The 72,089-nt window shown below is 44.5% G+C and overlaps 1 protein-coding gene and 1 long non-coding RNA gene across 6 annotated transcripts; one reads left to right on the top strand and one right to left on the bottom strand.

Moving 5' to 3' along the window:
- Positions 1–20,563: 20,563 nt before the first annotated feature.
- Positions 20,564–62,918, bottom strand: RHOBTB2 (Rho related BTB domain containing 2). 5 transcript variants are annotated; one of them, XR_013215549.1, is made up of 11 exons: positions 40,090–40,422; positions 35,825–36,026; positions 34,706–34,809; positions 33,547–33,732; positions 31,106–32,007; positions 29,929–30,047; positions 27,266–27,416; positions 26,417–26,505; positions 26,056–26,161; positions 23,115–25,516; positions 20,564–23,050 (listed from the first exon to the last, which is right to left on the bottom strand). XR_013215549.1 is itself a non-coding variant. In XM_077262178.1 (11 exons), the coding sequence occupies exons 2-11, from the start codon at positions 62,586–62,588 to the stop codon at positions 25,311–25,313; spliced, it is 2,118 nt and encodes a 705-aa protein (XP_077118293.1). In that variant the 5' UTR covers positions 62,589–62,600; positions 62,694–62,918; the 3' UTR covers positions 20,564–25,310. The 5 variants fall into 5 exon arrangements, 4 of the variants coding, with proteins under 4 accessions (XP_077118293.1, XP_077118294.1, XP_077118296.1 ...); XM_077262178.1 differs by lacking the exon at positions 40,090–40,422 and adding exons at positions 62,536–62,600; positions 62,694–62,918 and having other exon boundaries at positions 20,564–25,516; XM_077262179.1 differs by having other exon boundaries at positions 20,564–25,516; positions 40,057–40,396.
- Positions 43,518–52,358, top strand: LOC143773307 (uncharacterized). Its single transcript, XR_013215135.1, has 4 exons — positions 43,518–43,595; positions 48,900–49,070; positions 51,061–51,288; positions 51,899–52,358. It is a non-coding gene; the product is annotated as an uncharacterized LOC143773307 (long non-coding RNA).
- Positions 62,919–72,089: the final 9,171 nt, after the last annotated feature.

Below are 72,089 nucleotides of genomic sequence, written 5' to 3'. Positions count from 1 at the left end.
CCTGAACCTTGACTGGGTCCATCTCAATAGCAGAAGGAGAAAAATTAAACCCAAAAAAGAGACCTTCTGGACTCCAAAAAGACATTTTGAGCCCTTCACAAATAAAGCATTGGCACGCAGGACCTGAAACACCATCCTGACCTGCTTAACATGGGACTCCCAATCATCCGAAAAAACCAGAATATCATCCAGACACACAATCATAAATTTATCCAGATATTCGCGGAAGATGTCGTGCATAAAGGACTGAAAGACAGAAGGAGCGTTAGAAAGTCCAAAAGGCATCACCAAGTACTCAAAATGGCCTTCGGGCGTATTAAATGCAGTTTTCCATTCATCACCCTGCTTAATACGCACAAGGTTATACGCACCACGAAGATCTATCTTGGTGAACCAACTAGACCCCCTAATGCGAGCAAACAGATCAGATAACAATGGCAAAGGATACTGAAATTTGACCGTGATTTTGTTTAGAAGGCGATAATCAATACAAGGTCTCAAGGAACCATCCTTCTTAGCCACAAAAGAGAACCCCACACCAAGAGGGGAGGAGGAGGGGCGAATAAGTCCTCTCTCCAAAGACTCCTTTATATAACTCCGCATAGCAGCATGCTCCGGCACTGACAAATTGAAAAGTCGTCCCTTAGGAAACTTACTACCAGGAATCAAATTTATAGCACAATCACAATCCCTATGAGGAGGTAGAGAACTGAGTTTGGGCTCATCAAATACATCCTGGTAATCTGACAAAAACGCAGGGACCTCAGAAGGAGTGGATGAAGCAATTGACACCACAGGAGCGTCGCCATGAATTCCCTGACAACCCCAACTTGACGCAGACATTGCTTTCCAATCCAGGACTGGATTATGAGTCTGCAACCATGGCAGGCCCAACACGACAACATCATGCAAATTATGCAATACAAGAAAGCGAATCACCTCCTGATGAACAGGAGTCATGCACATGGTCACTTGTGTCCAGTACTGAGGTTTATTCGTAGCCAATGGTGTAGCATCAATTCCCCTTAGTGGAATAGGGAATTTTAAAGGCTCCAAAACAAAACCACAGCGCCTGGCAAATGACAAATCCATCAGACTCAGGGCAGCACCTGAATCCACAAAAGCCATAACCGGGTAAGATGACAGGGAACAAATCAGGGTAACAGACAAAATAAACTTAGACTGTAAAGTACCGATGGTGACAGATTTATCAATCTTTTTTGTGCGCTTAGAGCATGCTGAGATAACATGAGCTGAGTCACCACAGTAAAAGCACAACCCATTTTGCCGTCTATAATTTTGCCGTTCACTTCTGGTCAGAATTCTATTACATTGCATAGACTCAGGTGTCCGTTCAGAAGACACCGCCAAATGGTGCGCAGGTTTGCGCTCCCGCAAACGCCGATCAATCTGAATGGCCAGAGTCATTGACTCATTCAGACCTGCAGGCGTAGGGAACCCCACCATGACATTCTTAATGGCTTCAGAAAGACCTTTTCTGAAATTTGCAGCCAGGGCACACTCATTCCATTGAGTAAGCACCGACCATTTCCGAAATTTCTGGCAGTACACCTCTGCTTCATCTTGCCCCTGAGAGAGGGCCAACAACGCTTTTTCAGCCTGGTTCTCAAGATTAGGTTCCTCATAGAGCAATCCAAGGGCCAGAAAAAACGCATCCACACTGAGCAATGCAGGATCCCCTGGAGCCAATGCGAAAGCCCAATCTTGAGGATCGCCACGCAAGAAAGAAATAATAATCTTAACTTGCTGAACAGAATCCCCAGAGGAACGAGGTTTCAAAAAAAGAAACAACTTGCAATTGTTCTTAAAGTTCAGGAACCTAGATCTATCTCCAGAAAACAACTCTGGAATAGGTATTCTAGGCTCTGACATAGGACTGTGCACAACAAAATCCTGAATACTTTGTACCCTTGCAGCAAGATGATCTACACTGGAGGCTAAACTCTGGATATCCATATCAGCAGCTGAACTCAGAGCCACACCAAGATTAAGAGGAGGAGAGAAGCCAGACACACAGCAGCTAGACACACGGCAGCAAAAAAAAAAAAATCTCCAAGCTTCTTTTCTCCTGCTTCTGCCGTGCAATTAACACTTTACCGGGCCGGCTGTACTGTTATGATTCTAGTGGCAAGGATCGCAGGTCGGACTAGCTAAGTAACTGAACAGACTACTAGATCTGGGGAAGTGGTAACTAGATTGACCGCAACCTGATCCTATCCGCAAACAACTATAGGCAGCCGTGGAACGTTACCTAAAAATCCTAGATGTCTCTTCACGGCCTGAGAAACTGACTATTCCTGGAGGGAAAGAAAGTCCTCTCTTGCCTCAGTGGAATGACCCCAAAGATATAGAATAGCCCCCCACAAATATTAACGGTGAGTTAAGGGGAAAGCACAAACGCAGAGATGAAATCAGATTTAGCAAATGAGGCCCGCTAATACTAGATAGCAGAAAATAGGAAGGGAACTGTGCGGTCAATAAAAAAAACCCTAATCAAAATATCCACGCAGAGTTTGCTCGAGCCCCCGCACCAACTAACGGTGCGGGGGAAGCAACTCCGTACCCCAGAGCTTACCAGCAAAAAGAAATCACATATTAGCAAGCTGGACTAGGCTCATCATACACAGAAATCATATTGCAGGCAGATGAGCAAAAAATATTCAAACAGAACTTAGCTTATCCTGAAGAGGCAGAAAACGAGATAATCAGGAGTAATCAGAATAGCACTGAATACATTGACAGCCGGCAACAAGTGGAAGTGAAGCAGAGCTAAATAGGAGCCTCCCTGGTGAATAACGAGGCAGCTGATCCAGCCAGACCCACAGGATAATAAACCAAACCACCAGGGGGAGCCAAAAAACCAAAGTCACACAATACCATCTGTGACCACAAGAGGGAGCCTGAAAACGGAGTTCACAACATATGTGCCTCTGAGCAGCCAGCACGCATCTCCCTGTGTGCCTGCTGGTCCTTGTGAGTCTTTACTGCGCCTGTCCTGGATCTGTGCTCTGTGGCCGGGAGCCTTTACCAATAACCTCCTACTCGGCGTGCTCTGACCTGCACGCTCCCTCCCCGGGTCCTTTCTGCACCCGACAATTATTACTGCCGCGTGGCCTATCGCTGCTCGTGGCACAGGTCCTCTCTCACTAAGCCCTCCAGCAGGAAACCCCTCTCTTTTCCTGCGCAATCCTCTTTATACTTTTCTGACTCACCACGCCCCCTCTCTGCAGGTAATGGGTCTCTTCCATCCTCAGTCTCCTTCCCCCCAGCAACAGGAGGCGCAGCCTCAGCAGTTCCGGACCCGGAGCATCAGCAGCACTTGCAGCCTGGTTCTCACTTCTACACCATGCCGGTCAAGGCCCGAATCCCAGACCTGCACTAGCCAAGACCCAGATCCCAGACTTCGCCAGTCAAGAGTCCAAGCCAGTACTCATTTCCCTAGAACCGGGAGACACCCGCCATCAGTCAAGCACTGAAGAGCCGTACATATGTACAGTACAGGGGTTGGCCTGGGCTAGGACACCAGACAGAGTGAGGGTCGATTGAACTAAAGGAGGCCCGATATGCATATGCTTTGGTAGGCTTTGTCAGGAGTACTTGTTGCCAATCGGGAAGAACTGGCGACCCCGGCTAGTGCCATAACCAGAGGAGGAGCCAGCATGTTAGCTCTGGCATGAACGGGTCTACAACCCCTGTTAGGGAGCTATGAACATAATCCCTAAGGGTATGTTTCCACGTTCAGGATTACATCCGGATTAGCTGCGGATTGAACGCTGCGTACAGCTGCAGCGTTCAACCCGCAGCGCCCAGATGTTACAGCATAGTGGAGGGGATTTTATGAAATCCCGTCTCCACTATGCGCGCGAACACGCATCCGGCAGCCCTGCGTTTACGGACATGTGGCACATCTTTTTAGAATGCATGTCTGTTTATCTTGCGGCGATGCTCCGTCACCACAAGGTAAATAACAGGGTCCTATGTATGGGGTGTGGAGATTCCGGATGTGTTCACTGAACACATCCGGAATCACCGCGCGTGTAGAAGGGGGCGGCGCTTTGGGCGGAGCAGGGTTTCCACTCCGTCCAAAGCGCCGACAATACGGCCTGTGGACACGGGGTCTTAGAGACTACCATAACAATCATAGTGAATTTTAGGACTCATTATACATTCTGTATCGTATGATCCAATTTTGATTATTCTGTTTTACATTGTTTAACTGTTGCCATAACTACTACGGTTTCCCACCATATCAGTGGAATTAAAGAGTTCATTAACTGTTCCTGCCTCTTGTCTATCTGCGTGTTACATGTAATCACCTGCTTTACATGATCTCTCAGGGGGAGAGAGACCTGATTAACTGCATGGGAGCTAGGATATAACAGAACACACAGGCAAGTAGGATGCCTGTCTGGGAGCCACTGTGGCTGATCTATGGGGGACATCATACTGTGTGGGGGGACTTTTGTGGGACTCATGGAATGTGGTGAAGGTTCATTGTTATGTGTAAGGGTACTGTGAGGACATCATACTGTGTGGGGGGACTGTAGAGGGTATCATACTGTGTGATGGGATTGTGGGGCATCATACAGTGTGGGGGAGTGTGGAGGACATCATACTATGTGAGGGGACAGTGGGGGCATCATATTGTGTGGCGGGGAAGCATCATTATGTGTGAGGGAAGTGGAAGGACATCATACTGTGTTGGGTGCACTGGGGAGAAATTATATTGTATTGGAGAAATGTGGGGAGAGTCATACTGGGGACTTTATACTATAAAACCTATAAACAAGGCCTACACCCACAAACCAATGTGTACAATAAAGTCAACCAGATTCAGTGCTGAATACACAAGACACTCATATATAAGAAAAGCACCAACAAGAATCACATCATATAAAAATATCAAAGCTTTATTATAAACTTGTTGGTTGTGAGCCCTCGCGGGCAGGGTCCTCTCTCCTACTGTACCAGTCGTGACTTGTATTGTTTAAGATGATTGTACTTGTTTTTATTATGTATACCCCATCGAATAAATGGCGCTATAATAATAAATAATAATAATAATAAACAGTACATAAGACATAAAATCAGAAATATATAGGGATGTGAGAGGGGTGAGCCAAACTGAGTGGAACCACAGTTATAACCAGATACCACAGGTATATAGAAAAAATCGTTATATAGCTCTAAGAATTGCACGTGCAAAACATGCAGTGAAACATGTTAGAAGTGTAAAATCTGGGATAAAGTTAACCAGATCAGAAAGTCTCCAAAAGGGCTTTGTGCCACATCCAGAAAAACGGGCAAAAGAAACATCTGAATTGAGTTATAGCGATTACCTGGAGGGTACCTGGAGCTCTGTGGTGCCACCGTCCCCAACGCGCGTTTCGATGCTCTGCCTTCTTCCGGGGGACTTTATACTATGTAGGAGGCACTGTGAGGATCTGTTACTGTGGTGGCATCATACTCTGGGTAACGTCCTGTACTGTAAGGCATCATTCAGTGTTTGGGGGTCTCTGTGGGTATCATACTGTGTGTGTGGGAGCCACGAAAGAAGTATCATACTGTGTAGGAACATCAATGGTCTTTACGACGAGCAATATTTCTTCGTGGGCAAATATAGACTGGGTGAGGTTAGGCAAGTGGCTTAGCATAGATTAAAAATTGTTGCTATGCATGTCGCAGTATATGACCCTCTTTCCTATGTTTATAAGATGGGAGGTACACGTGGTACTCTATGTATCACCATAGCCTTCAGCACATAATATCTCTACTCTAGTCACTATGTGGACACTTTACAAATTATGGTCACATTTTTCTATTTCTTGTTTCCCTCATGAGCAATGTTGTAATTCAATCTTAAATGATGCAATACTTTACCACATATTCTATTTATCTGCCAACACCCACGTCTATTACTCAAGGGACAGCTCTGCGTCTTGCACAATGAGACACATTCTTATGGATGTATACTGGTGAGCACTTATGAGAATGGTGATTTGAAGGCACATGATAAGATTATGACAGCACTGAACTCACCTTCAGCAAAAATAATTGCCATAGGAAACTGGAGGTTCATGTTTGCTTGATTTTTCATTTAAACTCTTTGATTTTTTTTTTCCTCCGCTTCTTTCAAGAGCTATAAATTGTACATTTTTTTGCAGACATGGCCATAGAAGGGCTTGATTTTTATGCCTGATAAGGCCTAGTTTTGAATGACACTAATCATTTTACCATATAATGTACTGGTAAATATGGAAAAAATTCCAAACAGTGTGAAATGGTGGGAAAAAAAGATTAGCAAAATTGTTTTTGGGGTTTTGTTTTTGCAGCGTTCATCATGCGCTAAAACTGACCTGGCAAAGTGATTCATCAGATCAGTACAATTACGTCAGTATCAAACTTTTAGGGCTTAATTGATCAAGTAGTTTATCAAAGTTTTCTGGTTTAAGACCACTTGAAATTTTGCAAGTTTTTTGTGCAACTTAACCTATCTCGGCGAGATGACTTTTTCTACGTACTATTTAGGGTGCATACACTGTTTTCATAGCTTTTTATTACATTTTTTGGTGTAAGTGCAAAGATCGAAAAAACCGCAGTTCTGAAGTTTTGATTTTTTTTTTTATTTATGAAGTTTGCCGTATGGATTAATAAATTATATACTGTATTTTGATAGATCAACATTTATAGATACAACAATATCAAATAGCAAAAAAAAGTTTAGTTTTTAAATTTCCTTATTTTTGAATTGGGAAAAGTGGAGGTAATTTAACATTTTATCATTTTTAATTTTATTTATAAATATTTTTAATTTTTTTTCAGCTCCCGCTTGCGATCAGTGGATCGCATGTAATATATATTGCAATGATACTGTAAAATTACGAATTTCTTATGAAACCAAGCCACCGGCCTGCAGTGGGCCCCCTACTGCCAATGTAATCCATTGATGGGTGCAGCTATGCTACTGTGAGAGATTGACAGCAACATTTATCTGGTTAAACAGCAGCAAACATAGATATAGCTCTGATTGCTGCTGTTAATGGAAGGTGCAGGCTGTATGATACAGGCTGTATAATCTTTAGATTTTCATATTGATTTGCATAGTGTGATCGACTACAGGATGCTAAAGCTGGATGGTCACTTATTTGATGGCAAAAACATAAGTGAATACATGAATGGAGCTGAAGGTTCAGTATCGGACACAGAATCATATATCATAATCACAGAAGGAGCTACAACAAATTTCATCCTTCTGCTGCATCCTGACATGAGACTGTCACTGATGAAATATTGGAGTCCTCCTATACTAAGGATAAGGAATCGAGATTGCAATCCTGAAGGACACCTTTATTTTCTGTCCATGATTATGTGGTGGTCACCTTGGCTGTGCTGTTGTTGACAAAATGTAGAGAAACACCGTACTTTACTACTTTACTATACAGCCATATGGGAATGTAATCTGGAGGTAGCTCATTTACTTCCAGGGGAGAGTGCTGTGGGCATGCTCAGTGGCTTGTGCAGAGGTCATTGTGCAGGGAGGGTGGAAGGGGAGTTGTGATATCTATTGTGAATGGTCGATCTTATGCTATCTATTGCTAAATGTTTGTAATCCTGCTTCTGATGATAATGTGATGACTGCTGATAAGTGTCAGTCTATGATGAAGCTCAGCGGTCAGATTGAAATCTCTAAGATGTCAGGATTTCTTTAATATAATAATTGAAATAGAAAATAATGTAAATCAAAATAAAACTTAAAAAATGTTTGCCTTACAAAACAGTAGAACTGATTACATATTATTAGAATGCATTATTCCCCATAAAGAAGCACTCACACTAACTTTCTTATTCATTAAATGTGTGCATATGCATGTAGCGTTGTGTAAGTATATTGATATATGCACATACCGCTGCTCTTTCTAGGCATCCAGCGCCATTCTTGTCTGCTTCTCATTGATGTCATCGCAATTGCAACTAGTCGGCTCTATGTGCTGTGCATGAGACGGAAGTCTGTGTTACAATGAAAGCCTATACAGCTGGAGATCGGACTCTCCATAGACTCACATTGTAAAAGTCACTTCCGGGCTTCGCAGAGCTCAGCGTGACCTGGACAGTCTGCAGAGCGGTGACATCACTGAGAAACAGAGAAGAACGGAGAGAAAAGTGGTAGGTGAGCATATTAAAGAAGCACTCCTCCTCCCATTAAAGTTTTTATCCTCTTAATATATTGCAATCGTCATATCATATAGCATTGTTTGCTTACAATTACTCATTTTTACTTTCGACCCAGCTAAGTCTTCTTTTTTCTCTGCTCTATGGAGAAACAGGGAGTCTCTTGTCCCTGCATTTATCATTCCCCTCTTAAACTCCTGGCCCAGCTGTTCCCTCCTCCCTCCTGACACAGACATTTGCAGTGACTCATGAACTATGCAAAGAAAATGTACCTACTGTTTCTACATAAAGCTTAGAAAGATTCGGCTAGTGTGTGTTTAATCACATGGAAAAGAAAAGAATTATCTGTGTAGAAAGGCAAAAGTAGCAATTGTAAGTGCACAGTGCCATATAATATGATTATTGCAATATATTAAGCTATATTTAGAGGACTAACACTTTGATGGGAGGAGTTCTTCTATAATACACTCACACTACATTACATGCACATATACACAAATTTAATGAATACAAATCTTAGTGGGAGTGCTTCTTTAAGGGGGGTTCTCAGTCTTTGAATTGCTTTAATTAGATAGACAGTACGAAAATAAGGACGTTTGCAATTGACTTGTGTTTTTTCTATGTACCATGATTCTCCTGCAATAAGATATTTTATCTTTAATGGTACCTGGACCAGGGTGTGCAGTAGTAACTTTCCAGTAGAGGGGTTAACTCTTAACATACCAGTCACCTCTCTCAATCAATTGATTTATATACAGCAGTTAGCTGCACACCTCCCTCCCATCTTCTGAAGAGAAGCTGTGTGCTTGTTCAAATGTCTTGCCTATGATTTATTTTTCCATTAAGAATAAAGAGCTTCATTTATAAACTGTATTTCTTATTTACTTGTGTTATCTTTGTCTAATATGCAAATTTGTTTGGTGATCTGAAACATTTAAGTGTGACAAACATGCAAAAGAATAAGAATAGGAAGGGAGCAAACACTTTTTCACACAACTGTTTAGTAACTACAGTATGTAGTTATATTTAACTGTGATAACACCAAGAAATGACATGGGAATGAATATCAATTAAGACATGGAAAACAGGGAGGCATGGCAAGAACTGGCCTACAGAGTAGCCAAAAGTTGGACACGAGTGAATGGGTTGAATCAGAAACAAAAATCATACAGAAAAAAACATTTTGTGCAAGACCAGATCCAGTGTGGACAAACTGACTATGAAGAAATAATGATCTACACTCACTGGCCACTTTATTAGGTACACCTGTCCAACTTCTTGTTAACACTTAATTTCTAATCAGCCAATCACATGGCGGCAACTCAGTGCATTTAGGCATGTAGACATGGTCAAGACAATCTCCTGCAGTTCAAACCGAGCATCAGTATGGGGAAGAAAGGTGATTTGAGTGCCTTTGAACGTGGCATGGTTGTTGGTGCCAGAATGGCTGGTCTGAGTATTTCAGAAACTGCTGATCTACTGGGATTTTCACGCACAACCATCTCTAGGGTTTACAGAGAATGGTCCGAAAAAGAAAAAAAATCCAGTGAGCGGCAGTTCTGTGGGCGGAAATGCCTTGTTGATGCCAGAGGTCAGAGGAGAATGGGCAGACTGGTTCGAGCTGATAGAAAGGCAACAGTGACTCAAATCGCCACCCGTTACAACCAAGGTAGGCCTAAGAGCATCTCTGAACGCACAGTGCGTCGAACTTTGAGGCAGATGGGCTACAGCAGCAGAAGACCACACCGGGTACCACTCCTTTCAGCTAAGAACAGGAAACTGAGGCTACAATTTGTACAAGCTCATCGAAATTAGACAGTAGAAGATTGGAAAAACGTTGCTTGGTCTGATGAGTCTCGATTTCTGCTGCGACATTCGGATGGTAGGGTCAGAATTTGGCGTAAACAACATGAAAGCATGGATCCATCCTGCCTTGTATGGAGCATCTTTGGGATGTGCAGCCGACAAATCTGCGGCAACTGTGTGATGCCATCATGTCAATATGGACCAAAATCTCTGAGGAATGCTTCCAGCACCTTGTTGAATCTATGCCACGAAGAATTGAGGCAGTTCTGAAGGCAAAAGGGGTCCAACCCGTTACTAGCATGGTGTACCTAATAAAGTGGCCGGTGAGTGTAGATCACAATAACAAAATATGTTCTTGCATAAATTCTTCATAACTTGGGTGTGTAGACATCAGACTTTCCACTGCTGATCTCCTTGTTTCCTGTGTTCTTCTGTTTCCTTCCTTTTCTAACCTCATCTTTGTCAACCGTTATTCCCGTTGTCATGCAATTCTTGCTTTTTGTCTGCCGTTGGGTGCAACGAGTCAAGTACAGCTTGTTTATGTAGAGGAAATTAGAAATGCAACATGCCAAGGAGTGCTGACTGAGATATGTAGGTCCATGGTAATGTTATTGAGGAGGACAGTCTTGGTATGACAGTGCCTAGATATTTCACAATCTCTGCATTAGTCAGAAAAGCTCTAAACCTGATATATCACTTAAGGGGCTTGTTCAGGTTTGGGGATAAAGTCTGCAGTTACTTTATTACAATAGCCTATCTTCACGCCAACACTCAAATAATCTAAATCCTTGTCTTGTGCCCTTTTTGATCTTGAACTATTCTGTATCTCTATATGCAGCGCCCCAGAGTCCTGGTCGTTGCAGTACTGTGGCTCCGCCACTATGGGGAGCTATGGTGCGTCCGATGGCACTGAAGGAGTTCATCTGACCAGGTATCACAGACACCAATACATTTCACAGCCGGGCCTCCGGGGGGAGCTAAGGGTGCTATTCATTAGGCCACTCCCCACCATAGTGGGTAAACTGGGGGTCAGGCAGGAAGTTAGATGAGAAAGCTGACTGGATTGGACGAAGCAACACCTAGTGGCAGAGGGTGTTGTGGAGGAAGAGACAGTAGGGTTTCTGTCAGGGGTGGGATCCTGACAGAGGCTTGGCATTGAAAAGAACGTAACGGGTCCGCGCCTGCTCCGGGAAGCGGCGGTGCCCAAGAAAGGACTAGAAGCGAGATAGATTGTGCTGAGTGAGAAACGGGATCACGCAAAAAGGAGAAATACCAGTAGGAGTCGTGCTGTAAGATCGAAGCAACATCCTACTGAGGCGCACTACCGGTGGCCGGAACGCCGAGGGAGTAGAATAACATTCAGCTTCAAGCAATACTCCAAACAGCGGCAGGGCAGTCAGTCTCAGGCGGGCTGTCTAACTCAAATCACCTATGAAGTCTTGGGAGGCAATTGCGGGAGAGGGGCGTCTCTAGGGTCCCGGAAGAACTCCAGGCCTATCCGACAAACGGGTGCCGTTCCAACTGTAACATCAGGAAGGGACGGAAGATTAGCAGAACATCATCTAATCGAGTTGTGAGGGAACATCAGAAACAGACACAACAGTTGTGGGGTACTTTCCGTAAGCACAGCAGGGAAGGACTACAACACATAGCGCTAGGGGGAAGGCACAGATTTCCTCCTGTGAAGAGAACTCTGGAAGTGCCATTGGACCGGCCGGACTTGCGCAGCCTGGTGAACCGTATTCTGGACTGAGGACTCAGAGATCTTCAGTAAATAGGTAAAGGGACTGCAACCTGGTGTCCTCGTTATTCACCGCGACCTGCACCCCACAACTGCACCGCACCACCACCACCATTCACATCTATTACTGTACGCCCCTCAGCAGGGTCACGGACCGGGTCTAGCCACCGTGACAACCCCAGAGCAGAGACTCAGAGGCCCGGTACCGGGTACCCCTCGGCCCTGCGGCAGTGGGGGCGCTACAGAAACTTGGCGTCACGAACAGGATTTACTTAAGCCTGAAGAATCAGGTCATGTGTGCCTTGGAACTGTGATTTGTTGTGCTTGGACTGTAACTTTATTGAGAGACTGTGTGCTGCCATTACTACAAGGATTGCCGCCAAAACCGCCGCCATCGCAGCGCTGAGGAGAAGCGCGGGAGAAGAAGAGGGGCGTGGAGTAGGCGTAGACAGACTGGAGAGCGCGAACAACAATGACCGCCCAGTCTAAATACTTCTGTGTCCTGAGGACGTGTCCGTCAGCGGCTGAAGTCCGCCTCCTGATCCTGTTTGGAGGGTGGAGACCATGGAGACGGAGCCGCCCAAGAAAGAGACCACGGGAAGAGGACACTGGAGAAGAGGCCAAGATGGCGACACCAGGAGCACCGCGTGGGGCTGACCCGATCCGGCTTGAGGCTGCGCAACCCGACACAGCCCCAGAAACGCCAGCGCTGCGGGGTCTGACCCTTGCGGAGCCACCGATGGGCCGACCCCCCTTGCCGTTGTCTGAGGAGTGTGCGGCTGCAGCCGAGGCCCGACAGCTAGCATGCCGACTGGAGGATGATGCCCGCGTGCTTACTCGGCTGGGCCAACCAACGGAGATCCGCTTGTCCCCAGTTTCCCCTGCTCCTTCCCACCTGGCCGCGGCTGAAGGTACGCTACAGACGCCGGGCCTGAAGATCATGCCGGACGCCGAACATCTACGGTGTCTGATGGCAACGTGGCGGAGCCGGCCCCAGCCTGCAGAGCAGATCGATTTAATTAGTGCTCCAGAGGTCCCGCCGTCACATTGGGGTGTAGTGGTGGCCTTTAACCCCCAGTATGGGAGAGGAGTAATCCAGGAGATCGGGGAGCCACTACAAGTCCGCGTGGACCGGGAGGAGGTGGAGCCCTGCAGCGGGAGGTTCGCTCGTGATCTGGAGCCAGGCGATGCCGTGACCTACACGAGGTGGAGGAGGGACGCTGGCGAGACGGGCTGGGTCGCCCGAGGCATCCAGCGGTGCATCGCCCTCCAGGCTGCTGCCGGAACACCGGAAGATGATGCTCCTGTGGACAAAGCTGCAGAGCCCGGCCCCGCGGAACCTCGAGAGGCCCGACCTCGCCGTGCCCCAGAGGGACGTGTGCGCCTACCCGTGAGAAGGGCCTCCCGGCGAGGGATCTTATCGTTGCTGGGATCGGAACCGCTTCCTGGCCCACCGGTGCGATCTGTCGGCCTGGTGAGGCCAGAGATGAGACCATCTTCTGATTCACCACAGTAAGATTTGACTGTTTTCTTATATGTACATAGTTTAACTGTTTGTTTTTCTGCTTTTACTGCTGCTAAACCCGTCCTGGGTTAATTCTTATGGATCCCTTTGTTGACCCGGGATCCCAATTGTTGGTTTGTTTTTCCACTTTTGTTTCCTGTTATCAAGAACTGCCGCAATCATGGACCGTGCATGATACAAACTTTTTGTATATAGTTAGCACCTTATTAAAGGCGCTTCCTACTGGTTTTACTTAAAGACTCTTTGTGAAGATACCTTTCCTACTGGTTTCACTTAAAGACTCTTTGTGAACATACCATACCGGAGCTTTTGCTGAGAAAGGACTGGTAGCTAGAGAACAAATGCTACCTCATAAAGACTTGGTCCCCTCTTAAAGGGGATGTTCGTGTGTTGCACTTAAAGAAATGGTATTGCTTTAAGACTGATAGATAGCAATGATGTTTGATAAGAGAAAATGATGATACTTACATGTAGAAGTTATATGTATCTAATTGGTTAACTGTAAAGAAATGCTGATAATGTTCCTTAGAAGAAAGATTGAGAGACAGAAGGAAGGTGCAGTAGGCCCCTAGGGGTAGACAGAGTGTCCTGCATAGTCGGAAGTAAGAAAGTATTAATGAAGGTTGATGATATAAGGAAATAGTTAATAATGTTGATAAGAAATGGGGATAGAAGGTAAACCCTGAGTCCTCCATAGAAAGTTAAGAAAGAGTTAGTAATGTGTTACTAAGGACAGAAAGTGAACCCGTAAGGGTTAGTGGGTGAGTCCTTATAGGAGCCAAGTAGAGCCGGCTCAGTGTTCTCAAACTGAAAGAAAAGTTATGTTCTATACTGTGTATAGTAGTTGAAAAGGCAGTAGGCCCTGGCTGAACGGGGCGGTCCTGTAACAGAAAGGAGAGGCAGTAGGTCTGGTGCCGATAGGACAGGCGGTCCTGCAGACTCAAAGAAGGAGGATGAAAAAGTTGATATGCCTTATAATGTGATTATAGAAAGGTCTTTAGTGGATACAGAGTGTATGTCCTTAAAGGCAATGTTAAATTATTGTTCAATAATGTTTGCACTTAGTAGAATACCCGGTTGGGTAAGAAAAGTTATTTATAGCATGTTGCTATGTTATTTAACCATGTTTTGTAACGTTCAAGTGTCCTAACCTCCCATAAAGGGAAGCCTGCTCAAGTATACATATTGTTATTTGCACTCAACAAAAATTGTATGTCTTTTTGCTAAACTTGTATTGTTGTTTTCTTCCCAGTCCCGGAGTACTGTGTTTAACCAGGGGGGAGTGCAGCGCCCCAGAGTCCTGGTCGTTGCAGCACTGTGGCTCCGCCACTATGGGGAGCTATGGTGCGTCCGATGGCACTGAAGGAGTTCATCTGACCAGGTATCACAGACACCAATACATTTCACAGCCGGGCCTCCGGGGGGAGCTAAGGGTGCTATTCATTAGGCCACTCCCCACCATAGTGGGTAAACTGGGGGTCAGGCAGGAAGTTAGATGAGAAAGCTGACTGGATTGGACGAAGCAACACCTAGTGGCAGAGGGTGTTGTGGAGGAAGAGACAGTAGGGTCTCTGTCAGGGGTGGGATCCTGACAGAGGCTTGGCATTGAAAAGAACGTAACGGGTCCGCGCCTGCTCCGGGAAGCGGCGGGACCCAAGAAAGGACTAGAAGCGAGATAGATTGTGCTGAGTGAGAAACGGGATCACGCAAAAAGGAGAAATACCAGTAGGAGTCGTGCTGTAAGATCGAAGCAACATCCTACTGAGGCGCACTACCGGTGGCCGGAACGCCGAGGGAGTAGAATAACATTCAGCTTCAAGCAATACTCCAAACAGTGGCAGGGCAGTCAGTCTCAGGCGGGCTGTCTAACTCAAATCACCTATGAAGTCTTGGGAGGCAATTGCGGGAGAGGGGCGTCTCTAGGGTCCCGGAAGAACTCCAGGCCTATCCGACAAACGGGTGCCGTTCCAACTGTAACATCAGGAAGGGACGGAAGATTAGCAGAACATCATCTAATCGAGTTGTGAGGGAACATCAGAAACAGACACAACGGTTGTGGGGTACTTTCCGTAAGCACAGCAGGGAAGGACTACAACACATAGCGCTAGGGGGAAGGCACAGATTTCCTCCTGTGAAGAGAACTCTGGAAGTGCCATTGGACCGGCCGGACTTGCGCAGCCTGGTGAACCGTATTCTGGACTGAGGACTCAGAGATCTTCAGTAAAGAGGTAAAGGGACTGCAACCTGGTGTCCTCGTTATTCACCGCGACCTGCACCCCACAACTGCACCGCACCACCACCACCATTCACATCTATTACTGTACGCCCCTCAGCAGGGTCACGGACCGGGTCTAGCCACCGTGACAACCCCAGAGCAGAGACTCAGAGGCCCGGTACCGGGTACCCCTCGGCCCTGCGGCAGTGGGGGCGCTACATATACCTGTCACAGAGTGACCTGATGAACCTATTCAGGTGTGTCAGGACTCCTACCTTAGTGCTTTCTGATGGTTTTTATGCCCAGCACAATCAAAAGCCTTGGAATAATCAATGAAGCACAGGTAGAGCTTCTTCTTACTCCATTGTCTTTTCTATAATCCACCCCAGGTTTGCGATGTGATCACGGGTCCTTCTGCCCTCACGGAATCCAGCTTGGACATTAGATAATTCTCTATCGAGCATGCTGTCCAAGTGCTTCTAAATGATCTTCAGAAGCACTTTGCTAGCATGGAGGATCAAACAATTGCTTTATAGTTGGCACAGTCTGATCTTCTCCAGTAGTTTGGCCATGTGCAGGTCCTTCAGAAATTCTGGTATTGTGCTGTCAGTTCAGTTCTTGGGACTGGTTTGAGCAGCTCTGCAGGGATACCATCATTGCCAGGTGCTTTGTTGTTTGGAAACTGCCTCAGTGCCCAATCCATTTCACTTTCCAATAGGTCTGGTTTTGCTTTCTCTTGTCCTCTGTGCTCCTCATGATAGTCAATTCTGGTGCTAGCATATAGTTCCTCTGTGTATTCCTTCAATCTCTGGTTGATGGCCTACTGATTGCTAATTTAATTTAGTCATGTCCTTTGGTGTGTTAAGTAAAGCTTCTATGCTTATTTCACTACAGCAAATAATTCCCTGGTTCAGCCCATTTTGTAGACTTTTTTGAGGGTCATGCACCGGACATACAGGAAGTTGTTCTTATCTTTCCTAGCTTCTCTTTGGAAGTTGAGATTGAGTCACCTCACCTCATTCAACCTGCCCAGAGCCATAGCTCCTCTCCTGTTACTAGTGACCAGGGAGGATGGTCGTAGATAATCAATTTCCACCATACATTGGCTTTTAGTATGGCACATGCTCATGAACATTTAACAGTGACGGTTCCTTTGATCTTGTTAAGTGCTGCAGAGCGGTAGTCATGACTGAGTTGCTGTTCGGTTTCACTCTGGCACTTTATAGACAGACAGTGTCCAGTCCCAGTGAGCTGTAGGGTGTGGGGTGCATCACACTCACTTGTAGGCCGCAGGCCTCCACTGCCTCCAGGCTTCTGTCCTTAGGAGCCGCCAGTAACAATTTAGGGGACACCAAGTTCTTTACAACAGGCAAACGTTTACTATCAGTCCAAGTTCATCAGGTGGTTACATGTGGGATAGGGCACAGCAATTCACTTTCATTTTCTTACCACTTAGTATAACTCCTCTTCTCCCTTGCCACCTGTTCATCCTGGACTACCCCCAAGCCCGCTGACTCCATCAGCCTCAGAAACGTGTTATACACTCCGGCAGTGCACTCGAGACTGGCCACCTGCCAACCATGTAATTCTACATCCACCAACCTCGAGATGTCAGAAGACCATGCCACTTCTTGTTACCTGGTAAGGGTTCTAGGCTCCAGACATTGCAGGAATATGCATCAGGGGACTCTATTCGGCCTCCCACTGCCTCAAACGATTGGCTCATGCTGCAGCTTGCAACTCACCGCACCTGAACTTGAACTTCACTTTTCACTTCTCTAACTCCTCCTAACTCCTGCACTACCAGGAAGTGCCCCTTTTTTTTTGTCTATCTAAACCAACATCTCAAGTCTACTGCCAGCTACACCTACAGGAGCTTTAAGGACATCCCATACATCCAGAGACATAAATATAGAGTTGCCTCCTCTTTGGCAGAGCTTCCACTTTTCTGGGAAGACTATCTACAAAATTTTGGAGGTGTCTATGGGAATGTTAGCTCATTTATCCAGGAAGGCATTTGTACGGTTAGACACTAATTTTGGACAAGATGATCTCACTCGCAATCTCCATTCTAGTTCATGCCAAACATGGGGTACAGGAAAGGTCCCTCTCCAAACTGTTCCCACAAAATTTAAAGCAATCAATTTCTAAAAATGTCTTCTATGCTGAAGCATTAAGATTTCCCTTCACTGGAACAAAGGGGCTTAGGCTGACTCTGAAAAAACCCTCATAGCATTAGTCTCCATTTTTCTAGCATTTGCCAAACTCAGATTAATCCTTCAGACAGCCAGAGAAGTGTGATTAAACACTCCACAAAACATGTTTCCACTCCATCTGATACTTGGCATTTTGCTTGGTGATGCAAGGCTCATATGCAGCTGGTTGGAGATGGAAACCCATGCCATGAACCTCGCGATGCACAGATTTTGTGCTGATGTTAACACCAGACGAGATGTGGACTCAGCAGTTATGGAGTCAATAGAGTGATGGTGACCTTTCTGCCCTCTGCTCCTCAGCACTTGGGCCTCTGCTCTGTAACATTATGTGGTCTCCACTTAAGGGCTGAGTTGCTGCAGTTCCTTCCCAATAATATCACTTACAGGTGATGAGGGAATATTTAGGAGGGAAGAAATGTCTTGAACTGACTTGTTACTGTAGCATCAGCATCCCTGCATGCTGCCCCCTATTCCCTAGTAGGGACACCGACTCACTGCTGCTGCCCCCATCCTGCACTTCCTCCTCCTTCTTTGTTGGTGGCTGCATGGGGTACGCAGATCCCCAGGCACTGTGCTTATGGCGCGCTCCCTCCCTCTTGAAGTGAGTGCCGTCCTAAAGTGTCCACAGCCAATGGCTGGGAGACATTTACTAATTAAGGCACCTGTGCAATGTCGCTAGTCTTTTCCTAAACACTCAGGTCAGAGTCCGTTAGTTCCCGTTAGTTTCTGTCCGTCCCTAACCTAGTACTTGTCTTGTCAGTCTAAACATCAGCCGGCTCCGCCAGCACTTTCCATGCCAATCTGTATATCAGCCAGACCCGCTGGCACCTGCCATGCCAATCTGTACATCAGCCAGACCTGCCTGCACCGGCCGTGCCAAACTTTATGAAAGCCAAATTCAATCAATGAACGGAAGATCTTTGTCTTGTAGACTGTGGGACCATGCAATGGTAACTGGGGACTGAACATAAATGGGGCATGTTTAAAGATATTTTACTAGAATCCATCCAGTAGAAAACTTATACCCTCTGGTAATAAAGTGTCCAGAAATAAAAAGTAACCATTATAGATAAATAGGGCAGTACAAAGTGTAATACAACCAAGGGCACTTAAAACCTTGAAGAACGAGAAATCAGAAATAGCATCCTGGAGTCTAAAGATCTCAATGCGAAATGTACAAAGGAATTCAACTACAAAGTTATCTACGGAGACACAAATCGCCAACGACATTAAAATAAAGTACGTACGTTCTCTAAATGGGATAAAGTCAGCAGCAGGGACCGCAGGGATCTGTACTGGGAGCAAAGGAGGAAACCTTATGCACCCTTCACATAATAATGGTGCTGTTTTCAGTGCTTGCTAGTGCTGCATGTAGTTGTATATAGTATTTATGCCGGAAGTACAAACAACGCAGAGCACAAGTTTAAGGTGCATAGTGCTATTCAATCATAAATCGTGACAAAGTGGAGAGAAAAAGTACTAGATGATATATAACCTGGCTGCAGTGTTCCTTTTAGTTCTTTGGCTCTCTTATTACTATGTGATTCATCTTGCTCTGTTGGAAATTATTTGATGAATAGACTAGCACTAATGGCTTACTGACCCCCTTTTAATATCATTGAATCACTTGAATTTATTTCTTTAAGAAGTCTAATGATGTAGGGAGTTATTATTTATTTGAAAATCCTGTATTTACGTACTTACGTCGAACTTTACAAGCACTAACCGCATGAACATTTTTTTCAAAAACTGGATTTTATTAATGCCGATTCCTCCTTTGTCATAACTTGGCAACAAGGGACCAATTAATTTAAAAGAAAATAATAGTGTACACATATATTTTGGTTATAATATTCCTGTGTTTGCAGATCCATTTGGTGTATACCCAATGAAAAATATACTGTATATATTTTTTTTTAAGTGTTTGTTCTACAGTTTTCAATAAAGATTCTTGTAATTTTTAACTTACTTGGCATCTACTTCCTATGTATTTATAGGTATGGTATTGAATGTGGAAGTGCCATTATTGGCTAGGCCAACTTTTGCTTATAGATTATTACATAGGATGAATGAGGAGGAGATCTCATTCATATGTGTAAAAACATGTGTGGTCAACACAAAGGACTGGCAAATGATTTATTCCTTCCAAAGACCATACTAAGGACCAGGGAGCACCCTTCTCCCTGGCAGCTGGATATCAGCTTCTGAGCCAAAACCTGACTGATGACCGCCCATTTTTACCTAATCAGTGCTTGGAGTTTACCACGATTTTTGTCTTTTTGTTTGTCCACCCGTTTGTTTTAGGATTGACCACAGGTTCTAAATGTGTTTGAGATCTGGAATTTCCTTGACCATGAACCCAAAATGTAAATGATTTGTTCACCAAACCTCTTAGTTACCACTTTTGCCTTCTAACATTGTCTTCATCATGCTGCAAAAAGCATCATCATTAAATTGCTGCTGGACTGTTGGGAGAAGTTGCTCTTGGAGGATGGTTAGATCCCATTCTTCATTCATAGCAGTGTTCTTAGGTAAAATTGTAAGTAAGCCCCCTCCATGGAAGAAAAGCCCTCCACGCATGGTCTCAGGAGGCTTCACTGTTGGCATCACACAGGACTCATGGTAGTCCTCACCTTTTCTTCTCCAGACAATCATTCTTCCAGATGTCCTAAAGAGTGTGAAGGGGGCTTCTTCAGAGAAAATAACTTTTCAGGAAGTAGAGATGGGACTACAAGGCCTGGGGTAAAGTTGCCCTTTATATATTCTTTTTTCTTTATGTACGCAATGAGGTCATTTACCAGTGTATTAGATGACCTTGCTCAGCTGATATATAGAAGACTGTAGGTGACACACTGATACATACAAACCCAAATATTTTGATAATTTTATTAAAAAACAAGAAACATGAATTGTCCGTAAACAGAATGATCGGTCCACTTAGCCCAAAATATACATAGAGCATTTATATGGAAGCCTCCCCTCCATGAGAACAGCAGCCATAGATCCAAGGGGAGGCATATAGACTGTAGTACCTACACTATCGCCGGCACACATACCCCGCTGTGCCCTGATCGATATATACACATTCCGCAAATTATCCACACACAATGAGTTTAATATGTAGACTGCTACATACCGATAGGACTTTAAAGAAAAATGTATTTAAAATTATTACACGTTGATAATAAGTTATTAAAGTTGCAGGCTGGATGTCTGCAGCTTGTCCCCTCATGTGAACATATGACAACACTTATTGTTGTCCTCACCGGCAGGTCAACCCTGGATTCAACTTCACTCCAACAAATTGAAACTCCAGAATTTACATTTTTCAGCCTCTCTACCTTATCCAAAGAAATGCAATAAAAAGTAATCAAAATCTTGTATGAAGTCCTTGATGGAATCAATTAAAACTACAGCATGTGATACAAAAAAGAAGCCCTCACACAGCTCCAAAGATGGAAAGATAAAAAAAACTTATGCATGTCAGAAGATGGTTACACAAACCAAAAATTTTTTTTTAAAGAAACTTCTAAACTTAAAGGGGTATTCTCAAATTTGAAAGTTATCCCCTATCCATGGGTTAGTAGATAACCGCCAGATCATTAGGGGCCATCATCGATCCCAAGAATCTGTAATCTGAAGAGTTGAATGGTCGATCATGCGCACTGTCGCTCCATCTGTACTCAATGACACTGGTGGAGATAGCCGAACGCTCCAGGACTCCTGTCATGATCCGTTCCAAGGTTTAATCCTTTCTGCCCTTTTTCCGGGTGGATCATGTCAAGGGTTAACTTTGCTCTGCCTCATTCTGGGTTCAGGTTTGCTATTTAGCTCCAATGCATCCTGCTGGCGGTGTCAGCTATAGTTCTGCCTTCGGCGTGTGAACCTGACTCTTGATTTGTCCTGCTGTGATCCCTGACTTGCCCCTTGTCTGTTGACTCCCTCTGTCTGCACTTTTCCCAGCATTTCCCTGTTTGTCTGTTTGATTCTCTGGTTCCTGACTTGGCTCGTATTCGGACTCGCTTCTGCCTTCTGACTGTGTCTTATCTGTTTCTGACCACAGCTGAACCTCCTGGCTTGTTCCTGACCACGTTTACTGCTTATCCCTTTGGTACTTCTGTCTCTGTCGGCTTGTCTGACCACTCTCTCGCCACTTGGTGGCACCTGTGCTGCTGCTCTGTGGTGCTTCTCTGTGTGCGCAGTCTCACTTCCCTCTCAAGCTCCCCCTGATGGAGGTTGCATTATATTGCACTGCAGCAGCATGACAACTTCCATTAGCATGAATGGAGCGGCAGTGCATATGATGGACCTCCGCTCCATTTACTCTAGGCTCTTCAGAGCCCCAATTCTTGGGATCAGAGGGGACCTTAGCGGTGCAGACCTTATAGATCCCTGCGGTCAACATAAGCCTATAAACTGATCCATAAGTCATCTAGGCGATAAATATTTCATGATCTATTATGAGAGGACGATACTGGACAGCCTGAGGGTCAATTATTGGTTCCTACTCATAGACCAATGTGGTCTGAGCCCTATCAGAATGCAGCAGTCACATACCCACATACCCGCTTCTCCGATTCACACACATATCCATATATACACTGATGTGCCCCTATAATTGGAGCGCACAACACCCTGTAGTTCTCAGAGTTTAGGTACTCAAGAAATATATGAACTAACTATGCCCACAATAATGATGAGGAGCATGCTGGTAAACCCCATTCTGACATCCAAACCCCCAGTGATAGAGTATACCAGGACAGATACATCTCTGTAAGCATGGAGTGTAATTATCAGTGCCATAAAAGTGGATAGTTCTGGAGTTATTTCTCTTTTTTTTTAAGTTTCTTAGTAAAGTTTTAATGTAAAGTTATAAAAGTTTATTTCTAAAACAGTTAAGATGGGAACTAATCGTCTGGTTGGTAAAGGAAAACTCCGAAGAGACACTTCTCTGAAAGGACAGCGGGGCAGAAAATACTATATACTGCATGCGCTGCCGCCTACAAGGTGGATGTTATGGGGTAGGAGCACTTAATAAAGGGTCACTTTGGAGAGATCAAATACAGTCCATCCAGATGAACCGTCCAGGAGTCGCCTCCAGTCCATCTAGATATTTCCCCGAGATTGAGATCAACGGTAAGTCCGGCCACACCTGGTGCAATTTTTTTGGAATGTGACACATATATTATTAATGATCAGAAACTTTAGTCCAATGTGAAAGGACAGAAAGGAAAAAATAATTCTGCTGTGGTTCAAAACCCAAACCTATGGACACCTTATACATTGATGTATACGCAGATGGGTCAAATATCGTCACTGCCTACGAGGATCGATATGATGGAAACGTTCATTAGATCCTCAGCCAATGTTCACACTGGTGTCATTGGAGTTTATAGTATTTTTTTACAGCACGCAATGCGCTTGCCATAAAAAATCCTGTCACTCAGGCTAACCCTAAAAATTAGTGGGGTATCTCAGGATTTACCAATGTCTATTGGAAAGGGTTCTTGTATAGCCGTGGCAGCTCTGTTATGGCACTCGAGTGAACAGAACCTAAAAAGGGACAGACTGTAGAAAAAACAGCCTCCTTCCCCCTCTGGCAGCTAACACTTTGGTTCCTTCTTACTTTCCTTGCACATGAAGGATTTCTGGCTACATTACCCTGACGAGCAGAGTCTCTGCACTCTTTCCTGACAAGCAGTCTGTACTGAATAGAAGATTACTTTGCAGAGACCTCAATCTAAGGAGAGAGAATTTCCTACTATGCATCATATATTAGGACACTGGTCTATTAAAGATAAAATAGAGCAGCAGCGTCCCTTGTTCTGGAGGATCGCTGGCCATCACTGGAGTAGTGTGATGGGGCCACGGGGGACGGTTGACGTGGATGCTAAATTCTGAAGAAAGCAAAATTTCAAAAGAAAAAAAACCCCAAAGTTATAGTAGCATCACTTGTGCTGAAGACCCAGGCTACTTCACATGCCCCGATCTTCTAGCTGGGTAGTCATGGATCTCCTGTTGAGCGCCGCTCTACTTTATCGGCATCAACATGACACCAATACAGTTGGATTCTGCGGTGGAGCAGGGTACCATAGTCGGCCCCACCACTCTTGGTCCCGTAGACTCCAAAGGGTCCCAGTGCAGGTGCTATTATGACGTCACTGGATTGCGCCGCCTGTGCCAACCCATTCTGTGTGCAGAGGAGAAGAAGGCTCGAAAGCTCAGGTTAGGTGAGTTTATTTTAAGGGGATGGCACAAAGGTGACATTATTACATTTGGTGGGTGCACTCAGGAGTCATCATTACTTTAGAGTATTAATTTCCTTTTAGTGCTTCTCTAAAAGAGGGCACTCAGGCAACATTATTTGTTTTAGTGAGTACTCCTTATTACAGAGTTTTTGGAGCGCAATACTTGCCTTGCTCACGGCAGTGGCAAACCACGCTACTGCACTAACCGGTATGGATGTCAGAAGTCATAACATACTTTGCTTTTCAAGCATCCAGGAAGATTGTCTATATTGGCCAGAGTTGTTTTAAAGACATAGGAAAATCTCTGTGCAATACCGCTCTCTTCAGAAGTAACAGATACCGAATCATATGCTGCACTTACCCCCAAATATGCACCTCTGTCCAAAAATTGCACCACATGTGGCCGACTTATGATGAATTCTTCCTGAGAGTAGACTCACATAGAAGTATCATTAATGATAACCATTAATAATCATCAAAAAATATTCTCTTCCAAATTAGAGGCTCATCCATGAAGTGCTACTGTGTAAAGCTGAAGGGAGTAACAAAGTGGTGCGCGATCAATTGTGTTAGGAGGTGGAGATAAGCGAATTAATTTGGTGGACCCTAGTCTAGCGGCCATGTCAGCACTCTGTGGCCACCGTACAGGCGCCTCGTAAACCTGCTCCTACCTTCCAACATCCTCTTTTGATTAGCCAGCCTTTCTGTACATCACACGCAATGGTGACACCGCGCCAGGCCAGCTAATCAAAAGAGGAGCCTGCGAATCGATTTGCTCATCTCTAAGAGGAAATTCTAGTTTCTACCACAGTGGAAATACTTGGTTTCCCCTAAATGAGCCATTTGTCACGGGTAATGGAAGGGTGATCAAGAGCGATAAACTGATCGCTCCATTTTGTAGGGATTGTTTGGGATGTGACAACCCCTTTAAAAGTGAACAATTCCATAAATAACATTAATTTTAAGAATCGATATAAACAATGCCCCAACATCTGAACTAAATGACAAATGCCCCTTTAACAGTACCAGATGCTACTAAGGGTTTCAGCAAGACAGGACCGGCTGCGCTCCAACCAGTGACAGCGAAAGGAGATTTCTACATATCAAAGAACTCTGTGCACAGTGGTAAAAAGTTCCTGGGAAAGTTTTCGGAGGTTGCATTGCTGAGGCGGTTTGTACCTATAGATAGTGGCTTATTGAGCCAAAATCTAGATATGATTTGTCATTTTGTACAGTTCAGTAGACGGTAGGCAAAAGAGTAGTGCACATTCATTCAGAGATGCAGGAACACAAGACACACATAGCCTCTCATATCCTTGCATGCACTCATAGCTGCCGGAGGGAGATTATGCAGACGTGGTACCATGTCTCAGCCCACAGCAGAGGAAGAGGTCGTAGAAGACGCCGGAGAAGACGCACTAGAGCTGTTCCAGAACAACCAGCGTCTCTTGGGCTGTCTCTTCTGGTGTAGGGCCATCTCTTTCTCACGTTCCCTCTGTGCTCTTTGGAAATGGTCTTCTTCCTTCAGGTACCAGACGGGTGGCCAACGCTGCGCCTCTAAGGTCTGCTGATTCTCTGCAGGATACAACCACTTTACGTCAGAGAAGATGAGTGATCACTACAGAGATTAGTTCCAATCTACAGGGATCTGTAGAAGGTTTCACTTGTCTGACATTCACAGTCCAAGTACGCACTGCAAAGACCAGGTCGACCAAAAGTGTCCTTCATGGTCATATACGAGGCTCTTGAGCTCTGGTAAGGAGACCATCAGCCGGTATGGACACTGGATTGTGATTGTCAGACTTTTAAAAACCAGCTTTAATTTGATAAAGTCAGCCAGAAGGTTATGAAGATATGCCATCACTTGCTAAGACAGGAATACCCTTTTAATATTGCAGAGGGGACTTTATGAGCAAAAACTTTTCTCTATGGGAAGACATGGTCTGTTGGAGTTCATTAAGGGCAGTTTATTTTGGGGGAAACACACTGCAGGGACACTGAGCATGCTTCCATTACCAGGGAACGCCGAGGCAGGTAATGCCGGTAGGTACTGTATGCATTGTGCTATTGTAGGATAAAGTGATTTAGCGCCATCACTATACCGCCATACTCACCTGCTGACACCAGCTTGATGTCCCGGGGGAATTTCCTGCACACGCGGTTATAATTTGTGGAGATGTGATGTAAACACCAGGCTGCCAGCTGCTGAGCGCCATGAAACTGAAAGACACAAAGCATTGTATGTAGGATCCTCTGGAATCGGTGGCCGCGTAGAGGTGGTGCCAGGACATTGGCATATGCAGGCTTGGCAAACATAGCTTGGGATGTGTCAGATTTGGCTATGGATCTGCTGACCAACTTGGCAAATGTGACCGTGCATCTTGTACACTAGGTACGTGGGGGGATAAAAAATGTATAATACAAGGACAATTTGATCTTATGCCCAGGTAAGCAGAGAGGCGGTAGAGCAGTTACCTGAGCAGCTTCCAGTAACACAAGTGCTTCCCCGTCAATATCCTTATTATTCAGAGACGCGTCCATCATGACTGATACCGTGTGTTTCTCTGGAAAGACAGAATGAGATGCTTATTATGTCTGTAAAAAAAAAAATCAATATTAATTATCACCATTGCTACATCGGCACATTTACCGCACAATGGCGGATTTTAAAATCATTTTTCAAGCTGGTGTTATAAAGTATTCTAATTTACTGAGATAATGACTTTTGGGTTTTCACTGGCTGTAAGCCATAATCATCACCATTAACAGAAATAAACACGTGAAACAGATCACTCTGTGTGTAATGACTCTATATAATATATGTTTCAATTTTTGTATTGAAGATCTGAAATAAATTAACTTTTTGATGATATTCTAATTTTGTAAGAAGCACCTGTACATGTGACTTGTCATCTCCTCTCCAGCGCTTTTACCAACTAAGTTTTTCTCTAAAGCTCCGCAGCGTATCAGCGCAAAACATACATGTTTGTAATGAGGGAGTCGGTCTCTAATTCATGCTGCCCACCATTTGGTTGTGCCCAGATGTTATCCTAGTGCAGTCCGATGTTTTCCATGCACTCATTGACTTGCATGGTAGAGGGCAATCCCAATATCGGGTCAAACTCGGGCATGCTGCAATTTTTTCCTCGGACCGGGCCGGTCTGAGGAAAAGAATCAGACATGCACGGACCATAGGATAGCATTGGTCCAAGTGCAATCCAATGTTCTGTTGGATCGCATTTGGACCGAAAATACGGCCATCTGCACGAAATTGGAATTGAAGATTAATGGTGTCCAAACCAACAGTACCTACTCATCCCTTACCGGTCAGTGCTACCAGATGTGGCAGGCAGAGTCGATTGGCCAGTATAATGAGGTCCAAAGGGTCAAGATCGAGTCCAGCGGTGAACTGTCCAGTATACAAATACTCTAGCACCGCACGCATGCTGCCTCTGGAGGTGTATGGAAGGACTACCTGGACACAGGAAAGATTAGATATGACACTGCTATTATTGCTATGCATTATGTAAGCCATTCAGTTAATTATTTCTGTACTAATAATCCAATATGGGGTTTATTTTCAGACCATTGACAAGTTGTCAAGGTGAGATTCCTGGGGTCCCATTGTCAGACCCCCACGACGCAAAAATGATTGCTTTTTCTCAGTGAAAGGGTAGTTGTACCAATCCAAGTAGACGGCAGAGCTCACCAAAATGTTGATTCCCATTGAGACCAGTTTCACATGTCCAACATTCATGATCCGACAATGAATCCCGATGATCAGACCGGCCATGGGTCTACTGACCCGAACTCAAGACCCTCATTGGCATACATGACCCTGACCAGTTCTGGTCAAGAGACCTGCGGCTGTTCTGGTCAAGAGACCTGCGGCTGTTCTGGTCAAGAGACCTGCGGCTGTTCTGGTCAAGAGACCTGCGGCTGTTCTGAACATTGTGGTTTGTTCTCAGATCATGAATGTCGGACATGTAGAATAGTCAAACGTTTTATTTGGTACAATAGAACACTGAAAAAACACACACAAAAATATTTAAAAGTCATGAAACGACATCAAAACTATACATATTTTCTCACAATAGAGCTACAGCCCTCTGTGTTTTAACAGGCCTCAGGTGTATCCCCCTTACTTTGTAGAGCCTTCCCATACTAGATTTAGATGAATGGCGGACATGTGAAACTGACCAAGCAATCACTGAGTGTGAAGTTCCCCTTGTTCTTGGGTAGGGATCCAAGCAATCAAAGCCAGTACTAATAATATGTCCAATTGTAATCTCATGCCAGAAAAGTCAATATGGAGATACCTTTAATGATTAGAATTACTGATGTATTGAAAATGTGGATGATGCTTGCTCCGCCGTCATGAACAATCCACTCAGAGAATCGGCTCACAAGCTCTTTCCTGGTAGAGGATTCACGCTTGGTAGGTGCTAACCTGAACCCTTTACTACGCACAACACAAAAGACCGTCATTTATTGATGCTCTGTGTCATCCAGCCATCGTTATTTGGCCCTTAGTCACTTAGATCTTCACGATAATCAGAGTTATTCACTTCACCAGTCAGTGGTTGTAATGTTTTGGCCAATCAGTCTATCTAATTTTTCCATCTATATACACTAAAAATATTGGTAAACACGTCTTAATAATTGAATTCAGGTTTTTCATTCAGTCCCATTGCCCCCGGTGTATAACATCCGTCTTCTCGCCCTCCGGTGTAATACATCCGGCTCCTCGACCCACCAGTGTATAATATCCAGCCCATCCCCTCAGTGTATAACAGCCAGCTCTTCTCCCTCCGATGTATAATATCCGGCCGCTCGCCCCCGGTGTATAATATACAGCACATTACTCCGGTGTATAATATCTGACTCATCACCCCCGGTCTATAACATCTGGCTTCTTGACTCCGGTGTATAACATCTGGCCCCCTCACTCCCGGTGTATAACATAGGTCTCCTTGTCCCCTGTTGTATAATAGCCAACTCCTCGCCCCCCGGTGTATTATATCTAGTCCTTCACCCCCCCGTGTATAATATCCGACCCATCACCCTTGATGTATAACATCTGGCTCCTGGCCTCCGGTGTATATCATCTGGTCCCTCACCCCCAATGTAGAACTTCTGGCTCCTTGCCCCCCAGTGTAAATTATCCAGCCCCTCACCCCCTGGTGTATAATATCCAGCCCCTTTGCCTCCAGTATAAAACTTCCGGCCCCTTGCCCACGATGTATAATATCCGGCAGCTTTGCCTCCAGTGTATAACCTCTGGCCCCTTGCCCTCGGTGTATAACATGTGGCTACAGACAGAAGAAAATGACTGGCCGGACCTCAATGCTATCCAACACTTTTGGGATGAACTAGAACGGAGATTGCCTCCGTCGGGTCAGTGTCTGACCTCACAATTGCTCTTCTGGATGAACAGACACCTAAAAAATGTTGTAGAAATCATTCCCAGAGGGGAGGAAGATGTAACCTCACTGTTTATATACATACATGCTAATATATGGATGTAGATGGATTCTTGGCATATTTGACCACACCCGACCTGACTCATAGGCAGGATGATAAAGCGCCAATATGAGCTGCCTGAAGACTAGAAGTAATGGACTCGTTGGTAATTTCCCTTTGTCACTGGGTGACAAACAGTTGTGAGACGATTATATAATCTTAAGTACGTAATATCATCTATGACTGCGCATAAATTAGCCAAAAATAACCGGTAATTTATTTAACGACATGAAATGGAGAAGACACCACAACAGTAGGATTTATACAGTGTCGGGGTGAATTCCTCAGTAATTGACTGGTCGCCTGTTTATACATGTTGGGTCGTTGTTTGGGAGGCTAGATGTAAAGATTAGAGGAGGAAAGAGTACTAGGGTTATGTTGTGTACGTACCGACATTTTGCAAAGATGTTAATAATGCATAACTATAAGGAAAGAGTAGCCACAAACGATTTCATGTTCCTTACCTCAGAGGTGCTGCTTTCCAAAAAGGGTCCCCCAAACATGGCGGCCATCCAGTCGCAACCAGAGATGAGAAGTGGTTTATGGGCATTTATGCTCCCGTCGTCCAGAACGAAAGTGACATCTAATGGAGAGAAAAAGGGAAAACAATGACTGATGAAAAAACATAAATTACCTACTTAGATTTCGGACAGATTAACTTAAAGGTACGACAGGCTGTAATTGGAATGTATTCAGTATTTTTTACAGCAAAATTAGTATTGCAGGCAATACTCTACTACTTGGTGTAAAAAATACTGGAAATAAAGTATTATGCCAGTGACAAATTCATCGATTCACATAGATTTGACAAGTCACATCCCATGCATGTGAATACGGTTTATACACGTACAATAAAATCTGGCTGCTGTGAAAATGTATTACGTATATCCGCAGAATCCATAAGGGAAAGCTAAGGATTAGTCACAGTTTATGACATCGGGACTAATCTTCATGTGGTTCTGCTGCAAAATATGCAAATGTAAGTCATGAATCTCTCCTACAGATGGAAATGGTGTTTTTATTCTTTTATAGCAACATGTAAATATGTTCTAAAATGTGTGCCACACTTGGAAACACAATACATGAGCACCTCAATTCCATAATATACAGCTCTGGCAAAAAAAGAGACCACCACATCAAAACCCTGTCATGGGCAGCCCAATCTCCAGACCTGAACCCCATTGAAAACCTCTGGAATATAATCAGGAGGATGATGGATAGTCACAAGCGATCAAAGTGTGAAAGACTGGTGGAAAGCATGCCAAGACGCATGAAAGCTGTGATTAAAAATCATGGTTATTCCACAAAATATTGATTTCTGAACTCTTCCCGAGTTAAAACATTAGTATTGTTGGTTCTAAATGATTATGAACTTGTTTTCTTTGCATTATTTGAGGTCTGAAAGCACTGTTTTTTTTTTAATTTTGACCAGTTCTCCTTTTCAGAAAAAAAATACAAAATGTAATGCTTGGAAATTCGGAGACATGTTGTCAGAAGTTTATAGACTAAAAGAACAATTTACATTTTACTCAAAAATACACCTATAAAGAGAAAAATCAGACAAACTGAACATTTTGCAGTGGTCTCTTAATTTTTGCCAGATCTGTCTATATTTTCATGGTTCCACTTGGAAATTCTCACCAGAGAAGATCCCTTTGGTCAAACACTCCTTGATACGATTGCTCCTTCTGACATGGAAAGCTCTAGTGATCTCTTGATTCATGAAGGCCTCTCGATTCAAGATATTTGCCACCATCATACGCAAGTCAAACACTTCCAAAAGCTCAGCAATGTGTGCCACCTCCATCAGCTCGGGCTCTCTTTCGTCCAGTTGGCCAGTGTATAAATATTTCAGCACAGCTCTGAATGGTCCAGACCTCACTGAGCTGTCCATCTTTACCACAGTTACCCTTCTGGCCCGGTAGCCAGGTGGCTCCTCCAGAACTCCACTTCGTATGCTTTCAAAAGCTCGGCTCCACCCTGACAAATCTCTATCGCCTTCTCTACCCAAAGTCCCATCACTGGCTGATGTTCTCATTCCTCCTCCCTCCGTTTCCGAGCTCTCACAAGCATCAAAGCTAGAGGCACGTAGAAGGGGGTCCCTGGCTTGAGATGGTGGATCTCCATCCTCCATTAGGAAAAGGTCACAGAATTTCGAGGAAGCGGTGGAGAGGTAGATGCGGTGGGCGTAGATACGAATCCTTTCTTGGACCACCAACACCACATCGGCACAGGAGGCTTCTTCTAAAAGGTGTCCAGGATGATCTTCACTCTGAGCAGGAGGATCAGGCACTATGATAACAGGCGGAGGGGGCCGGGGAGGAAGAAAGGGGGCTTGTGGTAGAGGTTTGCGTACACTCCTTAAGTGCGACTTCCAAAACTGTAAGTGACGACGAGATATGAGTGCCGAACGGATGGCGTTATCGAAAACTTCCTTAATGCCACATTGCGCCACCACGCTGGTTTCGTAATAGGGAATGCCAAGCTCTTTGGCTACTTCTCGACCTTTCTCTGGTGGAAGAATCTCTTGGGGTCGAATTGGCCTTAAAAAAAAAAAAAAAGAAGAAACAACGATCAGAACAGGTGAGAAACCATATTTAACCAAACTCCACCCAAATCCTCAGCCTAACTCCAGCCCAGTAGCTGAGCTCTACTGCCCCATTTTTTTCGCGATTGTCAGCTTCTTAGCACCTGAACCCCCACCAAATTAGAACTTCTGACATGTCACTATGACAAAACGTTTTACGAAACCGTAAGTACAATATTAATAGAGCAGAATTTTTCTGATGGTGCCCTGCCACACAGTCCTCCTATTTGTTGGGGTCTTTGATGGGAGCACCACCATTTTCACACTGCATTTCACAGGCTGTTTAGAGGCATAATCCTGAGGGGTTTCCTGATGTATATCTCTGATAGATGCCACTATATGTGCATAGTGGTATATGCGTCCCGTAGACTTCCATGTTTGAAACAAAAGTCTACAAAAAGTATAATACCGCTGTATGGAATATCACAAAAACCTGAGCTACACCAACAGCAGAAAAAAGGTATACTGTCACGTACTAGCATAAGGGAGGGCAAAAAGACAGTCTTATTTATACGTCAGCGTTTGCTGACAGTGCGTTGTCCGTTTTTTCAATGAACTGCACACAACCACATTATGTTCTACGGGGCTGTTCACATGGCAGATTTATTTTACTAACTGATGGCCCAGATAAAAAAAAAATTCCTTCTTTGGTCTTTACCAAAGTAGCCCACTGAAGTAAGTAGATTTTTCACTCGTTGCTCAGAGAAGCTTGTAAAATTTCAATTATTCTTTCAAACAGGAGAAAACAGATGATATATAGAAATGGTAAAAATGGACGTCCAGACCGAAAAACAGATGAAATATGGATTCAGCACTCCATTTTGCAGATAAGAAAAAAATATATAAGATGTGGAATAAGATACAAGGTGAATAGAGGCCTAATCCTGTGTTCACACGTGCATTTTCGCAGCTTTTTTTGCTATGTTTTCCACTGCACTGTGTTTAACAGATTTAAAAAATCTCATGCACACTTGCATTTTTTTCCAGTTTTTTTTTTATTCTCCTACGTGCCTTGAAATCTTTAGAATGTTAATACTTTCACAATTTTTGCAGCATTTTTCACCCATTATAATAGGTGGGTTTTTTTTTATGTGCACTTGGTCTGCAAAAAAACAGGATATTTGCAGCTAGCCGTAGACAATAATGGATATGTGATGTATCCATGTAAAACACTGGAAAAGATCACATGTGCATTATTATTACACTGTGAGTTATTACACTAAGGATCCGGTGGGTGAGCAGCTAAGCTGAGGAAGGACGACTCTTTAGCAGTGCCAAGTGGCTTCACATTCTCGGCTCAGCGTGGCACCAACGCTCTGACATTTAGGATCGGACAGGTGTGAGGCAAGAGCTGACGGGCAGCGTTAGACAGTTGTTCCCTCATTTCAGTGTCATGCCAGCTCACTGAAGGATTGGCACAGATATGAGAAACATATTATTAATGTAATTACCCACAAACCTTATAACATTTAAACATACAAAACAAAAAGACAACCTGGCCAGTGGGCGTCGGGCTCGGTTCACTGCTTCCAGATCAGCATAGCGAAGGTCCAATTGGCAGCCAACCAGAATGACTGGCGCTCGTGGGCAGAAGTGCTTTATCTCCGGGTACCACATAGTTTGGACATGCTGCAGGGAGTTGGGGTTTGCAATGGAAAAACAGAGAACAACCACATCTGACCTATAAAAGACAAGAGAAAGGAATCATGAGCGTAGGATACGACAGGATGGGCTGAGGATGGAGAAATAATAGGTGCCGAAACCCGGGTCTGTGCCTAAGAGGGTCCAAACACCCACCTGGCACAAAAAAGACACCGGTGTTATAAAGTGCACGTGATAGTTGGGGAAGCTATTACAGATTTTGCAAAAAGGGCCATTGGATGCCAAGCGACACCTTTGAAGGAAATATGGTGTAGATTACTCAGCCTAATAAAATGGCCTAGCCATGCCTGGCTACACCCCTTTCAGCTAAACTTGGACCACTTTTTTAAATAGTTGGAGTTGCTGGTTGGAACTTGAGTAAAAATGCAAAAGTGGACAAAAGTTTTGCACTGCACAAAAAAGTTTTAACAGGATTCTCTTGAAATCTGTTTGACGAATTGGGGTCATAAGTGTTATGTTTATTCTGTGGGTTTATGGCTAAACCTAATTTATGTAGTATAAGTTATGTTTTATTACTTCTATATAATAAATATATATTTATTTTATATTACTTTTATGCAGAAAAAAATTATATTGTGAGAGCTAAAACTTTTATACGGTAATTATAGCATATTTTTTGAGTGACTTGCTGTATTCTTCATTAGTATTATATTGTGGTACATGCAACTTTTTGATCAATTTTTATTACATTCTTTGGCAGGCAAAATGAAAAAATAAACCAACAAAAACAGCAATTCTAGATTCTATTTATTTATTCACCATTCAGTATAATTGACATGTAATCTTTATTCTCTAATTCGAAACTGATATGATGATACCAAATGTCTACATAGTTTTTTTAGGCTTTAGTACTTTTGCACACAAGAAAAACACTTTTGAATTTTTTTTTTCTTGGCCATAATATTCTGAGATACCATAACTTTTTATTATTTTTCAACAGACAGAGCAGTGTGAATTTGTGATAGGGGGTTAATACATTGACCTTATCATACCTTCCATATGCGAATCGTCTGTCTTTATGGTGGTCTCCAAAAGTGTCCCAAAGCCTCAACGACACACTGACATCATCCACGACATCTCGGGAGCGCTCTAACACCTACATCAAGAAGGAAGAGAAGGAGGGTAAGGACATCTCAGGAGAACGCTATATAAGTCCCTAATTGCTCCCCTCATTATAGGGAAAGGTATTCATGTATGTTCTGTAGTTAACTATGCACATAAATTTCAAGGCTCACTTCACCTTCTGGGATCAGTGACCATGCTATAGGAAAAAAATGGTAAAACCTACTAGAACGGTCTCCATGTAAATGTTAGCTCGGTTCTCTGGATTTAAAGGGGTTGTACACCTTTTGGGACTTTTTTTGCTTAAAGGGGTTGTCCATGCTTGAGGTTCAAGTCTGTAGTTACTGTATGCGACCTCATTGTGTGCACTGTGAGGATTCTCCAATGAGGATGCCGAGAGTGAACAGGCGCGTGAAAGCAAGTATTGGCATACATGCAGTCACATACCAACTAGACGTACGCTGCCTCGCTCTATACAAGTGTATTGAGCGAGGCCAGACATGTCTAGTTGGAATGTGGCCGGAAGTATGCAAATCGAATACTTGTGGTCACATGTCCGCCCGCTCCAGGAGAACAGCGTGCTCTATGAGGATTCACACAGATTGACTGCAGACTTAAACCCCAAGCCTGGACAACCCCTTTAAATGAATGTATTTTTGTCTGAAAATAATATTTGCATTTGAGTTTCATTAAAAATGTAATGAACCGCTTGCTCTCAATAGCCCGTGTGTTGCACTACATATAACTGGCTGCAGAATGAGATAACTGAGAATCCATCAGTGAGCTCTCTCTGACAATCAAATACTTGTATCTGTCTCTTTTTGAGCTCCTCTCAGCGGTTTTATGATCACAGACCACATCAAAGTTGAATGTGCAAGGAAACAATGAGCCTGTAAAAGCAAAACTGTGCAAAATGTTTAATTGTCAAAATTGCTCTTTTTTTAGCATCAAATACATGCATTTAATGAAAAAAAAAAAGTGACCTCCTTTAAAGCCACTGACCACTATACCCCCTTATACCAGGACTCCCCCCAGTACTGAATACTTACCTCTTGGCACACACGATACTGATCTATGGCCCAGACAGTTGGCACATGTGTGGCAAGAAGCTGGTATTGCGTCAGGGTGGCGTTACATGCCCGAGCACAGATCAGACGAGTCTTCCCGACGGCGTTGTCTCCGACCACCACACATTTTATCGTCTCAACATTGGGACGCTCATAATCCATATCAGTGTCCAGCAGCTGGGATCTGTACAATGGCGGAAAGACAAAATGAGGTTGGCAGGCGGATTTATATGGGATCCGTACTATCATCCACTCATGGGGCGCAGACTGCAAAGTAAATGTCACATTCAACCACAGTAAAAACACACGATGGGGCAGATTTATCAACACTGTCTAAAAGAATAGTCATCTTTGTCGTCCAGGGCGACCAATCACAGCGCAGTTTTCATTTTACCAGAACTGTTTAAAAAATAAAAGCAGAGTTCTAATCGGTTGCTATGGGCAACAGTCATGTTTTTCTATTAGAAAATTGTGGCTTAGCTTAGGCCTTGCATGTTTAGGACACGGGGACAGAGGGGGTTTTATCTCAAAGGGGTTGTCTAGTTTAGAAAATCAATTTTTATACTCACTATTGGGGTCCTCAATTCAGAATCCTAGTGTGGAGAGCAGTAATTAAGAGTATTGCTCACTCTTGAGAACATGTCCTGTCCTATATTACTACATTACAGAGCTCATTGATTTAAAGGGGTTGTTCAAAATAAGTTAGCACCTATCCATGGGACGCGGAAGGTGTCTGACCAATCATCAGTGGGGACGCGCACCGATCACCGCACATGCTTATTTCTTATGGGGCTGCCGAGTACTGTGCTCGGCTTTTACCGTCAGCTCCAGAAAGAATTAATGGAGCGTTGGTCCAAGCTGGAGAGATCGTATTGCTCCATTTTGTAACGGTGATAAAAGAGTCCTGTCTGGGATAAAAATTCCTCCCGGGCAGGTCCCAGAAGTTGAACCTTCACCGATGAACAAGTCATCACCTAAAATGAATGATTTCAGCCAAAACAATAATTCATCAGGTAAAAACTTAAGACCAAACGATGGTTTTAGCGAACCATTCACACACCGTCATCCTATAAAATGAAATCTTGAATATTTTATTGTATTTGTCCGGTAGAACAACATACTGTTATCTAATGTGTATGAGGTCTTTACTGCTGGGTTTCCCCACAGATTACAGCTGATCGCTGGAGTCCCATTAGGGGTATACTTTGTGATCAGGATTTTCCAAAGTGGAGAACCCCTTTAAAATGAGTTCTGTTGCCTATTTATTACCATCACACCAGGGTTGGAGCCAGAACTTGCTGCCCTCTGACCATTTCCCGCTAATAGGCAGTTTCGACAGTTACGTTCCAAACACGGAACATGATGTCCGGACCCCTGCAGGTCCCTGATCAGAACTCCATCCCATCATATATGAATATAGGACTGTTGAGTTCAGACCAGGGAACCCGCGACCAGTCTGGACATATCACGTACTCGAACTGTTAGGTTATGTTCACATGTTGCTTCTTTTCTGCTTTTTTTTTTCCTGCAGCCAGCCAAAACCTGATCACTTGGCAGTGAAAAAGCTAAAGACAAAACGCAGGTTTTGCTGCTTTTCTTGCACTGTTTTCTTGCCTTGCTTCTACCATGCAAGCGTGAACAATGCAAGGCGTTAGGCCAATGCAACAATGCAAGAATTATGTGAAACCATTAAATATTTTGGGGAAAAAAAGGGCAATTTGATCAAATTATTTAAGGGAAAAATATTTTTTTTATGTCCGAAATATCGTGACTATTCTGGACCAAAAAGTTCATATGAATTCATGAAAAAATACACAATTGCAAAGGTAAAAACAGCAGGGGGAGACAGCTCTTAACTTACATAAAAATGCAGCAAAAACGCAACTTCATAATCATAGCCAATGTGAAACGCTGATTTCAGGGCCAGCCTGAGACAGCCCCTTTTCTCATGGGCCCCATAGGGCCTGAATAAGCTTCTAACTTTTAGCATTTTAATCTCCCCTTCATAGGTCTCTAAAGTTTCATTAAATTTAACACTATATTTGGTTTTCCTATGTTATTGTGAATTGACCTGCAACCTTTTACAAATCTCTCACTGCTTACAAGATCTCTGCTTGCAGGCAAGGAATGGCAAGGATCTAATGTGTCTCGCTGATGCGACTGGTTCGTAGCCAGTCGGTAACTTGCAATAATATAATGGATATTGATCCTTATCACGGAATAGTTCTGCCATGCTCGGCACGCTGATTTATTATTCAGCTGCCAACAGATAATCCAGGAAGGATTTTGTTTCTTACAACAAAATGGCCACTAATCCCTAAATAAGGACAATAAGTGACCTGTATTACTTGTAAGGGGCCACACAAGGTACAGCCCATAAAGCAACGCAACCTGGCACAAGGCATTCCTATTAGGCCATGATAAAAGCCAGTTTTACCATATGTGTTATGACCACAAGTCTGGCCTGATTGTGAGTCTACCGGCCGCTTCACAGATCCCTTGCAGCCATAAAAGATAGGTAATACTGGCCTCAAAGGAGGAGGAAAGAGGAGCATTGCATGGCCTATAAGTCTCCTTACACTGGCATGTCACAACATTACCACTTAGATCCCAGTCAGAGGCCTCTCATACAGCCAAATCAGATCTCAAGCTTTGCACTGATGAGGGGCAACATCCCGAAACATCATGTCTACAAATTGAGATTCTGGTTTGGTTTTTATCCTAAGTCACGTGGCAATGCTCGTTAAAGGGTCGATATTGACTTTTAGGATTGCTGCTTCCAGTACGTTGCACTAGAGTTCAAGTCCTCTTTTTCTCTGAAGAGGTGATTGGTCTAAGACACATCTGAGTTTAACGGTCTGCGTATAGATTGTGACTTCCAGATTGGCTGTGGGTCTCCTGACCCGAATTAAAAGCCTTCATAAGCATATATAAGGCTGTTGAGCTCAGGTCAAGAAACCCGTGACGGGTCCGTTCTTAGGCTGAGTCTGAGCCTTGTTGGCAAATTTCCCCAATATATTCTTCTATATATACACATTACCCATAGGGGCCCACTGTAAAAAAAACAAAAACAAGTCTGAAAACAAAAAAGTATACCACCCAAATGGAAGCCAAAAGGACACTTTATTGGCCCCATAAGAGCCCCAGGGATATGTTGAATGTGCGCTGTATACTACCGTTCACACAAGCAGATCTGATGTTCCAGTGATATCCAGGTAACCTGCACATGTCTAGATGACACAAACTACAAGTCTCAGAATGCAATACCCCTACCTATATATCTATAATGACATGATAAAAAATAAATAAATATACAGATGCAGCAGAGCTGCGTATATGACATGTAGCTGGGCCACACGACTCGAGAGGGTAGCATTTCTCACTTCCGCATAGGGATGCGATGACCGTCAGCCACCCGCCAGGTCTCGTGCATGGCTGGCATATATATCGTGCACCTGTCCTATTAATTAGAACACGTCAGGGGGCACAATACCTGGCAAAAGCCAATGGATGCCACTTTAGTTGCACCTTTCCCTGGTTCAGGCAGAAGAGAGAAGAGCTGGATAACCCCTTCTATTATAGGGGTGCAAAGGTTGCATCACATCCAGAACCCTGCATTGGTCTCCCCATATTAGGAGACCAATGCTATAAAGCATAAATAATTGGGGGAATCTTTTTTTAGACTCCAAATTGGTTCCCTGAACATAACAATGGTTTACATAGGACTGCAGGTTAAACTGGGTAATGAAGGAGCAATACTGGAGCCCATTGCCGTCCCCTGACCATTTCAGCCTGCACTAGATCCCTCCATTCTGCACGACGAGTATATATGAATTATGCTATTGATCGGATTAAAAATCGCATAACTTCCAGCTCAGCACTTCTAAGAATGAAAACTATTGAAGCAGCCGAGAAATCCAGGTCATAGTACGCCGCAGAATACGGCGTCTCCAGGGCTCCGCGCCTGGTTAAAAAATAATAACTTTCTCTCGCCTTTTAGATTATGCCGAGAATCAGGTCACATTCTTACCACTGAGGATCAAAGTTCGGGAGCGAAAGAAACCATAGCTGGAAAATCACAGGACGGAGGGGGGATGGGGGGGGGGCACATACTATTGTACAATGACATAAATAGGCCCCCCCCAATCATAGCATGCAATATAAATCACAAGACCCCATAATAATAAGCCGTCATCCACCGACATGACACACACACAGCTGATACTACACCCAGTCTTGTTCCATACATGGCAGCCATGTTGTCACCCGCGCATCCTCTCTGCAGTCCGGAAATCGTCAGGCCACGGCTATGGGTATATGTGCCTAGCTATAACTACATGTGTATGGTGCTGGTGTGTGCACGTATCCATGCCATGCCTGCACGGGGCACACACGTCCCAGCTGCAATGTGCGTGCGTATGCCCGATGGATTTTGCCCTTGCAGATCCGAGAACAGATCCTGTGCCTATGGGATGGCACTGTATACGCACGTCACGTTATCAGTGCGGTGTTAGTGTGCATTATGTATCGGTGTGTGTGTGTGCTGCAGCCTGGATATCATTTCCAGCCAGGAGGTGTGCGTGTATATGTATGAGATGTGTTCCCAACCAAGGGGAGGAATTTCTATTTTCACTGGATAGGAAAGTCTTGAGTGCCATCTGCAGGCGCCGTGGCGTTACAGACATCTTGGGAAAATCCAGATGCAGCTGCTGCAAATGATCAGGATGTTCTTTATTTAATCTGCTGACAGCTATGGAAAAGAATTGGCGCTCAGAACACGGTGAACCGATCACATCTCCGAGTCTACGCTGTTGTATTTCAGGAGAATCGCTCATCCGTAGAGAAATCCGGATGAGGAACGCAGCTGCCGGCAGGGGGAATGGCCGCAGAGGGCATCTGGGAGATAGGGTAATGTGCACACGCTAAGTATTTGGTGCAGAAATTTCTGCCTCATCTCTGGATCTCTTGGCAAGAAAAATGCTGCGTAAAATAGATGCTTTTTTTTTTTTTACACGTGTTCTTCGGAGCAGATTTTTCATCACTTATTAGTATGGGTGAAATCTGCATTAAAAACGCTGAAACGTTTGACATGCTACAGATTTAAATCTGCAAGGGAAAAAAAGCAACGTGCGTGTGAAACTTCAAAATTAGACAAATCTGCACAGAAAAAATGAGACAAATCTGCACAGAAAAAGGACAAATCTGCACAGAAAAATGTGACAAATCTGAACCGAAAAATATGAGAAATCTGCACAGAAAAAATTAGACGAATCTGCACAGAAAAATGAGACGAATCTGCACAGAAAAATATGACAAATCTGCACAGAAAAATGAGACGAATTTGCACAGAAAAAATGAGATGAATCTGCACAGAAAAAAAGGGACAAATCTGCACAGAAAAAAAAGAGACAAATCTGAACAGAAAAAATGAGACAAATCTGCACAGAAAAAAAGTTAGACAAACCTGCACAGAAAAAAATGAGACGAATCTACACAGAAAAATATGACAAATCTGCACAGAAAAATGTGACAAATCTGCACAGGAAAAAAAGACGAATCTGCACAGAAAAAAAGAGACAAATCTGCACAGAAAAAAATTAGAGAAGAATCTGCACAGAAAAATATGATAAATCTGCACAGAAAAAATTAGACAAATCTGCACAGAAAAAAATGAGACGAATCTGCACAGAAAAATATGACAAATCTGCACAGAAAAAAAATTAGACGAATCTGCACAGAAAATAAATTAGACGAATCTGCACAGAAAAAATTAGAGAAGAATCTGCACAGAAAAATATGATAAATCTGCACAGAAAAAAAATGAGACAAATCTGCACAGAAAAAAAGTTAGACAAACCTGCACAGAAAAAAATGAGACGAATCTACACAGAAAAATATGACAAATCTGCACAGAAAAAAAATTAGACGAATCTGCACAGAAAATAAATGAGATGAATCTGCACAGAAAAAAGAGACAAATCTGCACAGAAAAAATTAGAGAAGAATCTGCACAGAAAAATATGATAAATCTGCACAGAAAAAAAATGAGACAAATCTGCAAAGAAATAAATGAGACGAATCTGCACAGAAAAATATGACAAATCTGCACAGAAAAAAAATTAGACGAATCTGCACAGAAAATAAATGAGACGAATCTGCACAGAAAAATATGACAAATCTGCACAAAAAAATGTGACAAATCTGCACAGAAAAAAAGACGAATCTGCACAGAAAAAAGAGACAAATCTGCACAGAAAAAATTACAGAAGAATCTGCACAGAAAAATATGATAAATCTGCACAGAAAAAAATGAGACAAATCTGCACAGAAAAAAATGAGACGAATCTGCACAGAAAAATATGACAAATCTGCACAGAAAAAAAATTAGACGAATCTGCACAGAAAATAAATGAGACGAATCTGCACAGAAAAAATGTCACAAATATGCACAGGCCCCTAATCTGACACCAGAGTTGGAAACTAGTCCATCAGTCGAGTCAGTAATCTGTGGCACCTGGCCGGGAACCCTGAGGACCACCTCTGACCTGTCGGCATCCGTGGCTTTTCTTTCGATTAGCCAGCTCGGCATGACATCATCATTGCTTTATGACGTCATTCCAGGTTGGCTAATCAAAAGAGGAGCCGCTGAAGCGGTTGGGTCAAAGGTGATCCTCAGGGCTCCCGTCCAGCGGCCACAGATTACTGAAGCATAAACGCCCAGGCTATAGCCACATTGTGTGCGCCTCCATGGGCTCGTCCACATAAATCAGACAAGCCACGATTTTTTGTTCTGTGCAGGCCCCAGAAAATGCCACAGAAAATGCCCCCTATTAGTTACAAATCCATCCTGTCCGTGATTTCCGGCTCCCACCTTGGATCGTCAGGATTCATTCATGGGAGAGCTTCTTTCTGCTGCTTCCCTCTCTTACCCAACACTACACTTTTGGATATAATTGTACGTTTGACACTTGGGTGTTTCCTAAATGATCCATTAATTCCATCCAGGTCATATAAGTTATGTAGATGACTGCAATGCATAAATATCCCTTGGCATAATAAAATAAAACTCAGCGGTAGAGACAAATCTTTTTTTTTTTTTTCTGAAACAGCGCCACTCTTGATCAGGTGGCATTTGGCACTGCATCAAGTAGAGCTGATTTTAGTTGAGTGCAGTACCGCACACAGCCTATGTATAAGAGTGGCGCTGTTTCTTTTATTTTTCAAGTCATTTAACCAAAAGAATAGGAAAAAAATGCATAAATACTTTATAGTTTATCCTCTGCTTTTGCAGTGGATTTTGGAGCATTTTGCACATTTTTTCCCGTAGCTATATCTCCAGAACAAAACTCTACTGTGTAATTAGGGGTCAATTTACCATGGCAAACGAGGACATTAGTATAAAACCTGGCAGTAATTCCTCCGGTTAATCCGTATTAAAGTTTAGTGGCCTCTATTACGTCTAATTATGGCACATGCAGGCGTCCAGAAGAAACGGCGCAGGTTAAATATTTACACCCCTGACCATGTGATGCTTCCTTAGGACTGGGCTTAGGGTTGTCAGATTTGCATATTCATAGTATGCAAATATTAGCAGGCGGTGCATGCTGGGAGTCGCATTTACAACACTAAGTTGCTTAGGAACGTAGAGGCTTGGAAGGAGAAGAGGAAGCAGAGAGCATGTGAGAGAAGCCGGGCTGGAGGAGAAGGCAGGAGATGTGACGTGGGACCTTATATAACACCACGCACGGTTCACGTAAGGTAGCCAGGCAGCGTATTGTGCCAGAACAAAGCAGCAGGAAAAATCCGACACTGCCTATAAAACATCAGCAGGGAATAAAAGTCCTTAAATCATCCACCTTTAGGGATATATATATATTTTTGTTCCTTAAATGCATGCATTTTTGTCAAAAAATAATTTTTGGACTTGGGTTTAATTAAAAATGTTGCACCGTTTGCCAAAACGGCGTTACAAAAAGCAGAGTTGGACCTGGAGAGATGGCATAAACTTCAACTGTCCTGGTTTGGTAGAGTTAACGTAATCAAAATGGACTTATTGCCACGTCTTTTATATTATTTCCAGACAATCCCGTTATATCTTCCTGCCTCCTTCTTCTCGCGGCTTAGGAAAGCGGTTATTCGACTGGTCTGGTCCCACACCAGATCTCGAATATCATATTTTGTTTTAAGCAGATCAAAGAAAATGGGGGGAATTGGCTTACCGGATTTCCTAGTCTATAGCCGAGCCTCAGTCGGCACCTGCATTTTAGACCTATATCACAGCAGAAATAATAAGAAGTGGGTTGGTGTGGAGGGTGATCTGGTTGGCGGGGATCCTCAGACGATATTATGGAACGCGGGAGGGGGGTCTGGCCTTCCCTTCATGACTAGGAACATGCTCCTACTTGTCCGGCAGAGTGGCAGGAACTTAATAACCTCTACAGCTCCGGGACCACTAACCCCAATATACGATAACCCTCACTTCCCTGCGGGACTCCGTAGGGAAACATTCTTAAGCAAGAATAGGGCTTCAAAGCCCATTATATTTGACTTCATAAACCAGACGGGCATTAAGCCCCTACAGGAAATATACCAGGGGGGGGAACCTCCCGGGGGCTCTTGGTTTTTTTATGAGCAGTTAAAAAGCTTCATAAGCACGACATTTAAACTCAACAAGTCCATGGGGATGCTGACCCCTTTTGAGAAAATTTGTCTCGCCGGGGAGCCCCCGGTCCGCAAGGTCTCCTTATTATATAACCTCTTTCAAGAGAGTCAAACCCCAACACATGATTTTCCAACGTTTTTTTCGAGATGGGAGAGTGATTTGGGAATATCTCTGTCTCAAGAGGAGAGGGACAAGATTTTATTGTTTACTTTTAGGACCTCGTTGTCTGCTGTGTCACAGGAGAGGAGCTATAAAATTCTGTCGAGGTGGTATAGATGCCCTTCCCAGGTTCATGCTATGTTCCCGGTGATCCCTGATATCTGTTGGAGATGTGCAACAGAGAAGGGGACATACGTTCATATTTGGTGGGAATGTCCGCCCATAAAGAAATTTTGGATGTTAGTTTTCGATCTTTATAATAAATTATCCATCCGCAAAATACAGCCCACGGTGGAACTGGCCCTTCTTTCTCTATGTGACCTGTCGATCTCTGGGTTTAAGAGGAGTCTTCTCAGACATTTTCTTGCAGCTGTCAGGAACTTGATTCCCCGATATTGGAAGCAGGATCGCTACCCCTCAGGCTCCGATTTTCTTGCGAAACTAAACAACATATATAGAATGGAACAGTTGATAAGCCAATCCACTGGGGATTCTGAGAAATTTTATAACATTTGGGCTTCATGGATTGTATTTAGGGAGACTCCAGAGCTGGACGTGTGGCTGTCCAGATCCTAATTTACATCTGAAACCGCTTCGGATGCGTTTTTTAAAAAATGGATGCGGCCCATTTGCTCTAACCTGCCATGATGACTTAAAGCAAAGGTCAGCGATATTTTGACTTTTTCGCCGTTACATGGGGATTGGGTCCCGCCCGGGGGGGGTGCCGCACTCCCCATACTTACCGTACCCTCCCATTTCTACCCACATTCCCCTTTCCCCCCCCCTTTCTTTTTTTTTTTTTTCCTCTCTCTTTTCTCTTCTTTTCTTTAACTTTTCCTCTTTCTAACTGTCTTTTCTAGTTAGTGATATTCTCTACTAAAATAAACATCTCATTATAGTTAGTAATGCATGATTTTCTTCGTTGTTGTTTACATGCTTCTATAATGTAAATCATTATTGCCAAATTGAAAGTGATATCATCGGCATTGGCCGATAACACCTGGAAACTGTTGGGACTTTATTTTCCTGTTTGAATTGTAGGTTGTATTCTATTGGCTGTACCAAATGTGTCTCAATATTGTTTCATTTATGTATTGTTCATTTGCACCAATAAATCTGATTTATAAAAAAAAAAAAAAAAATGTTGCACCGTTTGCCTTCTACATCCTCTATTCCTGGCTGCAGAATGAGTTAACTGAGAATCTGTCAGTGAGCTCGCTACCACAGTCCAATGGGAGAATTTGTACCTCTTTTTTTTCATCTGAGCTCCTCTCAACTCATTTATGACCACAGACCACGTCAAAGTTGAATGTGATGGGAAACAAAGAGCTCGTTAAAAAAGAAAATGGTGCAAAATTTATAATAAAACCAAATGGCAAAAATTATACACAAAAGCAGACAACCCCTTTAATTACTTCTAATTTCAAGGAATACTAGATGATGAGCATAATGTCCTCAGTAGTGATCCAGCTTTCCCATATTCCGGAATAGCAGACAATGATATACATGCCACTTATACTATGACAACCCCTGCGGGAGCTGTAATTTTTATGGTTGCCGTTTCTTAAAGGGGTATGCAGATTAGCTCTTCTTGAGAAGAAAACTATAGGTAATGTACAGCCTTAAAGAACCTCAACATCTAGGGATTAATACGGGGTCATTACCTATAGGTGGCACTAAAGAGCTGGATGTCAGCAAGGGGAGGCAGAACCATTTAAGAGATTTAAAGGGGTTGTACAAGACTTAGATACTGATTACCTATGCATAGGATAAGTCATCAGTATCAGATCGGTGGGGGACTTACACCTGGCAGCGCACTGATCTTTGGTGTACAGAGCCGGTGCCCTTTGAAGTGAATGTGATCTGAGCCGCAGTACCTCTGAATGGCCACTACACTGCGACAATTGTTGGACCCCCACCAATCTGATATTGATGTCCTAACCTAGGGATGGACATAAATATATAAGTCCTAGATGATCCCTTTAAGTAGGAATAAAACAGATACAGCCAAGGAACCAATGAGTAAAAGTCTAAGAAGTGGATACCTAATATCAAGTGGTTTTCTATTAGGTGGAAATGCCCACTGCTTCATAGACTTCCTGGAGTCCCCACTGTGCATTGGTTGTGACAGACACGCCCGCTCTTCTTGGCCAATCCAAGAGCAGGAGGCGTGTCTCAGACTACCCAAGCACATCGCGTACACTGGGTGGTCTGAGAAGTAGTACTGCCATGCTGGGGACAAGAAGAAGAGGAGCCCAGGAATTAGATGTTCGGTTTCACAATGAAAAAAAGGAGGGTGCCCGATGAGTATACCAATCACTGCCTCGAAAATGCTACGTTTATATGTCAGACTGGAGGGCCACTTTAAGTGTTCCCACCAATCCAGTTTGGACTTCCGATGCAAAACACAATGTATATTAATATTAGGATTTCATCACTTTCGAGAGTTAGTCTAAATAAAAATAAACACTATCTATGCATTGGATGGGTGCTAAATGTTATATCGATGGGGTCCAACAGCTGGGACCTCCATCAATGGATAGAATGGAGGACCTACCACTCCATTTACGCTCCTCCTAGACACAGACTGGGAAAGTACGGGAGAATGGTCCTCATTCTAGGTTTTTGTAACGTATTTTTAATGGAAAATTATTTAGTTTCTAAACCACTCTAGACCACCAGGAGTATGACGGTAGTACAACCTCTAACCCTCAGGCCATATTTACATAGGGTAGACATAAAAGTGGAAAAATTCCACATCGGAAATTCGTTCCATAATTATTTTTATTTTTGCGCAGAATTATCCATGGACCGCCTCTGTTTTTGCCCCTGTTCTTCTAATCAACAAAGGCACAATAGCAAGGAGTAAATGACACCAGGACCCCCGCTTTTTTTCAGCCGCTTTTCCTTTGCACCACTTTACAATAGTTTTGATAAATCTCCCCTTTAGGCCTCCGATTTTCATGCATGAGCGCTATAAATGTTTTTCAGGAATGGCACCTGGTACCTGTGATATTCTATGGGTGAGTTCACAAGTCTGATTTTTTTCCTAGGATCGAGTGGCCTGCGGAAAATATCGGAGACGAGTCCGATTTTTATCAGAGGGTCGGATCAAAATGGGTCAATGGGTCCGTGAAAAAAAATCAAACCAAACTCGGACAACATCCGCCTGTCATGTAGGAGAAAGTGGAGAAACTTTTTTTGAAGTTTCTCCAGTCTAAGTGCCCCAAGCTGAAACAACTCATTATTACTATATGTAATGGGAATATTGCATAAAATGGTAAATATAGATATCTTAAGACCTCCATACAAATTAGGCTAATGTCGGATGAACGTGTTGATATCGATGGCTTCAGCTGACAGTCTAATGAGTATGGGAGCACCGGCCGAGTGATGGTCAGTAGAAATTTCGATCAAACATGTCCGATGTCAGACTGGTGACTCCTGTTCTCCCAGAGATAGCCGAATGCTGACAGTGGTTTTGTCATAGAGAAAATAGGAGCGCTGGCCGAATGAGTGTCCCGTGTCTGGGAGAGTCGGCTGAGATGGCTTTCAGTCAATCGATCGACCCAAGCATCGGTCAGCAGACAGCCATCTAATGTGTATGGCCTACTTTAGAGGGGATGTCTGTTCCTCAGGACCCCCCCACGAAGCATCCTGTAGTTTATTGTCTGCAAAAATGTATCGGGTATGGGTCGAAGTAACTTGCACACGATGCCAGGACACAAGGTTTCCCAGCAGACATTCCCTATCACTCTGCTTCCGCAGGTTGTCTTCTTCTCCTCATAGCACATCCTGGTACCATCTCTCCCCAGGTAAGTGACGCTCACGCACCCAGCGGTTACAGGTTACAGGGTGTAAGATGTGATTAATCAGACCAGACACCTTCTAATGCTCCATGGTCCAGTATTGATGCTCACGTGCTCATAGTAGGCACTTTTGGTGGTGGCCAGGGGTCAGCATGGGCGCTCTGACTGGTCTGAGACTGTATTGACACCTGTGAGATCAGCCCAGACGGCTTGCCTTCACTACCCACGTGCATCAATGACCCCTGACCGTCCATGACCCTGTCCTAGTGTCTTTTCTCGTAACACTTTTGCTTCGTACATATCAGGAACACCCTAAAGCACTAAACATCCCAAAGTACAGATCACTACATAAGGCATTTTGCACTTTCACCACTTCCATTGACATCACGCATTTATTAAACCTGTTCCTCCTTGTTTTTACACCCAGGCTTCTTCTCCGGTTACGTATGTGTAATAGTACGAGATGCGAGCTCCACACACGCCCTTATCTTGCTTCATCCAGAATATGCCGGTCCTGTCTTGTGTCACATAGAAAAGTGACAGAGAGATGATGAGAACAGAAAAACATCCTGAGGAACAGAGGCCGTGACGTTTCTAGGTAATGACCATTAATCAGGACACGGAGATCCCTGTATACAGGGGTGCGGTACAAGCGTATTTGTGCCAATGGTTATCTTTTCACAGCTGATCACTTGAGTGATGACCGACGTAAATATAAAGTGGGTGCCCATAGAAAGCTCATTTGACACTTGCAGCAATGATATCATTCCCCTCAAGTATCTGGACCCTAAAAGTAAGGAGGCCACCGATACCTTACAAAAATAATACCCGCATCCCCAACTGTTTGATGTATTTCTGTTGAGGGATTTTCTTGAGGGTCATAATGGAGATGATCTATGGCATGTACCTTGTCCTCATCACATTTAGGCTAGGGTCACACGACCGTATGTTCTCCATCCAAGAAAAGCGGCCGATTGTGCTAATCAGACTCTGATCAGAGTAGGATCCGCCATTGCATCAGTCCTTGAAAATCAGACTGTCCTTGGATGATTTTTTCAAGGACCACTAGAGTTGAGCGGTTTCCGATGTTTTGACGAATTGCACTCGTACCGAAAGTACGGTCGTCTGCACGAGCCCTTAGAGTTAGGAAGTGATTAGGATCGCGTTGCTCTAGTCCAGGGTTCCTGTCCTCCATGGTATTCGGTTTTTACTTTTGCACCTTGCTTCCTGGGCACCTCTGGCCATGATGGCACGATGGTGCATGAGTCCTCACCTCACCACTATGAGTCCAGCAACTATTACATCTTGATGTAGTAAGCACCAGCTTTGCCCCAGGATGATAAAGCGAGGCGCAGACTGGACGGTGGACCAGGACAGCACAAATCGCATTGTGACTCGGATGTCTTCCAAGTATGGACCGCGATGGTCGTACTGGCTGCGGGTCTCCTGACCTGAACTTGACAGTCTCATTTGCAGCTGTCAAGTTCAGGTCAGGAGACCTGCGGCCGATCCAAACATCGAGGTCCATATATCGCTCTTACCCATAAATCAACATGAATTTGAAACTGAAAAATTGAAAAATCTCCAAATTCCTTCTATTATTCCGAGACTAACTCTACAATGAAATTGAGGAAAAATCTTTTATCTTCTCCGTCCTAAAACCCGTAATGCAACAACTATTATTTTCCATCCTTCCCTAGCGTCCAATAATCTGGAGCCCAATTACGGCATGGCCGTCGCAGCGTGCCTCATACCTCAGTGTTTTACAAGTTCACGGTGACTGACAGGTTGGATATTGCATCAGATGACAGTATGGGGAATTCCACTATCTGCAGACGACCGGTCCATTCTTACACTGTTTTCTCTGTATCGTCTGATCTTATCAGCAGCAGAAGTAGCTCAGTGACATTCTGTTACCTGCTGAACTCACAACCTGTTCTGACCGCCTCTCAATAATGGCCGTCTATTCCCTCCGGGAGGCTCCATTACAAGGTCACTATGAGCTGCTTGCACAAAGAGTTATTGTATATGAGCGGTGCGATTTACAAAACACCATCATGTGCCCATGAAACTCATCAGTAGCCATCACTCGACCCCATACATTCTGCATTGGCCAGTGTTACGGGGGCTTTTAAATGAGCGCCGATCGGCTATTTACATAGCCAATCACCAAGCGTTATGGGCAGAAATATGTTAGCGTAAATGAAACTTCATCCTACCTTTTGGAAATACATTACATTTATTATCTTGTACTGTTCCTGAGATCCATCTTATATTATAAGCCAGAACTGCATTCGTAATTCTGCAGCTTTGCATTCCCACATTATGATGTAAAAAGCTAACTATATTGTAGGAGTTCAGCTGAATTGCTGAAGGCGAGTCTGAGAACAAACGTCGTTTGCAGAATTTGCAGAATTCTAAATGCAGCTCTGAAGTATAACACAAACTACAACTCAGAATCGGTGCAGTATAAGTAATGTAATGGATGCACAAAATTACTCTGCGTATTTCTATATATAAAATAGGTGTTTCAAGGTGGATGAAGTATTCTGACCAGTGGCGTTTATCACTCATGTACTTCTTGATAGGTGGTGATATTAGATCGGTCCATGTCCGACAGACTGGTCCTCTCCTATTCACAAGACCACAGCTAGAAGGAGTTTGAAGACAGCTCTGGATGAAATTATGCCCTGCCACTCCTTTTAGAGTCTGATTTTAAAAGCCCAGTGGACCGTTCTATTACTAGATTTCAAGATACAAACTTTATAAATTATTAAAGGAGTTTTCCAAGTTTATTTTTTTCAGAGTGGCAGGGGGTAAGTATGGCTGATTTTGTTCTTTTTTGAGCAAGGATGTGCCCTAAAAAAATAATGAAACCTGAAAACCCCCTTTAGATAGATTTCTCAGACCCGATAAGGCTGGTGTACTTACTTTGAAAAGGCATGATAGAATGGCTGTATAATCCTGCTATTAAGATGAGTCCAGCTAAAGAGTGAGAAAAAACTCATGATACCAAGTGTAACTAGTCTCGGCCCATCTAGGTTGTCTGACAGCTGCAGCTTGCACTGAGCAGTGTGAGATCTGAGAAGTAGCAGGGAGGAGGAACACTGAGGAGATGTCAACCCGGTTATGTGGGCGCAGAGTCAGCAGAGAGGAAGGACACTCGGGGGCTGTTAATCCGGCTAGGTGGGCAGAGATTCAGCAGAGAGGTGGGAAGTTGTGAATCCAGCTAGGTGGACAGAGATTCAACAGGGAGGGGGACACAGAGTTGCTGGCAATCAGACTAAGGTGGGCAACTTTCAAAAATAATGACAGCCATTTTGCTATGAATTATCAAAGTAAGTATACCAGCCCGATCAGGTTTAAAAGATCTGCTTAATAATACAAGCAGTTTTACAATTAAATCGTGTGATTGATCTGCTTTAGGGTTCAAGATCCAAGTTGACACCTGCAGCTTGTGAAGAACTGATGAGTAATCATTTTCCATACGGGAAAGAAACTAGTAATCTCTCTTACCTACAGAAGAAAAACCGAAGTACTGAGCTGCCTAACTGTACAGACAGTATGTCAGGGAGGGATGACTTATTACTTCCGCCGATCATCGACATCTTACAAGATCGACCTGAGAGTCTGGTCAATTAAATACCTGTCAGGGAGACGTCTATGGATATTTCCAGCCATGGCCTTTACCCTTCTCACGTCATGGAAGTCCATGCTCACTAAGGCATCTGTCATCTGACTGATTGATCCACCATAGGCCGGGGTCACACAACTGTATGTCCTCCATCCAAGAAAAACGGTCTGATTATACTATTCACACTCTGATCACAGTTTCATCAATGTGGGATCTGATTTTTTTCAGATGTAGGGAAGAAAAAATAAAGATTTCTCCATCTTCTCCATGAAAATCAAACCCCACCTATCATCCAAGAGTGGTCTGACTTTTTTCATGGACCCATGACATGAATGGCGGAGTGCGAGAAAAAAAATCGGACGTGTGAATGGCCTCGTAGAGTAACATGAGTGCGAATGTCATCCGTCAAAAAGAAACAAATTTTTACGGTCACGTGCCAGAGCCATTAGGTCTAGTCAAGATATCTTTTTCCCATTATTGCCTAGACGCGGCACACATTGTACTAATGTTTCCCATAAACTGAAATATCTCGCTTTGTAAGAGGTGACATTTATGTTACACTTAGTTTATGATGTGACAGGTACGTGTATTGTGCTGTGATGGGGACATGATGGAGGTGTTCACACATTCCTAACATACTGGAAGAGAACGGCATGTCTGAGACTTCTGGCCATCAATAGCTTCGTCCCATATCTGTCACTGATCAATGGTACAGCGGCTGAGCCAAATTCACACTGTCCGTCCACCATATCGCACACACCACACACTGTCAGGACTCTCTGGTGCTGGGAGCGGGCAGGTGGGTATGTGCATAAATGCGGTCACATGCCAAGTAGACGTGTCTGGCCTCGCTCAAATGCAAGGTCGGACACGTCTAGTTGGAATGTGATCGGAAGTATGCCTGCTCCTGGAGAATCCTCACAGCAGCCAGTGCGCGCGATGTGAGGATTCGCTAGTCTGCAGTCACATAGAGTGACTGCAGACTTTTAACCTAAGACCAGGCAACCCATTTTAGGGTATGTGTCCACGTTCAGGATTGCATCAGGATTTGGTCAGGATTTTTCATCAGTATTTGTAAGCCAAAACCAGGAGTGTAACAATTAGAGGAAAAGTATAATAGAAACATATGCTCCACTTTTGCATTTATCACCCACTCCTGGTTTTGGCTTACAAATAAAATGGAAAATCCTGACCAAATCCTGAAGCAATCCTAAACGTGGACACATACCCTAACAAGGACAGGGTGATTTTCATTTTTTTGGCACTTTTCCTCCCTTTTTTTTCAAGAACCATAACTTTTTTTTTACTTACTTTATTTCTGTCCATGTAGCCGTATGAGGGCTTTTTTTTTTTTTATTTGGCGGGATGAGCTGTACTTTTAAAGGACACCATTTATTTTACGTTATAATTTACTGAAAAGTGGGAAAAAAATTCCAAGTGAGGCAAAATTACGAAAAACAAAACGACGCAATCTGCAATTTTTTTTTTTGCCGTTTATTGTGCAATAAAAATGATGATAAAATATGTTTATCCAGGTCAGTACAATTATGGCGATGCTTGCCATAAACTTGCATATTTTGTTTTTGGCGAAAAAAAATAATAGAAAAATGCGTAAAAAAAATTGCTTATGTCGCCATTTTACAAAACCCGGAATGTTTTCAACAAATACAATGAGATTGTATTGTTTTCTACATTTAAGAGGGCACCAACCCTTTGCCTCCAGGCCTCTTGCCATTCATCATAATTGATGCCGCAAAAGTGACGTAAATTACGCCAGTCCCTGAAAATGGCTTTTAATGAATTTGGAGCATCTTACTCCAGCGATCCCTTCAATAAGACGAGCGTATACCACTTATTCCTTATAAATTGTTGCCTTCGAGCTGATTCAGCCGTCCACGTTTTTGCATTCGAGGGCTCCCGGTGTTTTCCATAGATAACATTGATTTTTTTGCGGGCCGAGTGATCCGTGTAAAATCGCAGAAACATGTTCGATATTGATCCAAGGGTCAGATCAAACACGGCAATGAAAGTCTGTTTTTCACTGGCAGATAGGAGAAAGTGGAGAAAGGTTACCCGCTTTGCTCTATGTAGCCAAATGGGAGGAGTCACATATTGCACGAACAGAAAGCCCTAATACAGATTTGATCATGTGGAGACGATTTATTGATGACGTGTTATTCATTTAGAATGGCCCCCAAAGAGAATTAGATGCATTCATTGCCAATCTTAACCTTAATGACTTTGGGTTGGAATTTACGGCCACTACTAGTAAAACGGAAATTAAGTTTTTAGATTTGAACATTTTCATCAAAGGCAATCGGGTATTAACAAAGTGTCACCGTAAGCCAGTGGATTCTAACGGTTTTATTGATATACATAGCTGCCATTTACCCATTTGGTTGGCTAATATCCCCAAGAGTCAATTCACTTGAGTAAGACGTAACTGCACTAAAATACAGGACTACATAACTGAAGCAGAGTACCTAACTGGACAATTTCTAGAAAAAGGCTACCCTAAAGATTTGCTAGATGTGGCTAATAAAGAGGTACACGAAACATCGAGAGACACTCTGATACAAAAAACACATCCACCCCAACTGACATTTCGGAACAAATTTACCAGTTACCTATTATCACGCAATATCATTATGGATATAAGCAATTTACTAGAATTATCTATAAGCATTGGTCAATTCTCCAGTCAGATAAAGTGATAGGGGAACTGCTACCTATACATCCAAAGTTCGTCTTTAGAAAATCGCAAACAATAGGCAACATTATAGCTCCAACAACCAGCAAGGGTCCCTTTAAAAAAACATCTTCACAAAGTCCAGGTTTCACACCGTGCGGCACTTGCTTCTGTTGTGTTCGTACAAATTTTAAGAAAACAAAACAATTTAAATTTTATAACTCTAACGGCACTCAGGAATTTGTAATTAAGGATAGCATATCATGTTGGGCATCGGGGGTGATCTACTTAATTAAATGCCCTTGCGATAAAATGTATGTAGGCCGTACTAAGCGCAAACTTAGGGATCGACTGAAGGAACATTTTAATAACATAGAAAAAGGCTTTGTTGGCCACCCCCTCTCGAGGCACTTTAGGGAATACCATGGTAGATCTACAAAGGGGCTAATATTCTGTGGTATTCAGGTAGTACACAAGAATTGGAGGGGAGGTGACTATATTAAATCAATGTCACGTACCGAATCCGAGTGGATTTTTCTGCTGGACAGTTTAGCCCCTAGGGGTCTCAACCACGAGCTAGAGCTATATGCGTTTAAATAATAATCTAGTTACATATTTTAATTGATAAACCAATGTTAAGTTGTATAGCTTTCCACTCACTCAATAATTTTTAGTAATGCTCTTTTCCCCTTTTAATTCCCCCCCCCTTTTTTTCCTTCTCTTCCCACTTTTGGCCCGGGCGGCCATTATGATTATTGGGTCACCCCTTTTTCGTTTATTACTGAGTACGGTTTTACATTTCCTACCGGGACCTTTAGCCCTGACGAAGAAGGTCCGGTGACCTTTGAAACGCGTATGCAATTAGGCCCTGCACGGCACCCGTCTCCTGCTCTTTCCCTGCAGCTCCAGGTGACGTCACCCAGAACACGTCCTCCTACTCCCTGCTGCATTGTAGCGGCGCCTTCGGCCGAGACGCCGCTTGCTAAACTTCTCTGGTGCACGTGGCGGTTAGGCGCCAACAGGGGAGGACGCTCCCCGCAGCTCTGCCGCCCCACGCCGCCGACCTGACCCCCAGCTCTGGACGCACGGAGGACAAGTCGTCTCCTTTTTCTCCCAGCACACCATCACGCCAAAACACTCTAACAGACACAGTACCGGCATTACAGCAACGCAATAACAGTAAGTGTTTTTTTCTACTTTATTCCAATTGGAACCATCTTTTGTATATTGGTTGAACTAGCCTAGTCTAAGGCTCTTGATTAGGGTAGCGCGGTGACCTAAACTCTATAGCACAGGTTTTTTTTTCTCATCAGTGAAAAAAAGATGAAACTCTGACCAAACTCTGATGACACTTTTTCTCATGCATAAAAAAAAATCCCAAAAAACTGGTGCCTGAATGAGGCCTCAGTCTTGTGGATTTTGACAGTGGATTATCTGAGTTTTCTTTAAAGAAAGAATAACCAGACATAGAGTAGCACAGTTTACTTCTGATCAGGATCTTTATTATGCTCACAAAATAGTTTAAACGCATAAAAAAAATCACAATCTAACTTCTACTCGACCCTGGGTTTCACCTATCAACTTCAGGGGTAAGCCAACAAGTAAAACCCTGAAGAAGCCAACAGGCGAAACCCATGCGGCATGTGTGATGTTTTTTAATGTGTTTTATATTATTTCACTTTTGTGAATATAATAAAAACTCTAATTGGAAGTAAACTGTCCAGCAGAGCTGCTCTTTCTCCAATAATTCTTTAGAAGACAGTAGAATTGGCGGAGATCTCTTGTCTAACAATTGGTCTCAGCATGATGAAGAACAGTATCATCAGATTGGACACACAGACACTAGAAGGAGGAGGATTGTGGATGCTGAGTATTATGCTCCAAAGATTAATAATGCTGTAAAGTGGTCTCATTACCATGGTATACTTTTTTTTACTAAATATCTTTCTAATTTAGTGTGCTATTCCATATTCTTATTTTTAGCCCTTTTAGGTAAAATATGCTGTATCAATACGCTTAGCGTATAGGATTTCCTGGCCTATATACCATGAGTAGAGCTATAACGTGATGTGAACAGAAGCCTTAGGGCTCATTTCCACTTGCGAGAAAAACGGACGAGTGCAATCCGATAAAAAATCGGATTGCACTCGGACCAATGTTATTCAATAGGTGTCTTTTCATTTACGATTTTTTTTCTCAGCCGAAATCGGACTGAGAAAAAAAATCGCAGCATGCTGCGATTTGCTGCGAGTCTCGGACGAGACTCGCCAATGCAAGTCAATGGGTGCGAGAAAAAAAACGCATGGAATACGGACCATCCGTATTCCGTCCTTTTTTTACTGATACCTTACCATTCTGTGGCATAGAACACTGTAAATAGTCCTGTAAATGACTGTATAAAAATAGTTGCAGAGAAAAAAAACGGATTGCATACGGATGTAAAACGGATGGTGCGATTAAAAAATTTTGGGGTCCAGATTACGGACCATTTTTTCTCTTGCAAGTGGAAATGAGCCCTTATTGTTCTTCTGTTCTCCTCATGCTGGAATCCAATAGCCTTCTTTCTCCTGACATTGGCCATTTGGAAGAATCCAAAGGCCCCAGTACACATACAATTGTCTGGAATTGTATGGACGCCTTTAGACCTTTAGATGTCCATTTTTGGGTCCGTTAAAAAAAGCTGAAAAGTAAACGGATGCTATCTGTGTGCCAACTGAGAGATGTATTTTTGTTTTTCACCGTTTATTGCTACTATTATTGCTGCCAGGATCATATTCCTCACCAACCGTTACACCGATGCCTCTACCTTGTGCCAGTCATTACACTGGCTACCCATCCACTCCAGAATCCAGTACAAAACTACTACCCTCATCCACAAAGCACTCCATGGCTCAGCACCACCCTACATCTCCTCTCTGGTCTCAGTCTACCACCCTACCCGTGCCCTCCACTCCGCTAATGACCTCAGGTTAGCATCCTCAATAATCAGAACCTCCCATTCCCGTCTCCAAGACTTTACACGTGCTGGGCCGATTCTTTGGAATGCACTAGCTAGGTTAATACGATTAATCCCCAATCCCCACAGTTTTAAGTGTGCCCTAAAAACGCATTTGTTCAGACTGGCCTACCGCCTCAACGCATTAACCTAACTATCCCTGTGTGGCCTAATAAAATAAATAAATAAATAAATAAATAAATAAAAAAAAAAAAACACAATCAGGTTCCTCGCATCATGTTCTCATACACTTTATGCAGTTAATAGCCCTCTGTGTCTGTACTGCTACATACTTAGGCTGTTAACTGGTTCATGCAGCTTTAGGCCGGTTTCACACGTCAGTGGCTCCGGTACGTGAGGTGACAGTTTCCTCACGTACCGGAGACACTGACACACGTAGACCCATAAAAATCAATGCATCTGTTCAGATGTCATTGATTTTTTGCGGACCGTGTCTCCGTGTGCCAAACACGGAGACATGTCAGTGTTCGTGGGAACACACGTATTACACGGACCCATTAAAGTCAATGGGTCCGTGTAAAACACGGACCTCACACGGACGTTCTCCGTCTGGGGTCCGTGTGCGTGCAGGAGACAGCGCTACAGTAAGCGCTGTCCCCCCCACATGGTGCTGAAGCCGCGATTCATATGTTCCCTGCAGCAGCGTTTGCTGCAGAGAAAATATGAATAATAGTGTTTAAAATAAAGATTTATGTGTCCGCCGCCCTCCCACCCCCTGTGCGCCCCCCCGCTGTTCAGAAAATGCTCACCCGCTCCCACGTTGGCTGTCACTCCTTCCTCTCTGCCCCGCGCCTCCTACTGTATGCGGTCACGTGGGGCCGCTCATTTACAATCATGAATAGTCGGCTCCGCCCCTATGGGAGGTGGAGCCACATATTCATGACTGTAAATGATCGGCCCCACGTGACCGCATACACTAGAAGCCGCGGCCAGACCAGGAAGCAGCGAGGGAGGCGGGTAAGTATTTTCTGACCAGCGGGGGGGGCGCACAGGGGGTGGGAGGGCGGCGGACACATAGATCTTTATTTTAAACACTATTATTCATATTTTCTCTGCAGCAAACGCTGCTGCAGGGAACATATGAATCGCGGCTTCAGCGCGATGCAGGGTACCACACGCGTGGGTACCACACGCTCCGTGTGGTACCCACTCGCCATACGGGCGGCACACGTGTGCCGCACGTATGGCCTACATGAGTTCCCAGGCACACGGACACGGATAACTCCGGTATCGATTTATTCCGGTACCGGAATTATCTGGACGTGTGGGACAGCCCTTACATGAACATCCGATCCTTACACTATGGCTGGTCCAAATAACTAAAGCAATTGTTACCATCCACCTCTCGTGTCTCCCCTTTTCCTCATAGTTTGTAAGCTTGCGAGCAGGGCCCTCATTCCTCCTGGTATCTGTTTTGAACTGTGATTTCTGTTATGCTGTAATGTCTATTGTCTGTACAAGTCCACTCTATAAGTTGTAAAGCGCTGCGGAATATGTTGGCGCTATATAAATAAAATTATTATTATTATTATTATTATTACTACGTAGGAGATATTTTTATTTTTTTTGCATACGAGAAAGACTAAAAAAGGATGAAAATCAGATCCAACCACCGATGAAAATCGGATCCATCCACTGACGAAAATTGGATCTAACCACTGATGAAAATCGGATCTAACCACTGATGAAAATCAGATCCAACCACTGATGAAAATCGGATCTAACCACTGATGAAAATAAGATCCAACCACTGATGAAAATAAGATCCAACCACTGATGAAAATAAGATCCAACCACTGATGAAAATAAGATCTAACCACTGATGAAAATAAGATCCAACCACCACTGATGAAAATAAGATCCAACCACTGATGAAAATAAGATCTAACCACTGATGAAAATCAGATCCAACCGCTGATGAAAATCGGATCCAACCACTGATGAAAATCAGAGCCAACCACTGATGAAAATCGGATCTAACCACTGATGAAAATCGGATCTAACCACTTATGAAAATCGGATCTAACCACTGATGAAAATAATATCTAACCACTGATGAAAATTGGATCCAACCACTTATGAAAATCAGATCTAACCACTCATGAAAATCAGATCCAACCATTGATGAAAATCAGATCTAACCACCGATGAAAATCGGATCTAACCACTGATGAAAATCGGATTCAACCACTTATGAAAATCAGATCCAACCACTGATGAAAATCAGATCCAACCACTGATGAAAATCGGATCTAACCACTGATGAAAATCGGATTCAACCACTTATGAAAATCGGATCCAACCACTGATGAAAATCAGATCCAACCACTGATGAAAATCGGATCTAACCACTGATGAAAATCGGATTCAACCACTTATGAAAATCGGATCCAACCACTGATGAAAATAATATCTAACCACTGATGAAAATTGGATCCAACCACTTATGAAAATCAGATCTAACCACTCATGAAAATCAGATCCAACCATTGATGAAAATCAGATCTAACCACCGATGAAAATCGGATCCAATCACTTATGAAAATCAGATCCAACCATTGGGGGTCCGGACTGATTTTGGTAAATCCGCAGGTAAACCGCACTGCGGATTTACTGCGTTTCTTTTGCAGATTTTGTGCGGATTCCACCTGTGGTTTTACACCTGTGAATTCCTATACAGGAGCAGGTGTAAACCGCTGTGGAATCCGCAGCAAAATCTGCACTCTGAAAGTGCACATGCCCTCAAAGCTGAGAGGAGCGTTCTATTACTAGATTTCAAGATACAAACTTTATAATTTATTAAAGGAGCTTTCCAAGTTTATTTTTGTTTTTTTCTCATACGCAAAAAAAATGGAAGTCACATGATTTTACAGGTGCTCCTAAATGTTTGCTACATACAACATTGCAGAATGATTTGCAAATCATAAGGCAAATGCATTGAGAAGTGACATAATAAAATATCACATTCAGGCTAGGGTCACACGACGTATGTCCTCTCATCCGACAGTATCAGGATGATTATGCTAATAACACTCTGATCAGAGAGTGATCAGAGTTTGATCAGAGTGAGATCATAGTGTGATGTGATTCTTTTGGATGAGGAGAAAGATGGAGAAGAAACTTTCTCCATCTTCACCATTGTGTCAGTCTGTGGAAATCGGACTGCACTCAGACGTCATCCGAGTGCAGTCTGATGGTTTCCACACACTCATAGGCTAGGTTCACATTGCGTTAGCGGGTGATCGCTAACGGACAGCGTTGCACGGCAAAAATGTCACAATTAACGCCGTGCAACGGGTCCGTTAGCGCACCCATTGACAGCAATGTAAATTTCGCCTGCAGCGCATCACTAGCGCGTGCCTTTTTCGGCTCGCGCTAGTGATGTGCCGTTCTTCTGTGACGCGCCTCGGACGCTGCTTGCAGCGTCCGCGGCGCGCCCGAGGTCCGTTCCCCGCTCTCGCAGATCGGGGATCTGCGAGAGTGGGGACGTTAACGCGACCCCTGAACGTGGCCCCTAAATAAACGGATTGCCCTAACGCAATGTGAACCTAGCCATAGACTTGGAATGGCCGAGTGCAATCAAAATATCAGATCCAATCCGTCATGCTGCAATTTTTTCACCGGAGCAGCTCTGTCCAAGGAAAAAAATCAGACATGGGCACTACCCCATAAAATAACATTGGTCTGAGTGTGATCCGCTGTTTTGGACCTATAATACGGTCATATGCTTGGGTTTAATTCACACGTCCGTGTAAAAAAATCTTCAGATTTTCATCCAGTAAAAACAGATGATTTTTCATTCCTTTTTCCTACATCAGCAATAAATAAAACTTACAAGACCAAAAACAGTTTCCTATGTAAAGAGATGCAATGTATCTGTAAAAATTGGGCACCGTACGTTTGACCCTGATTTTTTTTTTTGCACACCTTAAACTTAGATACTTGTGTCTCATCCAAAATAAAAAAGAGGCAAGTGCATGCTACAATTTTTTTCATGCGATACATGTTAAAAAAACTAGACATCTGAACAGTCCAAATGAATAATACTGGTATGTGCGAGGTCAGGTTTTTTTAAGGGCTCATGAAGAAGAGCGTATAAATGGGATGTGTGCTATCCGGTTTGTAATCAGGTAGCGCACTGATCCATGTTATACGATAGTGCTGTTTCCTCGGTCTGAGAGTCCGTGAGAAAAAAAAAGACGCAGCATACACTACTTTCATCCATGTCTCGGATGAGACTCACACGGTCAAGTCTACGGATGCGGCATCCAGGCAGCGGGCACACGTAGTAGTTTCCAACTTTTGGGTAGTTTCCATTGACCTTTATGACTATAAACTATGAGCTTGGAAGTAAAGTCGATCATCTAATGTGTATGGAGCGCTTCTAATTCATCAAAGAAAGAATGGATTGGTTGCATTTTGGGAATACACCGCTGCCAAAGGTATCGCTCTGCACCTTGAAAACACATGGACACGCCAAAATTTTGAATGAATGGGAAAAATAGGAGCTATATCCATTTGCCGACCTAATGTAAGTACAGCAGTTTGTTCCCTCCTCGTAATCACAAGTGACAGGTTTGATCACCCCTATTACATGACTGTCCATTTGTCAAATTTTTGGAATTCACTGAGGAGGCTACAAGGATCTCTGACATTGGCGTAGACTCACACACTTATCCGCAAGAAGTCTCACGTTCCCATTGGAAATGCGATAAAATACTCACTCGTCATAATCAAAGTTCGTCAACTCCATCATCTCTCTGACCTCTTCCTCCATTTTCAAGGGGGTCTGTGCAGATTTAAAAAAAAAGAAAAGAAAGATCAGAATGAGCTCAGTCCACCATAGGTCTCAGTTCTTCCCCCTAGGAGTCTGGATTGTTACCTGATTTTTCGTGCTCAGGATTCCAAGATGACTGCTAGAGTTGTCTCCTCTGCAGAACTCCGCTGCCTCTTAGTCACTCTACAGATGTAGACAGGTGTGTGCTGGAGCGAGGACAATGACAGGTATATAGTACACCCCCCTCCATTCCTCCAGACGTCACCAGGTGGGAGTCGGGCAGTGTGACCAATGGCCTGGAGTGGGTGTGAACCACCCTTATATCTAACCTGATCTGCCACAATTCTCCGCGGCGCACAACCATGCAGGACGCGGCTCCATGCCCCAGAGCAAGTTTTTTTCTATTGCCTTTCTTATTAAACTCCCCATAGGATTACCTTATTTAGTACATAGGTGAATTACCATGTACCGGTATAAGCCAGTAATAGAGACACGGCACCAAACGGAGCCAAAGGGCATTTTAGTCCACAAGCATTACCGAAGGGTCAGCAGCCGGTCGTCGACAGACGCTGACGGCACTTGTATCTGCATCGGGCTCTGCGCACACTATATCTTTTAAACTCTGGTGAACCTGTTGACTTTTTCAAGCAGAAGACCTTTCAGGAAACTCTGGAGTTTCTTTTTTTTATTCCTGGAACGACTTTTGTGTAATTTTTCAGACGCTTCCTGAGCATTTTAATGGTGCTTTTAGCTGCCGTCGTTTTGGGGGGTTTTTGTGATGTCTTTTTTTTTTAACTGTAATTTTTTTTCACTCTATTGAAAAATGAAGAAAACGCAACTTTTTTTAAAGCAAAAAATGCTGATAAAATGCTCCGTTAAGGCATCTTTTGATCTTGTAATGTAAAGTGCAGAGAGTCTTCCGAGAGGAAAACGGCAGAAGAGTGAATGGTCAGGACTCTTCTACTTGGCGTTTTTAGAAACATGAAGTGGCTAAAAGACGTTCAAAAACCTGAACATCCGCACGGCGAGTTGTTTTTACAAAGAAATGTATGTTCATTCTTTGGCGCGTTTTCTGGTAGGTTTTTGCAGGCGAATTCCGAGGAAGAATCTGCCAGAAGATTAAGCGTCTTCCACTAGAAAAACTTGCAAACTGCGGTGGCGTCAATATGGGGTGCCATGGGCAGTAAGCCTAAGGGTATGTTTGTAAGGAGGTGAAGCACAAGAAGAGTCTGGGGGCGGTTACCTTCTCGGCACTATGCCTGGAACCATTGAGCTGTGCTGCAGGTTCCCCAGGGGGCAGACTTAGAGACTGGGACAGGAAGGAAGGCGGGCAGAGAGCAGGAAAGGCACGCGCGCAAGGAACAGAGCAGTGTGACAGCGGTCAGAGCAGGGCGCAGCTGCACTCCGGGAAAGAGAGAGAGAGCTCCCGGTCAGAGGACAAATACATGGAGATTGGCCAAAAAGACTGCACCTTGTGAGTACATGAAAGCGGACTCTGCTGTGACTGGAGAGGGGCACTTTGAGACCCGTGTAGAGACATTCGCCCGTGTAGAGACTGTGACCCCCTGGTACCCGCGGTATCAGTACAGAGACTGTGACCCCTGGTACCCACGGTATCAGTGCAGAGCCCCTGATTCCTGGTGAGAGACTTAACAGTGCAGAGCCCCTGATTCCTGGTGAGAGACTTAACAATAGACTGACCATCGTTTTCCCGGGATAGGCTGTGCTGTAAAAGCTAAAGACTCAGAGCCTGTGCATATCACATTAACTCCCGAAACCCCAGGCAGCGGGCTCCTAGAGACTACTCAGCCCACGGACAACAGAGGGACGACAAGTGCCGCTGTTTCTCGGCGCCTACGTTGGAGAAGACGACCCGTCAACAAGTCCTCATCAGACTGATAAGTGTCCTTTTCTCAAGAAATCCTGCTTACTTCAGTTAGACTGTTTGACTCCCATATTTTTGCACTGTTTTATTGCTAGTTATATTCCATTGCTTCCCCCCTGCGATGAGAACCTGATTCCTGTTATTACACCCCTCAACTGTTGGTCTGTCTGTTCCGTGGTGACATACTCAGTAACTGCAAACTATTACATTTGGCGTAGTCGGCAGGATGTCACACGGTAGCGCGGACAGGGCAGACCAAGCAGCTGGGGAAGTTCCCAGGTCTAGCATTTCCCTGGGAGCCAAGTTGAATAATTTGCCAAGGTTCACTGGGAACACTGTAATGCTGTAGAGTTGGATGGAGCGTATCCGGGGAATGATGAGGATGCATCCCATGACACCGGCCCTGGAGGCAGAAATTGCATTGATGGCCCTGGAGGGGGAGGCACGGGATTCTGTCATGCATAGGTCCCCCCCGGGAGAGAGATACCCTGGACAAAGTGCTGCGCATACTTGAGTAGACGCATGGGGACCCCACTGACGTAGGGGAACTTGGCATGCTTCGACTGTTTCACTGGGTACAACGGGAGGGGGAGACCGTGACCCAATTCATGAACGCCCTACAAGAGCTTCACACTGCTATCAGACGAAAGGACGGTGTAAGGGTTGGGTCAGTTGATGTGGTGCTCAGAGATCAGCTGGTGATGGGACTGCGTGACGCAATGATGAAACAGGCACTGCGAGAGCGCATGCGAGTAAAGCCAGACATGACTTTCTCTGAGGTTGGCAGTGAGGCGCGTGTGCGAGAACAAGAACAGGGAGTGACGGGGCTGGTGGGAAGGGTGCAGAGGGGGGAGGTAACCACCACCGCAGGCAATATCCCCCAGTGGGTGGAGGACCTGAGAATGGAGATTAGACAGGTCCGTGAAGAAATGGCGGCCTCCAGAAGAACTCTGGCAGAAGAGCTCGGCCCTCTGGTGCGAGACAGATAAGCTGCCCCCTGAAGGGAGGGTGAAACTACCAGGAGGAGAAGCCCTTTTACATGCTACACTTGTGGAGAATCCGGCCACATTGCTCGATGGTGTCCCCGGCGGAGCCGACCATCCCCGCGCCCTCCTTTAAACTAGGTGGCTCTGAGCCCGAGGGGCACCGCTCGGAGTGTGAAGAACAGAGGAGGAGTAGTAAAAGTCCCCACAGCCTTGTTTCCACGTGCCCTCTGGTCTGGGCAGAAATCAATGGAAGAGCAGTGCGGTGCTTGATAGACACCGGCTCTCAAGTGACCACCATGCCTGAGAGATATTTCCGCAGTCACTTCACAGAGGCACTACGGCCTGAATGGGGCCCTGTGATCAAACTTATGGCGGCCAATCACTTGCCCATCCCGGTCGCAGGGGTGGTATGGATGAACATAGAGGTCTGCGGAAAAGACCTCAGGAGAAGAGGAGTGGTACTGGTGGATGGAGAGGTAGCTAAAGACCATACCGTGACCCTGGGCATGAATGTGTTAAAAGACCTCGGAAGCCTGGTTTTCAACGAGTCCCCGGAACAGTTCCTGCAACAATGGAGCGACCAAACCCCCCAGAGAAGGGTCTTTCAACAACTGATGCGGACCGCCCAGGTCCGGGAAGCATACAGCGACGGAAAGGAACTCGGCCAAGTCGTCGCCCTCGCCTCAGTCAATCGAGTGTTGCCCCGTTGGCAGACGGTGCTTCCCCTGCCTATACGAGCCGGCATCCCGCTGGAAGGGGTCGAAGTCCAAATTGAGCCCAGCAGAGCCGACCAGCTGCCGTCAGGAATATTGGTCGCGCGGTCCCTGGCTACCGTGCGGGATGGAACTGTCCTTGTGCGCTGCATAAATTTGGGGGAGACAGATACAACTTTGCCCCCTAGAAGCGAAGTTGCCCAAGTCCTTGGCCTCCCAGATGAGTTGGTCCCAACTGAGGCGGTACAGCTGACCGCAAGGCCAGAAGATCCGTGGCTGGTGACCGTCAAAGCGGAGGCAGCTCCGGACCCCAAATTACTGCAAGAAGGGTGCCAGATACTGGAACGCATGAGGGCGGAGCTCTCAGAACTTACTCTGCAGCAGGTACCTCAGGTGGAAGCCGTATTGGGGAAATTTCAAGAGGTGTTCGCCAAAGATGAAGATGACTTTGGACGTACCACGGCCATCACCCACGAGATACCCACAGGGGATGCGGCACCAATCCGGGAACGGTACCACCAAATACCCCCACAGATGTACCAGGAGGTGAAGGGAATGCTGTCACACATGCCGAAGAAGGGAGTTATGCACGAGAGTCAGAGCTTGTGGGCTGCCCCTATAGTCTTGGTGAGAAAGAAAGACGGGTCCTTGCGGTTCTGTGTGGACTATCGCCGGCTCAACGCTTGCACAGTGCGGGACTCATACCCACTGCCCAGGATAGGGGAGTCCCTGACGGCACTAGGGAATGCCAGATATTTCTCCACGTTAGACTTGGCCAGCGGCTATTGGCAGGTGCCCATGTCTGAGCAAGACCGAGCCAAGACGGCTTTCATCCTTCCGATGGGACTGTATGAGTTCGACAGGATGCCATTCGGCCTAGCAAACGCCCCAGGAACATTTCAGCGACTCCTGGAGAGATGTCTGGGAGACCTGAACCTTGAAGCCACTTGGATGATATCATCATCTTTGCCCCACCTTTGAGGAGCATCTGCATAGACTAGAGCAAGTTCTGAGTCGGCAACAGAAGTATGGCTTGAAAGTGAAACCCCAGAAATGTCACCTCTTCCATACCGAGATTGAATACTTGGGACACGTTGCCTCCGCTGAGGGGGTGAGGCCTTCCCAGGAGAAGATCGCTGCGGTACAAGAATGGACAACTCCAAAAACTATGAAAGATGTGCGTGCGTTCCTGGGACTCACAGGATACTTCAGACGCCTCGTAAAAGACTTTTCCCGCCTTGCTAATCCACTCCAGGAGTTATTGAAAGGAATGCCCTCTTGCGCCAAAAACAGGAACATACAGTGGGGGAAGCGTCAGGAGGAGGCATTCTTGGCTTTGAAGAAGGCTTTGACAGAGGCCCCCATGCTGGCCTACGCTGACTTCACACAACCGTTCATCTTGCACACTGATGGGAGCCTGCAGGGCCTCGGGGCCGTACTATCGCATATGCAGTACAGGAAAGAGCGCGTCATCGCATACGCCACTCGGTCTCTGCATGACTCGGAAAAGAATCCAGAAAACTACAGTTCGTTTAAGCTGGAGTTGTTGGCGCTGGTGTGGGCAATGACTGAGAAGTTCGTGGAATATCTGGCTGGCTCCGAAGTTCATGTACGCACCAATAACAATCCGTTGGCCCATCTCAAGAATGCCATGTTAGGGGCCCTAGAACAACGTTGGGTAGCCCGAATGGCTAAGTTTTGATACAGAATTTCGTATAAAAGAGGAGCTGAGAATGTTCATGCAGATGCCCTCTCCCGAGTAAACTATCACAAACCAGCACCCAGCCAGGATGAAGAACTGGAAGATGTGGAGGTTCCAGGTTTTGGAGAGACTGCCAGGACGGTGACAGCGATGCGGGAAATTAAACAGGAAGAGGCCTGCGTGAATTTCCTGGAGCAACCCCGCGATGAGTGGGTCCCAGTGCAGCAGGAGGATCCGGAGCTAGCTCAGTTGAGAAGGTCGGTCGTGTCTGAACAAATGCCCAATCGGCACGAGAGGAGGTCCATGTCACCTGAAATACTGAAGATGCTACGCCAGTGGGAGAGGCTCCAGTTGCGGGATGGTATCCTGTACCAGAAGGTATTCCTGCAAACAGAACTCGGTCTTGTATGGCAGACGGTGATTCCCTCGTCCTTGACAGATCAGGTGGCTAAGGAAGCACATGAGAAAGGAGCACACTTTGGGCCAGAAAAAACTTTCCAGTGGTTACAGCGCCTATTTTATCATCCCAACTTAAGGAACATTGAGGAGAAAGTATGTCAGCAATGCAGAAGTTGTGAGCTGGTCAAACCACCAGAACAACGAGCCCCCACAGAGAAGGTGAGGTCTTCTGGCCCCATGGACCTACTGGCAATAGATTACTTGACAATTGGACAGCACACCAAGGCTATGAGCATTGTTTAGTGATGATAGACCACTTTACTAAATTTGCCGTAGTGACGCCCACGCGGGACCAGACTGCCGAGTCTGCTGCTCACGTAATTTGCAAACACTTCATACAGGTGTATGGGTGTCCCAAGCGCATCCATTCTGATCAAGGGGCCTGCTTCCTGGGAAGAGTGATGGAGGAGTTGCACCAGCTGTACAAAATCGATAAGTCCCGGACCACCCCTTATCATCCACAGGGGAATGGGGCTTATAAAAGATTTAACCGCACTCTGATTCAAATGCTGATAACCCTGGAAGAGGACCAGAAGGCGAAGTGGACTGAGTCCGTCCCTGAATTGGTGTGGGCGTATAACAATCGGAAACACAGCACCACCGGATTCACCCTCTACTCTTTGTTCTTTGGCCGACCCGGGAAGGGGCTGGCAGAGCTGGAGCTGGAACCCGAGGAGGAATACCTGTTATGATCCTAGTGGCAAGGATCGCAAATCTGACTAGCTAAGAAACTGAACCGACGACTAGCTCTGGGGAAGTGGTAACTGAATTGACCGCAACCTGATCCTATCCGCAAACAACTATAAGTAGCCGTGGAACGTTACCTGGAAATCCTAGACGTCTCGTCACGGCCTGAGAAACTGACTATTCCTAGAGAGAAAGTAAGTCCTCACTTGCCTCAGAGAAATTACCCCCAAAGATATAGAAAAGCCCCCCACAAATATTAACGGTGAGTTAAGGGGAAAGCACATACGCAGAGATGAAATAGATTTAGCAAATGAGGCCCACTAACACTAGATAGCAGAAAATAGGAAGAGAACTGTGCGGTCAATGAAAAACCCTATTCAAAATATCCACGCAGAGATTGCTCGAGCCCCCGCACCAACTAACAGTGCGGGGGAAGCAACTCCGTACCCCAGAGCTTACCAGCAGCAAGAAATCACATATTAGCAAGCTGGACTAAACTCATCATAAACAGAAATCATATTGCAGACAGATGAGCAAAAAATAATCAAACAGAACTTAGCTTCTCATGAAGAGAGAGAAAACCAAGATAGTCAGGAGTAATCAGAATAGCACTGAATACATCGACAGCCGGCAACAAGTGGAGGTAAAGCAGAGCTAAATAGGAACCGCCCTAGAGAATAACGAGGCAGCTGATCCTACCACAGACCCGCAAGATAACAAACAAAGCCACCAGGAGGAGCCCAAAAATAAAACTCACGCAATACCACCTGTGACCACAAGAGGGAGCCCGAAAACAGAGTTCACAACAGTACCCCCCCCTTGAGGAGGGGTCACCGAACCCTCATCAAAACCCCCAGGGTGATCAGGGTGAGCCACATGGAAGGCACGAACCAAATCGGCCGCATGAACATCAGAGGCGACAACCCAGGAATTATCCTCCTGACCATAGCCCTTCCACTTAACCAAATACTGAAGCCTCCGTCTAGAAACACGAGAATCCAAGATCTTCTCCACCACGTATTCCAATTCACCCTCAACCAGCACAGGGGCAGGAGGCTCAACCGAAGGAACCACAGGCACCACATACCTCCGCAACAACGACCGATGGACCACATTATGAATAGCAAACGATGCTGGGAGGTCCAGACGAAATGACACAGGGTTAAGGACTTCCAAAATCTTATAAGGACCGATAAACCGAGGCTTGAACTTAGGAGAGGAGACCTTCATAAGAACAAAGCGAGAAGACAACCACACCAAGTCCCCAACGCGAAGTCGGGGACCCACACAGCGACGGCGGTTGGCAAAGCGCTGAGCCTTCTCTTGTGACAGCTTCAAATTGTCCACCACATGATCCCAAATCTGATGCAACCTATCCACCACAATATCCACTCCAGGACAGTCAGAAGGCTCCACCTGACCCGAGGAAAAACGAGGATGAAACCCCGAATTACAAAAAAAAGGAGAAACCAAAGTAGCAGAACTAGCCCGATTATTAAGGGCAAACTCGGCCAATGGCAAAAAAGTGACCCAGTTGTCCTGATCAGCAGAAACAAAACATCTTAAATAAGTTTCCAAGGTCTGATTAGTTCGCTCGGTTTGGCCATTCGTCTGAGGATGGAAGGCCGACGAAAAAGACAAATCAATGCCCATCTTAGCACAAAAGGTCCGCCAAAATCTAGACACAAACTGGGATCCTCTGTCGGAAACAATATTTTCAGGGATCCCGTGCAAACGAACCACATTTTGAAAAAACAGTGGAACCAACTCGGAGGAGGAAGGCAACTTAGGCAAGGGCACCAAATGGACCATCTTAGAAAAACGATCACATACCACCCAGATGACAGACATTCTCTGAGAGACAGGGAGATCTGAAATAAAATCCATGGAAATGTGCGTCCAAGGCCTCTTCGGGACAGGCAAAGGTAACAACAAACCACTGGCACAAGAACAGCAAGGCTTAGCCCGAGCACAAATTCCACAAGACTGCACAAAGGAACGCACATCCCGCGACAAGGAAGGCCACTGTCATGATTCTCAATGGCGAGAGAACATAGCCCAGCATATATGAGAACTAGCTCTTGGAAGATGGAAACTATACTGACCATGAACTAAACCTGCCGCACAACTAGAAGTGGCCGGGTAGCATGCCTACGTTTTTTATTCCTAGATGCCCAGCGTCAGCCGGAGGACTACCTAATCCTAGCAGAGGAAAATACAGTCCTGGCTCACCTCTAGAGAAATTTCCCCAAAAAGGCAGACAGAGGCCCCCACATATATTGGCGGTGATTTTAGATGAAATGACAAACGTAGCATGAAAATAGGTTTAGCAAAATCGAGGTCCGCTTACTAGATAGCAGGAAGACAGAAAGGGCACTTTCATGGTCAGCAGAAAACCCTATCAAAACACCATCCAGAAATTACTTTAAGACTCTAGCATTAACTCATAGCACCAGAGTGGCAATTTCCGATCACAAGAGCTTTCCAGACACAGTAACGAAACAGCAGCTGTGAACTGGAACAAAAATGCAAAAACACACAAGGACAAAAGTCCAACTTAGCTGGGAGTTGTCTGGTAGCAGGAACATGCACAGAAAGGCTTCTGATTACATTGTTGACCGGCATGAAACTGACAGAGGAGCAAGGTTATATAGCGACTCCCACATCCTGATAGGAGCAGGTGAACAGAGGGGATGATGCACACAAGTTCAATTCCACAAGTGGCCACCGGGGGAGCCCAGAATCCAATTTCACAACAGTACCCCCCCCTCAAGGAGGGGGCACCGAACCCTCACCAGAACCACCAGGGCGATCAGGATGAGCCCTATGAAAGGCACGGACAAGATCGGAGGCATGAACATCAGAGGCAGTGACCCAAGAATTATCCTCCTGACCGTATCCCTTCCATTTGACCAGATACTGGAGTTTCCGTCTGGAAACACGAGAGTCCAAGATCTTTTCCACAACGTACTCCAACTCACCCTCAACCAACACCGGAGCAGGAGGCTCAACGGAAGGCACAACCGGTACCTCATACCTGCGCAACAATGACCGATGAAAAACATTATG

The sequence above is a fragment of the Ranitomeya variabilis genome, chromosome 5, assembly GCF_051348905.1.
Source record: "Ranitomeya variabilis isolate aRanVar5 chromosome 5, aRanVar5.hap1, whole genome shotgun sequence".
NCBI lineage: Eukaryota > Metazoa > Chordata > Amphibia > Anura > Dendrobatidae > Ranitomeya > Ranitomeya variabilis.
The sequence above is the reverse complement of the archived record's forward strand: the minus strand, read 5'-3'. Positions and strand labels throughout refer to the sequence as shown.

What these genes read in the sequence shown, in the direction of transcription:
- RHOBTB2 (XM_077262178.1), bottom strand. Translation starts at nt 62,588, where the DNA reads ATGGAGGAAGAGGTCAGAGAGATGATGGAGTTGACGAACTTTGATTAT. An exon ending in ACGAACTTTGATTATGACGA is followed by an intron (nt 36,027 to 62,535) that starts GTGAGTATTTTA and finishes GCCATTGTACAG; the next exon opens with ATCCCAGCTGCTGGACACTG. An exon ending in AGTATCGTGTGTGCCAAGAG is followed by an intron (nt 34,810 to 35,824) that starts GTAAGTATTCAG and finishes TTCTTGATGTAG; the next exon opens with GTGTTAGAGCGCTCCCGAGA.